The following is a 72,089-nucleotide window of genomic DNA, read 5'->3' on the forward strand; positions in this document are numbered from 1 at the left end:
GCTAATCTATGACTTCCATCCCCTCAGTGCTGGTTATAAAATGACATCACATTTGATCACATGACTCTGGTAGGGTACAGGCTCAGAGCTTTTCTAACATATGTTGCAGAATTTGAAAATTATAGAATTCTTTGCTTTAACATAAACATTTAATCAGTTATAATAACACTGTTGATACATTTTTAACATAAGCAGAAAATTATTTACAAATCTGTACAAGTCAGTGTGATAGTCAAATGACAAAAAAATATTTACAAAATTCCACTTAACCATGCTGGCATAAGTTACACATACACTGCCCCACTCTCCCTGGCATAGATGGCAATAATTCACATTCTCACAGTAACATCAAAAATCACAAAAACAGAAAAGCAAATTTAACTGTGCATACTGCATTTGAATAAATGAAATAGCTTGTCTTCCACTATGAATATTTATTTTTGTTGGCTGGAAAAGTCTGATTGGATATAATCCCTTCTTCAGTGCAGGCCCAGGGAGAAAAGCTCAACATAAATCTACAAGAAGAATTTCATTATGTTACATAAAGTCAAAGTAAAACAAAATGCATAAACAGTTCAGAAGAACATATATAATCCTCACATTTATAAGAAGTATTTCATATATCTATCTATATATATATATATATATATATATATATATATATATATATATATATATATATATATATCATATCTCTCTCTCTCTCTCTCTCTCTCTGCCTCTCTCTCTATATATACATGTAGGCATATATATATATATATATATATATATATATATATATATGTGTGTGTGTGTGTGTGTGAGTGTGTGTGTGTGTGTGTGTGTGTGTGTGTGTGTGTGTGTGTGTGTGTGTGTGTGTGTGTGTGTGTGTGTGTGTGTGTGTGTGTGTGTGTGTGTGTGTGTGTGTGTGTGTGTGTATGGGTCTACTTTACATGATCGACAACTCAAATGTTCGACTTTCATATGGCTGAGACCATATGATCGAACATTTGAAACATCAACCATGTAAAGTAAACAGCATAACACACCAAAAAAAAAAATCTGTTTAGCAGGGGGAAAGCCCCCCTGCACCCCTCACCCCCCCGCTACTTAACTATAGTAACTCCAAGATCGCACTACATTATGGTAACGGGAAATCTTCCTGTCCCGCATTGTATGGATTAGATCTGTCGAGCTTTTAAAAGTTTGATCATATGGTCTTGGCCATATCTCTCCACTCCTTGGGTACGTATCCTGTGGTAAGGCTGAGATTAAACAGCTGCCTTATATGCGGGTTTAATTCCTCATTTAGCTTGTGTAGCACACAGCCGGGGACACCATCCGGTCCCATTGATGCTGTGTTTTTAGCTTTAGAGAGAGCAGCTTTCACCTGCGCATTTGAGATGTCTGGGAGGCTACACTCTGCTGGGATAGTTATCTCTCCTTTGCGGGGGGTGAAGTTTGCACTGAACCTGTCTGCCAGTATGTTGGCAATGTCTGTGGGTTCAGTGATTTTTGTATCATTTTGGACTAATTCTGAGCATATCTGGGAGTTTCCACCCAGGTTCCTAACATAGCTGAAAAAGGCCTTATGATTGTCCTTTGAATCCATGGCAATTTTTCTCTCAAAATTGGCCTTAGTTGATTTTATGAGTGCTCGTATTTTTTTACTAATAATGATCAGGGTGACTTCCCTTTTATGGATTTTGTTCTATCATGTAATAGCTTTCTCCTCTTATTGTAAAGTTTGTTAATGGCTGGGGTCCACCAGACTGGACGTTTACCCTTTGTGGAAAGAGTCTTGGTTTTATTTGGGATTGCCTGATCCATGCAGTCCTGGAGGTGTTCATAGAAGGCATTTGTAAGGGCTTCCAGCTTGGGTTGTGGTTTCCACTGGCTCAGGGGCCTTGAAGGATACCACACCAGTCTTGAGTAGTGTGAAGTTTGCTTTAGAGAAGTTCTTCACTGTGGTCTTTTTTGTTTGGGGTGGGGGCGGGATGTGGATTTCCAGTGAGATTAGTTTATGATCAGATCTCACCAATGAGGGATATACTTCCGGTGTGGAGCATTTTGTCCCCATATTTGTGATAATGAGATCTAGTATATTTTCTCCTCTCATGGGAACAGTGACTAGCTGTTCCATGGCATTTGAATTTATGAACTCCAGGAACCGTTGGGCTAGAAAGTTAGGGCTTGAGTAATGTTCCCAGTCTATATTCGGGTAGTGTTAGTGTGGGGGTAAGGTGCAGTGTGAAAAGCATGTGCATAGGTATAGTGAGAGAGTTTAAATGGGGGTGAGGTCTAGTGCGAAAAGCATGTGTGTCTGAATAGTGTGAGAATGGCATATTGGGAGAGATACTGAGGTAGGTATAAAGACGTGAAAAAACTTACTCAAAAACGAATCACACACTGGAGCCAGAATAAATTGAGCACTTTCGTCCCATTTATTACAGAACTTCTTCAGAATTAAACTGATTTACAAAATTAATTCTGAAGAAGTTCTGTAATAAATGGTACAAAAGCGCTCAATTTATTCTGGCTCCAGTGTGTGATTTGTTTTTCAGTTGTTTTTTTATTACATAGTTTTCACGTGAAAAATACTTGTCTGACCCACTCTCCATAGCAATTATAAATATAATACTCAGAGAAATACTTCAACCATGTTCATAGGTTCATAGGTTCATACTAGGCTATCTGCCCTAGGGCATTTATAAGCCTAGCCAGAGTGTGTGTGGCTTTCACCACCCCTTAGGATGAGAATACTATACCCATTAGTTTGTTGTGCCTCTGTCCAGCAGTGACACAGAGATGATTCCCGGGGTAAACCTATGATCTCCCACCCACTCGTCAAGATTTCTCTTGAACAGAGTCAGTGAGGGGCTCTGCCTCACATGGACTGGGATTCTGTTCCATAGTGTAGGGAGTCTCTGGGTGATGAATCTGTCCCTCCAGCACGTCCTATTTATATCCGTGTTGAGGTTTAAGTCTCTTGCTCTTGTGGCTCTGGTGGATTTGGATTTTTTGAGGTGGAGCATGTCTATTAATTCCAGGTTGGACATGGCCTTGTATGTCAGGCACAGATCACCTCTGAGCAGATGGTATGCGACTGAATAGAGCTGGAGTTTCTTCAGTCGGGCATCGTATGACATATGTTTGAGCCCCTTTATCCTTTTGGTGAGGAACTTTTGGGGTCTTTCCAACTGCTGCAGGTGTCGGGTAAGGTACATTCCGAATGGGGCATTGTACTCAATCATTGGTCTGATAAGTGAAGAGTACAGGGGTACAATGACCTCTCCTGATCTGGATGTGAATCCCTTCATGATCAGGTGGGCAATGTAGAAGGTCTTCCTAACCACTTTGGCAATGTGAGTGCCAAAAGAGAGGTTACTGTCAACTTGGGTCCCCAGGTCCCTGATAACTTCTTCCGTGTTTAATGGATTACCACCTATGTGGTAATTAGCGGTTACCTTGTTTTTCCCAAAGGGTATGACTATACATTTTTTGGCATTTAGCTTAGATGTGCTATCTCTTACAGTCTCTTCAGAATATTGAATAACATGATTGATCTGAAAGGTCAAAGAGTATTTCACTAGATGAAAAACTCCCAAACCACAAAAATAAATCTGGAACATATACCCAAAAGGTTGGGAATCTTTACCTTTGCTTATTCTCCAATATGGCATTTTCTAGATTCTTCTGAATACACTCCAAACAGGTTTGAATTGCTGGATGGGGAATATTTCTAATTATATACAACATTTTGGGCAACATCATAACCTGTGTCACTTTGGCTATCCCTAAGATAGATCAGAAGTTAACATTTTGGTACAAGATTCCTCACTTGATTAATTACCGCTTGGAAATTTACTTTAAATATATCCTGCAAAGAAAATCTTAATATTACCCCCAAAAGTAGCTTCTGAAGGTATTGAAAAGCCTTGCAGTCCTATCTGGTCACTATTTTCCAACAGTATAACCAATTTTCTCAAGTTGCAGTATAGTCCTGACAGCTTGCTAAACAAGTAAAAGATCATCTTTACTTTACCTATTACTAACTGTAGATTTTACATAACAGAACATTAGTCGATCCATCGACTTTTGTCTGTGCATCTACTACCACTCTTACCTCATAAGCCATCTCCTCCAGTACCAATTAAAATAAAGAAGGAGAGACTGGACCAGGGGTGTAGCCAGAGATTTACATTTTGTACTCAAATATAATGTTGCTGCTTCCAGTACCCACTTGTCAGTATAAGAATGTACTCCTCAAAAAAATACCCCCCAAAGATACAAAAAATGTACTTTCTTTTTTCAACTGTTACAATTAACTGCCACACACAAAGCTAGTTATAGAGATGTATTCCTTTGGCACATGATTTGAATGTCTATGAATATTCATTTACTCAGTTTTTACTCAGTTTGTGCTTTTGTGTGTTTTAGTGTTGACAAGCTGCTCAGACAAGCTGCTCAATTTCAGACACATTGTGCTGCTGCACATCCTTGGACTGGACAACCCTGATAGGTACCCTTGCTAATTTCTAGGCTCAAAAAGTCTTCCATTGATCAAAAGTCCAAATGAAGGGGAGAGATACAGCCATTTAACTAATTTTATAAATTGAGGGTCACAATCCCTCTGGTGAAGAACCTGGAATAAGAATTCCATTCCTCTGTGTCAAAGGTCTTTCTTATATTGAATAATGCTACTCCAATAGTTCTGATCTTTCTCCCATAGCAGTGAAGGAAGATAATTAGTTCTCTACAGTAATCAGTCACTTCCCTACCTTTAATAAACCCATTTTGACCTCTATGGATTAATTGGGTTAGCAAGGTTTCCAGCCTAGATGCTAAAACAATGTTTACACTTTTTTAGGTATACAGAATGCTTGTAAAACATCCTTAACTACTCAGCACTATACATGCATCTATTTGAAAATGTTACCTTTAGCTTCTGTCTATTGTATTTTCCTTGAGAGTGCCTTGAAATGGTTTACTGGGATCATTCCTCTACTTCAGTTAACAAATGAAAATAAATAAAGTATAAATAAAACAGTACTCCAGCATTCCTAAGAGAAAAAAAATGCCTTCAGCGGATTCCTAAATAAGTATTTGATAGTACAGATTGTGATAAAGCCAGTACTCCAATTTGGCTAAACAGAACTGTTGTTTATGGGACAGAGTGATTCATAAAACCCCTAAGATCAATACTACTGCATAACATAAGTCACCCTATGGGGTTTAGTTAGTTTCCATCATCAGATACATGATAAACATATCAAACAAGCATTCTCTTGTGCTGTTCCCAAAATCGACCCATGTAAGTTGAAAACCATATTTTTATAGAGCTCAGACACCCGCTGCTGTCTTTATGACTCACTAGCCTTTCTCTCGCACTATGTGATGTATCATTTTTTTGCCAGCAGATAGTTCTAGGACACGGTGAAAAGCAACTTAGGCAGAAATTTGCTACTGAATGCACTAAAGGTTTTTCTAATTTGGCAGCAAATAAAGTGCAGGCTCTTATTGAGCTGTAACAGTTAAATAGCATTGAGATACGACCAGCTGATAAAGGGGGTGGTATGGTCGTTATGGAAACAGATAAATATATCCAATGTATGTTAAATCATTTGAGTGACACTAATACGTATGTATTGATATCTGCACAGAGGTTAAAGGGTGTTACTGAATGAGTACAGTTTTTAGTATTTGATTTACTTGCAAGTGGATTGATTTTGGAGCATTTATTTGAATACTTTAAAGTTGAACATCCTATGATTCCTACAATGTATGGCCTCCCTAAAGTGCACAAAAATCGTTTGACCCCACCTATGTGACCAATTGTTTCGAGTAAGGGCTGGGTGACCGCGCCCCTGTCTATTTTCATAGAAATTAACTTGCACAGTGTTCTAAGTGAGTGTCGTACTGTGTTAAAAGATACTAAGAGTTTTCTAAATGAGCTAAAGTACCATATGGATGTCATGCAAGGTCCTTGTTGTTTTTTTATGACTCTAGATGTACAGTCTCTTTTTACTGTGATCCCCAATAATTGGGGCATAGAGAATGTTAGGGAATTACTGTGTATTAATAATGTTGCTAGTGACAAGGTGAATCTCATATGCACACTGTTAGAGATTATTTTAGAGCATAATGCCTTCATTTTTTCTAATGATTAATATCTACAGATGGTTGATGTAGCCATGGGCACAGCCTGCGCCAATAGCTACGCCAACCTATGCTTAGTTAATTGGGAAATACGTGCTTGCTAATAATGCCCATTACAGCTGTATCAAATGGTATAAGTGTTTTGTTGATGATATTTTTCTTTTGTGGCAGGGCACAGAGCAACAATTGAATGATTTTTTTCTCTATCTCAATCAGTTGAATGAATTTTTGTGATTTACGTATAAGCACTCAGCGGCAGAGATAGATTTTTCTAGAAGTGAAAGTGACTATAGACCAAGTTCGTATAGTGTCCACGGTTATGCACAGGAAGAGTGTAAGAAAGAATAATATATTACATCATAGCAGTATGCATCCTAAACATACTAAAGGACAGATCTTTCATGTAATGCATCTACATAGTGATGACTGTAAGTTGAAGGATGCTTTACAGACACTTAAACAGGAGTTTATAGATAGAGGTTATGATGTTGGTGTGATAGAGTCCTGTATTGGAGAGGCCTGGCGTGAAAGGCTAGGGAGATGTCAGCCTTATTTCTCTAACACAAGCAGTATGAATGAAATGACCAATACCACTAATACGGCAGGCGCTCAGAGCACTAGAAGGCATGGATGTGATGACAAAGTGAGGATGCCCCTTACTTATGCGAGTGACATCCATGTAGTGTGTGAAGTGATTAGGAGCAATTGGGATATCCTTTCCACTATAAATGAACTAAAAAATGTTATTGATCAACAACCCCGTTTTACATTTAGGAATAATAAGTCACTTAAAAAACAACTTTGCTATAAGTCCCACCACTCTCGATCTCAGAAGTTATCTAATAGAACTGGGACGTACACATGCAGAAGATGTATGGCATGTAGGCACATACATACAGGTGGGCAGTTTGTACATCAGGGTTTAAGATAGAGAGTAGTTTTTTATGCAGACTGCCACACCAGAAATGTTATTTATTTCAGTTTTCGCATGGTGTGCTTCTCTTTCTATGTAGGGAAGATCAATAGAGCATTTAAAGAGAGGATACTAGAACACCTCAGGGACATCAATAATGCTAAAGAAACTAGTGCTTTAGCCATGCACGTTGTAAAAGAAGGACTGTCTCACAGGTTTAAATTCCTAGTGTAGGAGATTATTTGTAGCACTATGAGGGGAGGTAATCTGGTGAATAAAACCGAATCAAATGAGCAAGAATGGATTATACGGTTTCAGGCTGATAAACCGCCAGGTCTTAATAGTAAAGTGTCATTAAAACCGTTTCTTAGGGCAAGGCCTCCTAAACACTAATTTGTATTTTATTTTTATGCTATTTTTATAGGTTTTATTATTATTGTTTTATCAGTGTTATTTATGATAAATCGTATAGACGTTATGTGTTATATGTCAATACATATGCATAGTATAGTTGTACAGGTTTTACATGTTTGTAATTTATAGTGTGCATATGCATTTGTGAGTGTAAGCCATATACTCTTGTTCAGACACACAAGGGTTAATGATGAATGTTTTTTTCTTCTTGTCTGATTGGTTGGTTTGAATGATTATAAGAGAAGACTTTTTGTTAGTCTTTTTGTGGTCTGATGAAGTGGATGATATCCGTGAAAGCGCTTACCTTACTATTGAATAAAGTTCTATTATAAGTTTTCGTCTGCCGTGTGAACCTTTGTGCTTTTTTGTTTTTTGGTCTACTTGTTTTCTTAGCACAAGGTTCCTTTGTCAGTTTTGAAGGTTTTTTTCTCAGTTATCAGTCACTTTACTACCTTTAATAAACCCATTTTGACCTCTACGGATTAATTGGGTTAGCAAGGTTTCCAGCCTAGACGCTAAAACAATGTTTACACTTTTTTAGGTATATGGAATGCTTGTAAAACATTCTTAACTACTCAGCACTATACATGCATCTATTTGAAAATGTTAACTTTAGCTTCTGTCTATTGTATTTTCCTTAAGAGTGCCTTGAAATGGTTTACTGGGATCATTTCTCTACTTCGGTTAACAAATGAAAATAAATAAAGCATAAATAAAAAAGTACTCCAGCATTCCTAAGAGAAAAAATGCCTTCAGCGGATTCCTAAATAAGTATTTGATAGTACAGATTGTGATAAAGCCGGTACTCCAATTTGACTAAACAGAACTGTTGTTTATGGGACAGAGTGATTCATAAAAGCCCCATGATCAATACTGCTGCATAACATGTCACCCTATGGGGTTTAGTTAGTTTCCATCATCAGATACATGATAAACATATCAAACAAGCATTCTCGTGTGCTGTTCCCAAAATTGACACGTAAGTTGAAAACCATATTTTTCTAGAGCTCAGACACCTGCTGCTGTCTCTATGACTCACTAGCCTTCCTCTCGCATTATGTGATGTATCATTTTTCGCCAGCAGATAGTTCTACGACAGGGTCAGTCATGTCTCTAGATACTCTTTCAGTACCTGAATTCACTGTCTACAGGTGCTTTGTACAGATTGAACTGCAAACCACCAAGTTATATTAAAGTACAGAATTATGGAAAACTAGCAGGATGCATGCCATGTATCTAGCAAAGAATATTTTCAATGTTGCATCTGGACTTCAAAGTAGGCCTTGTTATATAAAGTCTATTTACAAAAAATGAAAAATTTCAATATCAGGGCAACTGTACTGTAAGCTATAAAATATATAATGAAAGCATAATGAAACTATTGCTTCATAGCCCAGTACCTGTGCACACATCCGCTTCTTATTTTTAAAATGTATATATTCAAACACGCACGACTGTATATCAACATTCTCTGCTTCATGCAATTTGGAAAGCTATCAAGTGTCATACTCTCAGTCAGTTACAGGATATTTAAAGAATAATTATACTTAACAATTGCTGTACCATGCCATAAACATTTCTGCCAGTGCTATCATGTAGCAAAGGAATATAATATTTTAATATAGAAAAATGTAGTACGCTATTCTATACAATTATCTCAGAAAAGGCAACAAAACATTGTCACCTTATTGCAGTCCAGTATTTACAGTGATTACACCTTCTCTTCAACTGTAGTGTGATAGAGGGACATCCATAGTGGGAGTGAGTATCTCATGAAACTCTTTCTCTGGGTGGGTGGGGTACAGCTGGCAAATAAGTTTGACGTTTAATGGGCAGTAAGATCAGTGGCATGGAATTTCTTGTTTGGGCAGATGTAAACGTACATTTTATTTTGCCGCTGAATATCCACCTTCTTGGGTTGAAAATTATAACATTCAGGTATGTAAAAGGCATCACATCTGAATGGTCATATCTTCATATTTTTCTTCAGTTAGCTAGAGTGTGTAAGGGAATTAGCCTCTGTCCCACCATCTGCAGCTGTCTGTCAAGTCTGAAACTACCTCACACATATACATTTATTAGGTATCCACTTCCTGATTAATGTGGGTAGCTGCTTCACAGAGAATCGAGGTGAGCGTTCTAACATGGGGATACATGTTGGAGACAACACATTATCTGTAATTTAAACATTAGTACAGGAGGCAGCATGTACCTCAATATTAAGGTAATGATAGCTAAAATAATAAGGTGATGCCAAAATAATAATATGCTTAATAATAATATAAAAACCTACCATGCAAAAGAACATAGATTTTAGTATAATACATAATTTACAAAGTTCCCTTATTTTAACTGTCATATTGTAAAACGACATGGCTGCACGTTTATAATTTCATTTATAAACATAACCTGATTTTAGCCTGAGAAATTACTAGTTGCATATTCTTTTGGAACTTGCTACAAATACAACACCCATTGCTATTCTAAATATTTCACCTAAATTACTGTACTACTCACCTCAGACTTGTCCAGAGATCACTTTGGTAAATAGCTTTTGAAGGACCTTGCCGCAGGAAATCTGAACTAATAATTCTCAAAGAAATTGCAGAAGTAATATGTCACACAACCTTAATAGCTGTGCTTTTGTATCTAATGGGATTGAAAATCTGGTTAACAAGTGACTGTAATGTCCTCTAGAGTTTGCAATGGGATAATGAACATGCCATTAACAAAGTAATTTACTTTCCTGGTACAGATCATGTAACTACATTAGCTTCAATTCAAAAACCAAATTAATTAAAAGTAAGTTAAATATTACCTTAGATCAGATTATGCTCACTAATATGTTTTCCATCTCACTAGTCACTGAGCTAATTAATGGCAAGAGTGTTTTTTTTTTCTGTCTGCTTTCATATCTGAACAACTCAAATCTGAAAACACAGATACCCAACAAGAAACACTGCAGGTGAATATTTCTCATGATCCTAATGAGTGTGCCTTGTATACCTGGACAGGAATTGCTTATGGCCATGACCTATATTTTTAAACAGAATACAAAGAATGAGCTCTGAGACTGTAGCTTTTAGTGTATCGTTCAGTATAGCTAACAATTAGTCTTGTCATTTTTCAGATTTGTTTTAATTAAAATGAATGGGACTAATAATACCATTTGATGAAGCTGTTAAGGAAACCATGGCAGTGACATGCTTTGAAACTGTGCCCCCTTTTGAACAAAGCTGTCTCATTCTATAGAGGCAGAAGTTGGGCTATACTTATGAAATGCCATCTGCGAGCACAGCATTCTTCTACAGTCACTTTTATGGCCCTCTTTCCATATTGCATTGACTGCACACATTTTATACATTTTAAGGAGGATGAAATTGCATAAGTAAGATTAGAAGCTACTTACAAATATAAGGCAGTGAAGAATGCAGTAGAATGAAGAAGAAAGAGACAACTCATTATAGAAGATGGACTCCACAAAGCAGCTGGAAGCATCTGACATTTCTGTAAACGTCTAGTAAGGTATATAAGTTATGCAATTTAGTTGTTTTTTACCAACACCCATATGATGTAACATGACAATCTGAGCAGGTAATGATTAATATGTTTTGATATTGGTGCAAAAGCCCCCACACTTGCATACAGAGCTTCTCCACCTGTACTCAAACATTAATATAACTCCAGACTTGTTAAATCTTGGGAAAATGTATCAAGTGCTGCCCATTTGATGAATTTGTGGTACCACAGTAAGTCATGTTATTCTGATAACTGGATATTAAATTTCTGTTGGTGATGAATGGCTGAAAGTTCACATAAGACTGATGCCTCTTGAACTATTTAAGGGCACTTAACTTATCTTTATTATGCATCTATTATGAAAATAGTTGCCATGTCCATAAATCCAGATATCCATGTTCCTTGGTGAATCTGAAGCTGGTTGCATCGTTCTTAATTCAGGAGGTGTGACCTTGATCTCATTAAAAATGCTGTCATATTTGTAACTATATTTTTCAATGATTGGCATAATGGTTGAGGTCTTTACTGCCCAAGCACAAGGTCCATGGTTCAGTCCTGACCTCTTGGCAATGCTTATGTGGAGTTTGTGTTCTCCCCATATATGTGAAGGGCACATCCCACATCCCAAAACAAGCCATACATGTCCACCTCAAGCTTGTGAAGTACACCAATAAAGTGTACCCAAAATTAAGTGGATTCATGGGCAGCAGCACAGAATCTAGAAGCTGTCTATCAGAGGAAGAACTGTGGAGATAAACAACTTTAAGCATCCACTGTGATGCTTAGTCTCCTCTAGATAGGTGAATATCAATCACAGGCTGTGTGCAGTTTCAGGGCTAGTCGCTAAATGGTGTTAAATCTGACTTTAGATGATTTGGTGATATTGACTGAAGTGACCAAAAATGGGCATGGGAGAGTGCCTGAAATATGTTAGTTGAGGTCCTTGCCGCCACAGGCCTAAGCCAAGGACTCATGCTAAGAGTAAAATGGGTCTATGTGCCTCTACTGGTAATTATGTGCCTGCCACAAAGCCCAGTAGCCCTGAGTCTATAAGGTAATGGCCAGTTGGTATCCAGTTGGGTTACCTTGGGTAACTCGAATAAGCAAAAGCTGGATGTAAACCCAATCATCCCACCAACAATTTACTAAGGATTCCTATACAGTTCACTGACAGGATGCAGCATGAAGTGGATGATGCGATGGTGAGGAGAAGGAGGAGACTGAACATCCTGTGAATCCAGGAGACAATATAGAAGGGTAGTGCTACAAAGCCACTTGGCTTAGGATACAGAGTCTACTCCCCAAGGGGGGGATGGACTAGAAATGGTGTGGGAGCTGTCATGAGAGAGGGCTGTCATCAGAATTAGTGGCTGACTCATGCAATCAGACTCCACTGTAAGGAAAGGACACTATTCATAATCTCAGCCTGTGCCCCACAGCAGGGTTGGGATGGTAAAGAAAAGAATGCATTTAAGCAGTAGTTCCAGAACCTACTAGATAGAGCAGGACAACATAAGCTGTGTTAATATGGGGGGGGGGCATGAATGCTCATATCAAGATGGACAAAACAGGATAGAAAGACTGCCTGGGTCCTCATGAGTGGGGCAAAAAGAATAAAAAATGACAGGCAATTCTAGACGTCTGTCTGGCAATTGGCTTGATGGTGGCTAACATGTAGTATACCAAGAGATTATGTCTCAAGATCACATACAAATGTGATCAAAATGCAACACAGGCAGACTTCCTACTTGCAAAAAGGGCATTGGGGTAGAAATAGAGATTGCAAAGTCATCCCCAGTGAAACCATACACTCTCAGTATAAACCACTGGTGATCACAATCAGTAGCAAGCAGTTGTCATAGAAGGCTCTAAGGTTAACAGAGACTAAGCTTAAAACCAATAATTTGACTAGAGTGAATGCACAAGAGTCCAATGAATTACTCAAAACTCTAGCACCTTAAGAAGAAGACGAAAGAACTGGATTTGCAGCAGAACTGTAGCATCTCAAAACAGAATGTATGAAAATTACAGAACACACATGCATCAGAGATAGACATGGAAGTGAGGCACATAAGGAAAGCTGGTTGTGGAATGCAGAACTCTAGGAATTTATTCCAAGAATGAAGGGATGCAGGAAAAAGTGGGAGATAGAAAAGATGGACCAGGCTAAGAAGGAATAACAAACAGGCTATGATAGCAGTTTCAATAGTAAAGAACAAGGCATCAATGGTTTTCTACCAGCATCTGTGAAGCGGTACAAAATATGGCACAAAGGAAACTCTTATCAAGTTGCAAGACAAAGGCAGAGAGATAAAGAAGATAGTCATCAGACACCTTCCATTAGGGATGCCAGCAACAGTCTGTTCGCAGTTCATAGGCCATCAGAGGCAGATGGAAGGAGTACTTCCAGTAACTTCTGAATTACGAAAACCACACCGAAGTTATACTGCCCATACACAGTCTATAATGAATTAGGAATAAAGACCCACAATAGAAGAAATAAGAAAAGCTCTAAAAAAATAAATACAGGGAAATCTACAGGCTCAAATGATGCCACAGCAGATATGAGCAAGATGTTGGGTGTGTTAGGGGAGAAATGGCTCCAAAGGGTACTCATATCTTTATGGAGATAAAAGCTTATCCCTCATGACTTCAAAATAAACATTCTAGTGCCAGTGTACAAGAACAGATGAAACATTCACAACCGTGAGCAGTAAGAGATATGAAATACCTGCTACACTGCCTAAAAGTGCTGGGGAGACTGACTGAAAAAATATATAGTAGTAGAAAATAAGATGAGAGGTGAGTAAATCACATTCAGGTTAGGATACATCACAAACAACTGAATGTTTGTAGTGAGCCTGATAGTGATGAAGAAGTTGGAAATGCGAAAACAGTCCATCTGGGCATTCCTAGACATAGAAAAAGCATATTCAATGTCCCAAAAAAGCTGATGTGAACAGTGTTGTAATGATTCAAAGTCTCAGAAACATTGGTAGAATTATTGCATGCTATGTACAGACACCTAGTGATATAAGTACAAACTGTATTTGCACTCACAGAAGGGTTCTTGGTGGGAGTGAGTGTGTATTAGGGTTAAGCTTTGAGCCCAGTGCTGTTCACGCTGTTCATACTAGTGATGGACTGCATTAGCAAAAAGGTTAGAGGGGGACATAACAAAGCTGCCATATGCAAGCAATGTGGCATTATGAGCCAACTCTGAACAGGAACTTCAGCAAATGACAGTTGAATGGAATACAAAACTGAAGCACATGGGATAACACTGAGTACAGACAAGGCAGTGGTCATGGCAGCAAATGGGGTAAATCAGAAGCAGCTGAAATCTACAATACAAGAAAAATAATGGAACTAGTTAACAGCTTCAAGAATCTATGAGGGATACTTGAGGAGAAGGAAAATCTAAATGTGGACTTCAAAGCTATAATCCGTGGTGCTGCAGCCAGCTGTTACAGTGTCAGTCATAGTTTGTAACAGCAGAGTGACAAAGAAGCTGAAACGTAGGGTGTACAAAACAGCAATGTGGCCAGTACTATTTTGTGGTACAGACACCTGGGTGGTAAAGATGGACTAGCTCGGGAAGCTAGAGGTTCTGAAGATGAAGTGCCTGATTTGAGTAGTAGGATGCACCCTGTGAAATAGATACAGAAATTAAAATATCAGAGCAAAAGCCAAAGTAGCTACACTTGCAGAGAAGGTAAAGAACAGATTATGGGGGTTTGGGCACATATCCATGTGATCATGCCTCTTTAATATCATATTAGATCAAAATGCCAAATAAGGAGCATTGAATATTAAGCTTCTTCATTAAACGTGTACTATCAGAGCTTCATTGGTTATACTCCTGGGAAGATGTTTACATTACTGATCTGGCCCCAGAAGAAACGTCTCCCTATCAAACTCCAGGATCTATTATTATTATTACTAGCTATACAAACCCACCAGCAGACCATATTTTATTTTTTTGTTCATTCCACCTATTAGGCTCATTTTATTGGAAGTAAATGGAGTGGTTGCTGCCACACATATAGCAATGCATTTAAAGCAAAGAACCTTTCAGCTAAAGCAAGAACAGGTAAATCTCTGATACCCTTTAATCTATCAATTGTTTGCTGTAGAACAGTATTAGGGAAACTCTGTCTCACACTGATCCTGCCTTGTCCCTGACATATTGTTCAGGATGATTCCAACATACATTTTTTTTTTATTTCTTTGTTAAATCTTTTCCTTCCTGTTGCCTGCAGACAGTCAGATCCCTGATTAGGACTACTACCCAAGCAGCCATCAGAGTTTTCTGACCAGCCTAACCAACATTACCCCCATGGCACTCTGGGGTGTACTATTCCCATAATGCCGAGCACAGATGCATGACCTCTGCTACACATTGTGCATATATTTTATCTTGTAGTGCAGAGAGTGGTTGTGGGTGCATATCATCAGCTCTGTATCTGCCCACTGCCACCTCCAGGCTCCACTATGCATCAGTCTTGCAGACGACTGAACTGCCATACCTCCCTCCATAATGGGCAAGCTGCTGGTGACCACTTACTCCCATCCACCCCTCTGGCTTCTCTAACACACAAGTCACTAATCTAGCTTAAGCTGCCTATCCATCTGTGCCATAAAAATGTCAGCTCATAGTTCAAGAGCCCATTGTCATACAGTTATGTTAAAGGACACAGCAAAGTGGCTAGCATGTAAGGATAGTTTGGTCTAGTTAACCTCTCATTATTCTCTTAATGGATATGGGACACTTAATAAACTTATATTTGTAAGGTCCATCCTGTTCATTTACTTGTCTGGTAGACACATACCTTAATATATACCCTAAATGACAGAAATATTCCATATGAGCATGTTAATTATTATCAATGCCCCAATAGTGCATGTTGAAAATAGATGTAGTCCCAGAGGTTCTGAGTGATCATCCTATAGTCACATGAACCATGTGTTTAAACAAGACACCTCATGAGCAGCAAATATTTCAGCTTCAAATAAAGAAATCCATAAGATATGTCAGTGCCCTCTTTCCAGACAGTGAATGCTTATCTCTATACACTTCTCTAGACTTTGCTGTTATAATTCAGCCATTCACAAAATGTATAAGCATCCTACTTCTAATCTTATTTTTTTATCAAGCATCATAAACAAAATGTTAAGCACAAATATGTTATCCCTGAATTCTCCAACTCTCTGCCAGAGTCAGGTCTCTTCTGGGTAGTCCTAGAGATATTCCTGCTATCAGTGCATGTTATCAGCCGAGACAATAAGCAGCTGTCAGTATTAAATAGTCCATCTGTTAGTGATGCTGGTCACTTTGCATTGACATATAGGTTCATAGGTTCATAGGTTCATACTAGGCTATCTGGATACTATGCCCATTATTTTGCTGTGCCTCTGTCAAGCAGTGACACAGAGGTTATCCATCCATTGGTCAAGATTTCTCTTGAACAAGGCCAAGTCTCTGGGTGATGAATCTGTCTTGCCCTTGTATTTCTGATGGATTTAGATTTTTTCAGGTGAAGCATGTTCATTAATTCGGGTTGGACATGGCCTTGTATGTCAGGCACAGGTCACCCTGAATAGAGCTGGAGTTCCTACAGTCGGGCAGCATAAGACATATTTTTGAGACCCTTAATCCTTTTGGTGAGGAACTTTTGGGGCCTTTCCAATTGCTGCAGGTGTCGGGTCAGATACATTGGGGCATTGTACTCAATCATTGGTCTGATGAGTGATGAGTACAGGGGAACAATGACCTCCCTTGATCTAGATGTGAATCCCTTCATGATCAGGTGGGCAATGTAGAAGGTCTTCCTAACTACAGGTTACTGTCAACCTGGGTCCCCAGATCCTGATAACCTCTTCAGTGCTTAGTGGATTGCCACCTATATGGTAACTAGGAGTAACCTTGTTTTTCCCGAAGGGTATGACTATGCATTTTTGGCGTTTAACTTTAGGCCATGGCTCTGGCACCAGTTATCCGTTTCTATGAGACCCTTCTGAAGGATGTCTGTGTCAGATGGGTTTTCAACTATGGTGCCGAGTTTGCAGTCATCTGCAAACTTTGTCAGCCATAATCCTCCTGTGTTTGCTTGTACTTCTGAAAAGTAGATGCCAAACAAAAGTGGGCCCAGGATTGAGTGACAGGCTTGGAGTCTGACATGGCACCAGCAACTCTGACCCTGTGGGTTCTGTCACTTAGCCAGTTTGCAACCCATCTTGTGGGTTTACATTTAAGCTGGTGAGTTTTTCAATGATATTGCCAGGTCAAGGTAGGCTGTGTGGACTGCCTTGCAATGGCCTTGGTGACTGTTTAAAAGTCAACCAAGTTTAAAAGGCATGATCTGCCCTTGACAAAGCCAAACTGGGTTGGATCCAAAGTCTGCAAGTCCCCTATGTCTTTATTTATGAGTTCCATTATGATCCTCTCCATAGCTTTGCAGACCAGGCTTGTCAAGCTGATGGGACGGTAGAGGCACCTCCTTTGTGAAGTGGGACCAATCCTGAGGTGAGGCTAAGATTAAACAGCTGCCCTAACTGCGGGTTTAATTCCTCATTGAGTTAGTGGCATCTGGTCCCATGGATGCTGTGAGAGCAGTTCTCACCTGAGCATTTGAGATGTTTGGGGACTACAATCCTCTGGTATAGATACTGAACCTGTCAGCCAGTATGTTGGCTTTGAACTAATTCTGAGCATATCTGGGAGTTTCCTCCCAGGTTTCTAAAGGCCTTATGATTGTCTTTTGAGTCCTTAGCGATTTTTCTCTCAAAATTTGCCTTGGATGCTTTTATGAGAGATCTCAGTTTTACTTATAATGATCATCTATCTTGTAGTAGCTTCTTCCTTTTGTTGTAAAGCTTGTTTATGGCTGGGGTCCACCAGACTGGATGCTTGCCTTTGGTACAAAGAGTCTTTGTTTTGTTTGGGATTGCCTGATCCATGCAGTCCTGGAGGTGCTGGTAGAAGGCATTTGTAAGTGATTCAGCAGTTTGAGTAATGTTTTCCGCTGGCTCGGGGGCCTTGAAAGAGACCACACCAGTCTTTAGGAGTGTGAAGTCGGCTTTTGAGAAGTTCTTCACTGTGGTCTTTTTTATCTGGGGTGGAGGAGCAGCAATGCCTTTCAAGGTGGGGGTGGTGAATCATTCTGTGGTACTGACAGAAGGAGGCTATTGGGACATAACTCATTGACTTGGCATATAGGTAAAGTGGTCAAGCTTTTCACTATGCATTACTTCCACTGTTTTGGTGACCTGTCACATTAACTTCAAGGGTGCATAGTCCAGGTGTTCAGCTGATACCCTGCTTGTACTGCTTATTCACTCTGCTTGACCACTTTACGTACATGCCAAGTCAATGAGTTATGTCCCAATAGCCTCCTTCTGTCAGTACCACAGAATGATTCACCACCCCCACCTTGAAAGGCATTGCTGCTCAGAAAGCAATTGTGTATCACAGCATGGCCTCACTATGCTCCAGCAGACAGCCCCGATCAGTTGTGACTTAGGCAGCCCTCTCAGAAATTTCCTTGTAACAGGGGAACACCATCTGCTTCTGGTCCCAGAGAAAAATTTCACCAACCCCTGACAAGTGGCATAGATCCGCTCAACTTTAAGATACTGCCCAAAAGCCACTTAACATCACAAAGCAAGTTTCATCCAGCTTTCCCAAAATAAAATCGTGAGGAACTTCATAAACCAAGTCACAAGATGCTTCCTCTTAGAGACACTCAAAACAATAATACTTTTATCACTAATTTTTGGTACATTAACCCTTTTAGATGTCTTATTATAGAATTCACCTCCTTTTCCACTACCACCTCTCCATTCCCAGTACAGCCAGTCTTCAGCATTTTCCATCTAGGCCCATAACTGCCTTCCTCTTTTTAATTCAAAATGAATATGTCCACAGATACATTAAATCAGTTAATCTACCCACCTGAAGTTCCTATGGGTGCTGATGGCCTCCACCCATGGTTTATAATCTTTTTTAAAGATCATATTATCCCTCACTCAAACATCTTTGCAACCTCTACCTCTCTAAGAAATCAGCATGTCAAACCAATGAAAAACATTGGTCATCAAACCAATCGCAAAACTTTCACAACTACTAACCCTACTGACTTCAGCCCTGTTTTCAACTTACCAACACCTGAGAAAATACTTGAAAAACTAACATACTTCCAACTATCCCATTACATTCCAACTTTATGTATTATGCATTAAGTTTATATGGCTTCTCATTTGGTAGAAGCACTACTGCAGTCCTGTACTCACTAACAGATGACATAATATGAATAAAGTCTGCCTAGCAGGAAGCCTTTTTATTGACCTCAGTAAAGACTTTAGCCTTGTTGGCCACCCCTTCCTTCTTCATTCCTTCACTAATGGACGAATATGTTCTACTACAACTACTCCTATTCCCTGGTACAAAAGGTAGAAGTAATGTTAGATTCCAGATTAGAAACTCCTCCTCCACATCCACATCCCATCCTATTCTGACAAAATCAAAACATTCACTTCATATCAGGAGTTATTACTCATTACCAGTTGATTTTGACTACGTATTATCAACCTTCCCACTGACCTACCACACATCCTGGGCTTATTATGCAGTAATGATGAGGTTATATAATGATGAGGTTATGCACAGATCACACCCCTCCTGTCACCACTAAAAATGAGCAAGACCTCTCAGAGATTTATGACTGGTAACACAATTCTAAGTTCATCCTTAACAGCAAAAAAGAAAAAAAAACGTGCTGTTTATACGTCTGTCAAATTGTCCAAGTCATAAAAAGGTAAAAATAGAAACATTGTAGCAAAACAAATATCTGGGGGCTATTGCCAAGTCTGAATCTGAATTTCAGCACCACAATACAAATAACAAAAAACAAGTTCTTATAATCGTCCTAAAATTGTTTCAGTTTTTATTTGGCTATACAGGAGGAAGATAATATTGTCTGTTGTTTTGGATAACATGGAGGAGCGCCACACATCATGCCTTTTTTCTTTTTTTTTTTTCTGTGAAGAATGAGCTTATGATTGTATAGCCAGTCAGAAAACTCTAGGAGCTGTTCCTGTCATATAGGATGACTTGCAATAGAATAAGTAGTCATTCCCCCACATCTAGGATATTGTCTATTCCTAATCACCACTGCTACAGACAACATAAAAAGATCCTACAAATCCCAACTAACTGTATATTCAAATCCATCTCCCTCTTCCTTTTAAAAGAGCATCACTGCACCACCCTCTCTAAAGCTAAATGGTTACCCTCCATCAGAGAGCATCAACGTTCCCAGCCTCTCTCGACTTTGAGTTGCTGAGCCAATAATTCTTTTCCTTCCCTTTTTTATCAGCAGACTTACAAAGTGTACTTATTCTTACAAATTCAGATCATACCCTACAGCCACCCACAATTTCCAAACAGACATATATTAAACTTTAGTACACAGATAATGTTTTCTCCATTCTCTATCCCAGAATTTGGGAATTCCTATCTCCTAAAATCAAAACTCTCACTTTATATCAACAATTCAAACCACACCTCAAGTAATAGTATTGAGTGAATCAAAATGAAAATTTGCCCATTATAATCCCATTACTTAGCTCATTTCTTAAAAATTCTAGGCAATATACACCTTTGCACTAATATTATCTGCTTCATCCAACTCCTTTCTCCTTACTTCTACTTTTCCCTGTAGAACCTAATTATCTTTTAAGATCTACCATCTCTCCCATGCTAATATATACTATCCCACTATGTCTAGGGACAGGAGAAAATCTAGTCATTCCTTATGTCTCACTATGCTATGAGCAAAATGGTATATATGTTGTTAATAAGCATTGACCTTCCCTTTGTTCACTCACATCTTAAATATTATCTCTTTGAAGTGAAAGAAACATCTAGTATGTTCTTATTATCTCTAAACTATGAAATGCTTATGGTTACTCCATCAGTTTGTAATTCTAAGCTGTACACACAAATTGTGCATTTAGATCAGTGTTCTACTCCAGTCAACAAAGAAAAAATAATAAATAATAAACTTTGAGTAAAGCCTGTCAGTTTTTGATATGATCATGTTCAGGACAGTGCCAGCAGAATATCAAAATGAACCTGAGAATGTGCACTCTTGCATATTAGCCACAGTGTTAGTATGATATATAGATTTTGCAGCTGACCTTCCCCCATCCAACCATGTAAGTAGGAACATTTCATTATGTCACAGACTTTTGTAAGCATCTGGTAGTCAGTTTACTGGAAAACCAATTAATTGTTTTGCATTACTCTCCTACAATCAGAAGCATGATGTTCTAAAGCAACAGACTGGCAGAGAACTTGAGCAGAAAATATTTGGCAGTTATGAAGCAATTGTTCACTGATAAGAGCTCATTGTAGTCAGTCCATATGCCTTCTTAATCACTTCAAAGTAATGTCTAGTCAGTAACTAGTTGTTAGTACACTATCGTAAGACCTCTGTCATTGCTTAAATTGTATCCTGGTTATACCTACCCACCAACTTTGCTTCAGTTTGCTTCCTGTCCTGTAGTACTAGTAAATTCATGTATTTATTCATTTATGTATTTGAGTGAACTAGTGCGTGCCCCTCTCTTCTCTTTCACCTTACTTTTCCTATGAATGCACTTACAGATTTTAACCCTAACTGTATCTTCATTCACATTTTGAAGTTCTAGTTAACAGCCATCTGAAAATACTGTTTTGATTTAACTAGACGAGAAGAATTAGGGGTAGTATATGACATTTTCTAGAAAAACAATTAATGCTTCTCAGAGGTCAAAAGGGCTAACTTGTTTATAATTTTTATAAAAAAAAGTCACCAATGTGAACATCAGATTAATCTGAGAGCCTAGCTAACATGTGCTTTAGCATTCAGTGTGTGAGCCTAGCTAACATGTGCCTTGGCATTCAGTGTGCACAGGAGCTGCAGATAACATGACACAAGTTATGTTCCTTGGAAGTATTGGTTGTATGACATAGTGGAGAAGTGTGCTGCTCTGGCTTAGTTGGGAATGTTAGGCAGGCATACTTTAAATGCAATTCAGCTATATTTTTTGAAGTGTAATGAAGATGGCACATCACTGGCTTGTGCACATGCATAACCACAACACATTGTTTCTGTGTTCCATTAGCAGAACAGCATTATATGCACATGAATAAAAGATTGTTATGGCATGCCAGTGAGATATAGACAGTCAGAATTCTTTGATGTACTTTCCAAGAGTATTAATTAGGAGGTTGCAAAATGGTTTAGTACTTTGGGCCAACTCTGTGTGATTATTTATATAATGCATAGTATTATTTATTTTGTCATGTATTAAGTATGTCATTGTCTGTGCAACTTGTTATCAGTAAATGAACCAGGTCGATTGCTCCATCATGCCTAAAGCATCATTCTGCATTTTTGGAATGGTGCCTGTTGTGCCATAATAATAGAATGGCTGGACATACTGCTCCTGTAGCCACTGTAGGCACTCTTTTGTTCCAAAGCCTGTAACCTATTTATTGTAGCAATTGCAGATGCACACTTATTATTGCTTAGCCTCATGACTGTTCAATTGCAACTGCATTCAGTAAAATTATGTGTACTCCATAATATTTTTTTGAGAAACAATTTGAAATGTATACCTGTGATGTGCCTTTTATTTTTTTCACAGTGATGATCACCTAAATGCATGCTGCATTCATAACATCTGACTCTGTGCTGCATGTTATAGCTTTAAGCAAAACTGTAATATGAGGTGGTCGTAATAAACTACTGATTTCTTTATTTTCCCACAGAGGACTTCATTACTGCATTCTGGCTTGCAGTATAATGACCTGGTTTTCTTTGGCAACCTGTGAGCTGAAGAGATGCCTGGAAGAAGAAATGTACCATCCAGTCAGTTCCAGCTGAAACCAGATGGATTCTTCAGCAGAGCAGGATACCCCACAGTGTAAGCTTTTAAGATTACCTGTGCCCACTCATTCAGCATCTGTTACCAAGTAAATTATTATTTGCTAATATTAGATAAAAGCAGTACAAAGAGATACAACCAGTGCCAGAAGGGATAAGGCACCACACTGTCAACATAGTTTAACTTCAGAAATATGTTTGAGGAAAAATGAAAGACTGGTGTGAATGTACTCGTTATTGCAGATGCCTCCCATTTGGTAAACGACTAATTGGTCAAACAGTACAATTTCAGTGTGTTAATGCATATCACTGCTGATCATTAAGATAAGGACTAAAATGATGTTGAATTTTGTATGAGTACGCAAGCATCACATATAATTATTTATCTGATATGTTTAGACACTGTAAAAACTGATTTGTGGTGAACAAAAAAGGATTTTTTTTTTCTGAATTCTGAAAGTACAATTGATACTTGCGAATCATACATCTCAGCTGTCCCTGATTTTACAGAACATTCATGAGTATGCTATGTATTTGTATTTTATCCCTCATACAGTTTTTGATTTTCTGGTAAACTGGTAAAGATTACAGTCAGTCAATAATACTAGACATTAGAATTTCGTACATATTGTTCAGAATATGCATGTTGATTGATTCAAAACCTGCTATTCTATTACATTTTCAAGTAAATTAGTGTAATATCTAACAAGTGTTCCTTTCTGTTTCCTCCCACATCCCAAAGACATGCTGTAGGTGGATTGGACACTCCAAATTGGCCCTAGGTTTGAGTGTGTGCATGTGTGTGCCTTCTGTGGAAGGTTGGGCGCCGGGCTGGCAACTTGACACCATAAAACTCTACTGCCAATCATGAGCAGACAGGTGATCCGCTGTTGTAACCCCTAACCGGGAAAAGCCGAAAGAAGAAGAAGAAGAAGATCTAACAAGTGTTCCTTTGTGTTGGCTCTTTGTCTCCCTATTATGTACTTGAGCAAAGAATTTGAAGTAAGTTTCGAATTATAGCAATGCACACAGTTAATTTTCTAAACAGCTATTAAAAAGGCATGGTCAATGAGCACCATTTCACAAATTTCAGTTTTACTTCCTCATTCATCACCTGCCATTTTTTATGCATTCCTACAATTATTTAATGCTTTCTTAGAACTGCACTAGGAAGCCTTCAGCCACCAGTGCTTAGTCGACTTCATATGAAGAACCTCTCAGTTTTCATTTTTTCAGCCACTTCAGTTAGTCCAAACAAAAAAGACTACCTGTGAAGAGCAAAGTGTAAGGATTTGTATGAAGTGGCAGTGCACCACTAACTTACATATTAACAAACTAATATGACACGTCAGTTTCTTTACTTGAAAACAGAAGCCAACAAGAAGACCATGTACCAGATATTTGGAAGCATGCTAAAAATAATCCTGTCAGTCAAATGAGGTGAAACACATGTCAGAAAACTACAGGCCTGTAAGCATCTTTACCCCAGTGCAGAGGTGCAAGATAAGGCTGGTTATTCTCAGCTGGCTAACTTTCTCAATAACCTCCTAACATGTTCTACATGAACTACAGAATGAACTGGCACCCTACCTAAGTGCCATGTTCAATCATAGCCTCACCTCAGGCTTTGTACCCACTGAATGGCGCACTGTGACAGTTATCCCACTCCATTAGCCTGATGAGCCTGGTCTGCAAGGCCATGGATCATCGTGGAACTCATAAACAAAGACATTGGTAATCTCCAAACTCTGGACCCTACTCAGTTTGGATTTGTAAAAGGCAGATCATGTCTCCTAAACCTGATTGACTTCTTTGAAGCAGTCACCAAAGCCACAGATGAGGGTAAAATGGTTCACACAGCTTGTCTAGATCTACCATCCCCACTCTGGAATTATAGATAAGCTCACTAAACTAGGTATAAATCCCTATGTCACAAGATGGGTTGCCAACTGGCTCATGGACAGAACCCACACTGTCATCAGACCAGTGACAAGTGGAGTACCACAGGGTTCAGTCCTGGGTCCTCTCCTGTTTGGTATCTACTTCTCTGAAGTGCAGGCCAACAAAGAAGGTCTTTGGCTAACAAAGTTTGCAGATGACTGCAAACTAGGAGCCATAATTGAAACTCCTAACGATGTGGACAAACTACAAAAGGGCCTCACTGAGACAGATACCTGGTCTCAAAGCCATGGCCTGAAGCTCAATGCCAAAAAGTGTATTGTCATCCCCTTTGGTAAAAACTCTGGACCCATGAACTATCACATAGCTGGTAGTCTACTTAATGCCGAAAATGTGATAAGAGACCTTGGGACACAGGTGGACAGTAGTCTCTCCTTTGATAATCACATCGCCACAGTGGTCAGGAAATCCGCTTATCTCATCACAAAAGGATTCTCATCCAGAAAAAAGAGGTCATTGTTACTCATCACTCATTAGACCCATTATAGAGTATAATGTTGGTATGTACCTCACAAGACATCTACAACAACTGGAAAGACCACAGAAATACCTCACAAAGAGGATTACTGGCCTCAAACAGATGCCCTATGCAGACCGTCTCAAAAAACTACAGCTTTACTCCATAACATACAAAGCTATGTCAAACCCAGAGCTGTTGGACATGCTCCACTTAAAGAAATCCCAATCCCTCCGAGCTACATGCTGTAGGGACCTTAACCTTGTCACCACAATAAACAGAACATGCTGGAGGGATAGATTCCTGTCCCAGAGACTTCCCATACTCTGGAACAGACTACCTATCTATGTCAAACAGAGCTCCTCATTAGCACTCTTCAAGAAAAATCTTGATGATTGGATGATCACTTCTGTGGCTCTGGCACAGGAAAATAAGGCTGATAGCCTAGTACCTACCTATGAACCTAAGAACCTATAAACATGATTTTGGTGCAGTCACATCACTATGAGAGTTCTGATCAAGTTAGTCAACTCTGTAACCTCTATTATGACAGGATACTTCATATAACACCCATCTCTGTAGACACCTCCAGGGTTCTTGGTCTAGTGGGCACTATTTATGGAACCAGATTGTAACCGCTTTGTGCTGCGCTTATTTTAGGGTTAACTTGGGGAGCATATTCAGTTGGTAACCTGACAAAAACATTCTATTGGTACATTACAAGACCAACTACTGATTGTCTCAAGGATGTATCGTTGTCTCCCTACTATTTTTAAGATTAACAAATACTATGCATCTACAACCAAATGGAATTCATTTACTTCAGTATACAGATGACTCCATGCTACCCAATCTATATTTAAATGCAGTAATTGCAAGGCTTCAACACCCTTAAAATTTTGCAAGTGTTGCAGCTGCCCAGAAGATTTGATTTAATATCTAAAAAATGCATCAATAGATTTACAACTTTCAGTTCATCATGCCATCTGAAATTGTATACTCTCAGAAAATCTTGGCATTACATTAGATAGTAAAATGAGTTTTAAGGACAGTGAAGATGTCATTTAGACAGATCAACAAGAAACTTGGCACCTGCTACAGAATGAAGCCATGTCTTCCCCTGGCAGGTCAACAGTTGCAGAAGCTTTTAGCAAAGCTGTTATGCTCTTATTTGGATCTGTAACTAGTGAGAAACGTAACAAGACTACATAAAGTTTTTATTTTATTAATTTGTTAACTAAATAAGCGCATTGGACACAATTGTCCCTTTTAATTCTGACTCAAAAACACTGTCTGGTTAAGGTATTGTACTGACACACAAAAAAATCATAAAATTTGCAGCAGACTGATCATCTGTACTCCATTACTACCATGCTCTAAGGGATCTTGGCTGAAGGACCATCCAGTCTTCTTCTTTTTCTTTTTTCGGCTTTTCCCGGTTAGGGGTCACCACAGCGGATCATCTGTCCACTCATGATCAGCAGTGGAGTTTTACAGTGTCAAGTTGCCAGCCCAGCACCCATCCTTTACCAACAAAACGCTTTATAAAAATGTGTGTTCTAATCCGACAACCCAATAACCTGTATAACCCTCTAAGACAATTCATGTCATCCAACGAATATTCAGTTAAGGAATCATAACCACTTTCCTTCCAACTACCTAGAATATTATTCCTCTGGAAACTAGTTTTATAATCCTTCCTAGTCAGTTTAAGGCAGCCTGAGCTACTCATCTGTTTCTGCAGTCACTCTGCCATTCGTGTATAATTGTCTATTTGTCTTTACTCCTATGTTATTAATTGCCTTGTTATATGAGATCTTGTGAAACTACATTATTTCTAGTCCTATTAATAAACTGCTGAAATGAATGGTAACTCTTTCCACCTTCAGTTTATTCTTTGTCATGGGGCTTCTCTAACAACTTCTCTGTTTACTGATCTGTGTAGTGTTAACACAGCAAGTTATTCTCAGTATGTTATTCAAATGATTAACTCCACACCATGTTATAATGTTCCTGACGTGTTATTAGACTATTAGCATGCAGTTCAGCCAGGTAAGCTTACAGTTTATTCTAAGAGCAGGCTATATGAATACTTTACCCTAGTTGCACTCACAAACACATTAGTGCAAAGCTTTGCAGACATTCTTCTGCTACATTTCAAGTGTTGTCAGGATCTGTATAGCTAAATTAATGCAAACTTAACCATATTGTCTACACTGTGTTTACAGTTTGTTCCATACTTTAATGATTCTGAAGATGAGGTTTTACTGTGGTTATCTTCCTAAAGTACATGCATTAATATTTTACATGTGTGCATACTTCAGGTGTGTGTTTTATGGTACTGAGTCTTTCAGGTACTTCAGTTTGTGATTGTGTTATCAAACATCATGCTGATTCAAATAGTATAAGACTAAGTGCAGGGTCATTATCTTATATGACACATAGAGTGAAGTATTAGATGATTGCTAAACTGAGAAGTGGATAAGACAATTGCTATTTATCATGCATCTGCAGCTGTGAAAAGTTCCATTAATTCTTATACACGTGTATTACTGTCACTCCTTCGTACTATGTCTGTACACTCTTTAACATGTAATTCTGGGAACATTTTCCTTTATGCTCCATTTGTTAATTTACTCTTCTAAGTAGGGCAACCTGGTTTTTGAAATATAGATAAATAATGAATAAATGAACAAATATATCTTTTGTTTCCTCTTCTGTCTTGTATGCCCACTCTTTATTCTGGCATTCTTATACCATCATTTTCTTAATTAATAGAAGTCAGGAATTTGTAATGATGCCTCACAGGGATTTTGCCTAGTTGTCTAACAAGTTTACTCAGTAGGTTACCTGGGCTTAATTGGCCAGAGATTACACAATCTACAAGGAGCGGAATGGGATTCAGACCAAGGTGACATCTTTTCACTTTATTTATGGCAATGTGCTATTCCTTAGCAAGAGAAGTCAGATAAAGATAAAAGCGATTTGTAAAAGTCCCAAAGCATATGGTTTCCAAGTATGTTTTTATATACCTTCTCAAGAATTCTTATACAGACAGCAGGACTGAAGAGAAACATGTTTATACTGAGGTATATGCTACATTAAAGAAAAGACTTGAATTTCATAGCTAGTAGGAATTAAATGAAGTCTATCACCTTGGACATTGCTCATTAAAGCTAATATTAAGCACAGTGTGCATTAAAAATGTACTTACTGACCATCAAAAATTAGAAAGTTATATAAGTTCATCTTGCACAAGTTTCTAGTTTTATTTCCAAGATCTTCTAAGGCAGCTGGAGAGAATTCTCAAGAAAGCAATTCCATATTTAACATCAAATGCAATTCCTGCATTTAATTTCCTGGTTACCCAAAAGGGACACTCTAGTAACTGACATATTGACTTTTCTTTCTCTCCTATGCATGATGCTGTTTTATCCTAAGGCAACTCACTCACATCTGTTCAGTGACTATTATTTGCTTTGTCAATATCCTAAAGTTAAACGGCTAGCAGCTCCATAGTGCTTTGAACTGCAGAAGTTCAGTAATAACTTCATCTTCTTCTGTTACGTGCAGCACAAAGTGCATTGAGAAACAAAGTTAAGAAAGATGTATTCATGAACAATAAAAGGCTGGGCCAGACAAATGATTCTTAATATCCTGATGAAAATTTTTCTAGCTGTTACAGTTCTGAGAACCACAAAGTTAATATGGGTATTCTGTTTAAGTATTTTTGCTTCTGCAATACTAGCGGGATTATACAATATGTGACAAGACACATTACTGTAGCAGATCAGAAAAAAGAGCCCTGAGCAAAGGAATCAATGACATATTCTTGTCTACAGTGTGTTATCTGCTCCATTCTTACTGCAGATCTCTGTGTTGCCCCTACTAATGCAGACTACTAAACTTTAATAGCCTTTAAGGAAAAGTACGTTCTGATTTTCACTGACAGTGTTTTTTCTTTTCCCAGGAATTTTCTCAAGTCCCATAACCTGCACTTAAATGACCTCAGCTTGAATCTCGTAGTCTCTCCCCCACTAATTAGTAGATCAGGTATATAGGCATTAAATTAAGGCAGTCATGCTTTGACACATTTCAAACAGTCCTGAAGGCAGGAATAGAGGCATTCATTATTTATTTGTTTGAGAGTGGGAATTAAAGTTTGTCAGTCGTCCTGTTCTTAATCTGGTCTGTAGAGACAAATGCACTGTAATAGTTTCCGTCTAGCAAAATATAAGAAAGATTTTTTTCATTGCTATGTGTATTTGAAAGCAGAGTGAAAGGAAGCTGTTCCCATTGTCAATTGTTCTGCATCCTAAATAAAGTATGCAATAGTTTTATTTGTTACAAGTTAAAAATGGACAGATTAATAGGTCTATAAACATTAATTATTGTCTCTTCTGCATGGTTGCAAACAGGATCTGTAAAATTGTAATTCAACTTGAAGTTGAACACTCTTCCATAATGTAACCCCCACCACAACTTGCATTTCATCTTTCTGGATAGTATACTTTTTCAATTATACACAAAAAAATCCTGAAACAGGAGGTTTAAATGTAATCTGCTGGAAGTAAACTCCAAAGTCATTTAAAGGGATATTGTCAGATATGATGAGGACAGCTACCAGTCACATGAGTGAATGCACTTCTCATTAGACCCAACTGCATGCAGTTTGCACATTTTAATAATAAAGGATACATTTACAAAATGATCTGAAACTTTTAAAATGAATTCCTGCAGCTTACTGCTCACTGCTGTACCCTAAACAGCATGATGATGTCTTAGCAAGCACATGCAGGAGCGTGCCGCAATACTTAAAAGGAGTGTACCTCTGCCTGACAAGCACACTGTGGCGACTGCTCCATTCACAAATTAAAAATCATCTCAGTGTGAGCATGTTGACATGTCATTATGCTGTTCAGTGCATTGTGGTTACTGACAAGCTCCAAGCTGTCAGTTTAGAAGTTACACAGTGGAGTGTAAAGGTGTGTTTTATGTTTAAATCACATGCATTGCACAGATTTGTTTCTTATAAGGGCAGCAGCTGCAGCATGGAGAACAACCGTCAACCTCAGACAATTCATGTAACAAAAAATATACAAATATGCCACTTCGTGCATGATAGGTATATGAAATGTTAGAGTATTAGTACGTCTTATGGCTCAAGACTGGATATCATCCAGAGGAAAGGTCAAGAGCTCTCCCTTTATTAATGGTGAATTTGCTACATGTATAATAAGTGCATAGGTCTGCACCGTGTTTATTTTCTTTTTAAATGAGATTGACCCATTCCTGAAAATGTGGCTTGATCATTTCATATCTTTAATTCTGCTCTTACTCTCTCTAAAAAATAATTGTATTGTTCTATTCTATCCATCCACACAACCACCAAAAAACAGAATCATGATTTGCTCTATTAAGTTTAACGTTTTATTCAGTAAAATAATAAAATATCCTTGGCATCTCAGCATTTTGGCCTTCTAGGGGTATAAAAAGAGTTTTAAATCTCAGATGTTAATTCTTTTATAACAAAAAGCTAAGTCACATGCTCAGAAAAATTAGATTCTTAAGTGAAAACATGCAAAAACAAAGTTTTGTGCAAAAGCACTCCAATTTATTTCATTAAATAACTTGAAAGATTCAAATATACTATACTTCAAGATACAGAAAGATATTTTACACAATAATTTCTGATCTATATTAACACACCCCTGGATTCACTAATCTTCCGTGTAAGACTAGATTAGTCTTGCACGAAAGTGACAGTGTAAGAGTATGATGGCAGTCCGCCATGCATAATAATGAGGGCGCGCTGCCTCAACTCTAAAGCTTACACAGAGTGTGGACGTGTTTAGGGGGTGTGTCAGACTGCCGAGCAGTCCAAATATCCATGCCCCTGCAATGAAGAAATGCTGCAACTTCCATTTAAATGAGCGAGTCCGCTCACATGTGTGCAATGTAACACTACACTCCCCCATATGTTAAACAACTTACAAAATAAAAAATAAAAAGATTTTTATTTTCTTCCAATATAGCTGCCCGTAGTTGCTCGGGTTTGCCCATTGCTTAGCTACAGTTACAGCAGCTGAGACACCAGAAGAGGATAATAAGAAAAATATATGCAAATTAAGCAACATAGCAATAGTATAGTGGTTAGAGCCTTCCCACAAAGAGAAGGTATTCCCAGTTCGAGTCCCACTACTGCACATTCCATTTTCTGTGGGAAATCTGTATACAAAAACATTTCCTGACATTTTTTTATGTATACGTTTTGTAAAAAGCATTGACATGTTAAATGCAGTAGTGCATGAATTATACATATAAAGGTGAAATGTTTATGCATTCTGAGGCATGAGTGCCCTATTTTAAACAATATAAAGCACTGCTAAGCACAATTTGCCAGTATTGAGCATATTTAAATACATTTGCGCGTAGCTGTGCACCGCGCTAACCAGCGCAATGTTTTTGCTAACAAGTGCAACGTTGGGCAACATAGGACAAAGTCGGTTAAACACGCTCACACCTGCTTTACTGTTCCTTAACCAGTCAGGTCTGCCCAGCAGGAAAATAAAAAGCAGTGACAGGGCTCAAACTCAGGACACTGTACACTACAGTCACAGTACTGAACCACTAAGCCATGATAGCATTTCACAAACATACACTTTCAAGAGACACATATCTATCAAAGTGTGGGAAATGAGGCATATTTAAGCTCCACAGGTGGGAATACTTGCTATAACTGGTTGTAGCTTCTTTCTGCAGTCAACATGGGTGGTGTAGGTGAAGGCACTCAATTTAGAGTGCAACGCTGGGGCATCCAGGAGTCCAAAATTATGATTTGGCTCCTTGTCCACAAACATGAGGAAACACTCCTGCAGGGCTAGTACCAGGGTATCCAATATAAAATGGAGGCCTGGAACATTCTTGCCCGTGATCTCACCAGTGCCACTGGTGTTCCTCGGACTGGTGAGCAGGTCAGGCACCATTATTCTGACCTGAAGTGGCATAGGGGGAATGAACTGGACCGGTGGATCCAGGAATCCCATACAATGCCTAATGCCCCAGCACTGAGTAAGTAGCCATTGTATTAAGCAGTTAAGAATTGCCATGCTTGTCTATACTATGGATAGGTATGTCTTAGTATCCCTGCATTTACTTCACAGCTGCAGTTGACGAGGCTATGAACCTGCAAGCCCAAGAAAATAGACTGCAAAGGCTGCATCATGAGGCAGGTTAGTAATTATTCTGCATGTACTGTTATATAAAATAAATTAGAGAGCCTTCAAAAAGTCTTTTAACCCAATAAATAAAGGTGTAATAATCCTTTAATAAATATTTGATTCATGGAGTGTGTCTGTGTCATTTTTTTTTACATGTTGCTGTACTGTTGCATTCAACAAATAGTAGTGTTGTATTAAGCAGTGTCAACCCACACTTGGGAAGGCCCATATAACGTGGATGAAGGGAGTGTCAGTAGCTTGTATGCATATGTACAGCCCTCAACTGATGGTTCATGGCCAGCATGTACAGGTTAATCTGGCACATGAGTAGCTCGGTATTGTGTTCTCCAGAAATGTCAGTGTGCTGCCAGCAATGTAGGGAGTTGTCAACATATAACTGATACTTTCACGTGAACATATGTAGATAATTTTATGAAAGTAGAGCTGTCAGTGTACCATCTTAGCAGTAATGTGTGTGAGCAATTCTCAAAATATGTTGCAGTAACATCTGCGTCTTGGACAGTTTGTATGTAAGATACATCTCATGTATATAATGATCTGGCAAAATCCAATTGCACAATATAAGGACATTGGGTAGTGTAATAATACATGTAAGGGACATATAACTGCAGATAATAGGAATGTAGTTAAAACCAGAAGGATATATAAGTTGTTAATTGTGCTATCTTTTTCCACCCTACTGTATGTGCATAAAAATACAATTCCACACTTCAATCGGTATGTCTAATCTCAAAACATTTGTTGGGAAATATGTCCTATTGGTTTATAAACATTTGCATTTATTTCTATGCATGTGCCCTGTTAAAATACCACAATATTGGCAAGGCTCAAAGGTTCATAGGTTCATAGGTTCATTGGTAGGTACTAGCCTATCAGCCCTGGGGCCTATACAAACCCAGCCAAAAAAGTACTCTGGCTTTTTCCACCCAAGAAAATTATTTTCCTGTGCCACTGTCGAGCAGAGCCACAGAGGTGAATCTCAGGGTGAATTTCCTATTTCCCATCCAATCATCAATTTTTTTCTTGAAGAGTGCTAATGAGGAGCTTTGTTTGATATAGATAGGTAGTTTATTCCAGAGTATAGGAAGTCTCTGGGACAGGAATCTATCCCTCAGGCATATTCTGTTTATTGTGGTGACAAGGTTTAGGTCCCTAGAGTATGTAGCATGGAGGGATAGGGATTTTTTTAAGTGGAGCATGTCCAACAGCTCTGGGTTTGACATAGCTTTGTATGTTAGGCAGAGATCCCCTCTGAGTAGGAGATATGCAACGGAGAAATGCTGGATTTTTTTGAGACGGTCTGTGTAGGGCATCTGTTTGAGGCCAGTAATCCTCTTTGTGAGGTATTTCTGCAGCCTTTCCTGTTGTTGTAGATGTCTTGTGAGGTACATACCAAAAGGGGTGTTGTACTCTCTAATGGGTCTAATGAGTGATGAGTAGAGGGGAACAATGACCTCTTTTTTTCTGGATGAGAAACCTTTTGTGATGAGATGTGCCACATAGAAGGATTTCCTGATTACTGTGGCGATGTGATTATCAAAGAAGAGATTACTGTCCACCTGTGTCCCAAGGTCTCTTATCACACTTTCAGTGTTAAGTATACTACCGCCTATGTTGTAGTTCATGGGTACAGAGTTTTTACTAAAGGGGATGACAATGCACTTTTTGGCATTGAGCTTGAGGCCATGGCTTTGACACCAGGCATCTGTCTCAGTGAGGCCCTTTTGTATGATATCCACATCGTTAGGAATTTTGATTATGGCTCCTAGTTTGCAGTCATCTGTGAACTTTGTTAGCCAAAGACCTTCTCTGTTAGCTTATACTTCAGAGAAGTAGATACCAAACAGGAGAGGGCCCAGGACTGAACCCTGTGGTACTCCACTTGTCACTGGTCTGAAGTCAGATTTGGAGACTGCTACTTTCACAGTGTGGGTTCTGTCAGTGAGCCACTTGGCAACCCATCTTGTGACATAGGGATTTATACCTAGTTTAGTGAGTTTATCCATAATTCCAGAGTGGGGGATGGTGTTGAAAGCCTTGGCAAGATCTAGATAAGCTGTGTGAACCACCTTACCCTTGTCTACTGCCTTGGTGACTGCTTCAAAGAAGTCTATCAGGTTTAGGAGACATGATCTTCCTTTTACAAACCCTAACTGAATGGGGTCCAGAGTTTGGAGATTACCAATGTCTTTGTTTATAAGTTCCATGATGATACGTTCCATGGCCTTGAAGACCAGGTTCATCTGGCTAATGGGGTGGTAGTTCCCAGGGTCCATGATGGCTTCCCCCTTGTGGAGTGGGATAACAGTCACTGTGCGCCATTCAGCAGGCACAAAGCCTGAGGTAAGGCTATGACTGAACATGATACTTAGGTGGGGTGCCATTTCATTCTGTAGTTCATGTAGAATGCAGCCTGGGATGTTGTCTGGTCCCGTGGATGCTGTGTTCATGCCTTTGGAGAGTGTAGTTTTTACCTGTGCAGCCGTGATTACAGGAATTTTGCATTTTTCCAGTATAGAGATGGGCTCTTTAATGGGTGAGAGGGGTGTAAAGTTAGCGCTGAACCTATCTGCCAGGATGTTGGCAATATCAGTTGGGTCTGTATATTTAGTGCCATTGTGCTGTAACTCAGAGCAGATCTGAGTGTTGCCATTGAGATTCTTAACATAGCTATAGAATGCTTTGTGGTTGTCTTTAGAATCATTGGCGATTTTGTTTTTGTAACTAGCTTTGGAGGGTTTTATCAGGGTTCGCAGCTTCTTACTGAGGCTGACCAGGGAGCTCCTCCACCCATGGGATTTTACTCTCTTTTGCAACAGTTTCTTCCTTCTGTTGTACAGTTTGTTTATGGCAGGGGACCACCAGACTGGCTTCCTGTTTTGGGAGGATAGCGTCTTGGTTCTGTTTGGGATAGCATGATCCATGCACTCAAGTAAGTACTTATAAAGTGCAATTGTGTAGGATTCAGTAGTCGTAACTGTATTGTCCATCTGCAGGGGTTCATGAAGTTCACCACTTCTGTCTTAAGAAGCATGAAGTTGGCTTTGGAGAAATATTTTACCATGGTTTCCTTAATGGGGGTGGGGGCAGAATGTGGATATCTAGGGTAATTAGCTTATGGTCAGATCAGACCAATGAGGCATTGACTTCAGGTGTGGAACACCAGTCACTCAGGACAAACCAAACCCCGTAACCAACACAAATAACCACAAAGTGAGCTAAATGCTACTCATTGCCAGAAGTCTCAGCCTCCAAATGCACACACTCGAGGCACTTCTCAGTATGGAGAATATTGATATCTGTGCAGTAACAGAAACCTAGTTCAAGGCTCCAGAGAGCACACCAGCACTACCAGGATACTACTCATTCCATACCTTCCAGCATCAGAACCTGGATCATAGCACATGGGGCGGGGATGTATCCATATTCATCAAGGATACCTGCAGCTGTCTCTACATCCTCTCTACAGGATATGTACCCATAGAATGTTGCACAGCAACATTCTCACCACTCCACAGGGGTGGGGCCACAACAGACCCTTGGCATTCCCGCTCTATGAGCCTGACAAGTCTGATCTGCAAGGCAATGGAGCCAATCATAATGGAACTCAACAATAAAGACACTGGGAACCTTCACACAGTTGACCACTCACAGTTTTGCTTCTTCAAAGGCAGATCATGCCTCCTGAACTGGGTGGATTTCTTTGAGACAGTTACCCAGGCTACAGATGATTGAAAGAGCTCCACACAGCCTACCTATACCTCACTAAGGCCTTTGATACCATTCCCCAGTCAGGTATCATAGATGAACTCACCAACCTGGGAATCAATCCATACATCACAAGATGGATTGCAAACTGGCTCACCAATAGATCCCACAAATTAAGAGTTGCTGGCTACATGTCAGACTCTAAACTGGTAACAACTGGTATTTCCCAGGGTTCAGTCCTGGGGCCCCTCCTGTTTGGTATATACTTCTCAGAAGTACATGCCAACACAGGGGGGGTTGTGGTTGACTAAGTTTGCTGGGAACTGTAAAGTGTTTGCCATAATAGATTCCCCGGATGACACAAATATTCTCCAGAAGGGACTCTATGAGACAGATGTGTGGTGTCAGAATCATGGCCTCAAGCTCAATGTGAAAGAATGCATAGTAATCCCCTTTGGGGAAAACAAAGTACCCACAAACTACCACATAGGTGTTACCCCCTAAAAACTTATGAGGTAATAATGGATCTGGGGACACAAGTAGATCGGCATCTTTCCTTTGACAACCATGTTGCCAAAGTGGTTAGGAAATCCTATGTGGCCCACCTAATCAACAAAGGGTTTGCATCAAGATCAAAAGAGGTAGTGGTGGCCCTCTACACTTAAGTCATCAGACCCATCATTGAGTACAATGCACCATTTTGGATGTACTCGACTAGGCATATCCAGCAGCTGGAGAGACCACAGATGTATCTCACCAAGAGGATTACTGTCCTCAAACAGTTGTGTTATGCAACACAACTGGAAAAACTAAATCTGTTCTCTGTTGCGTACCGCCTACTTAGAGACAAACTCTGCCTAACATACAGAGCCATGTCCAACATTTAACTGTTGAACATGCTCCATCTAAGGAAAACAAAATTGAGTCTCACTACACACTCCAGGGATATGAACCTCATCACAACAATGGATACAACATGCTGGTTGGATAGAGTACCATCCCAGAGACTTGCCTTACTGTGGAACAAAGTCCCAAAGTACATCAGACAGAGCCACTCGCTGACACTCTTCAACAGGAACTTTGATGATTGGATGGGAAACAGACAATTCACGCCAGGGATCACATCAAGAGCCCCACTAGAAAGGGACTTAGGGTACTAACCATTAGAACTAGGGCTTAGGAGACTAACCAATGGGGTGGTGAAAGCTGCACAACTTGCCTAGGCTAATATATGCCTTTGTGAAGATAGTCTACTACATACCTGTGAACCTATGTGGCAGGTACATGTCTATAGAGAGTAGATGTGTACTTCATTGTACAGTCATGTTGTACAGCAGGCACATGCATCACATACGTTGTAATGCTTACAGATACTGGTGGCTATTATGTACAGTGGGTGAGATGTGCACCTCATGTCTTTTGTGCCATTGGGATGTGTGCTGGGTGGGACAGTCCTGGATGGCTCTCTGTCATGGTCACCATCTTACACACATCTCTGCCCATCCATCTTTGGTTTATTATACTGTGTTCCCCCTACATATATAGGTACATAGGAAGGTAATAGGCTATCTGCCTGAAGGCATATATTAGTATGGCCAGAGTGTGCAGCTGTCACCACACCTGGGGTTAGTTCCCTATGCCTCTGTGTAGTAGAGCTGATAAAGTGATCCATGGTGTGACAGTTCAGTTTCACATACACTCATCAAGGCTCCTCTGGAAGAGTTTCAGTGAGGGACTCAGCTTAATGTAGATTGGAAGCCTGGTCCAAAGCAAGGGAAGTCTGTGAGTTAGTAATGTATCCATCCAACATGTTCTGTTTATTGTTGTGATGACTATATCCCTAGAGCATGCGGCACAGTGAGCTTGGGTATACTTCAGATAGAGCATGTACATCAGTTCTGCATTGGACATGGACCTGTCTGCTGGGCAGAGATCGCCTGAGTAGGCAGTATGCAACAGAATACAGATTGAGTTACTTCAGTCTTGTTGCATGGGGCAACTATTTGAGGCCAGTAATCCTCTTGTTGAGGTACTTCAGTGGTCTTTCTAGCTGCTGAAGGTGCCTAGTCAGATTCATCGCAAGTGTGTTGTGGTACTCTCTGTTGGGTCTGATGACTGATGAGTAGAGGGAACCTCCTTTGACCTACATGCAAAGACTTTGGCAATTTGTGGGAATACATAGCATGATTTTATAACCACTTTGTAAATGTGTTTCTGAAAGTAGAGATGACTATCCACATGTGTCCATAGATCCCTTATTATTACCTCCATATTTAGGGTGTTGGCACCTATGTGGTATTTGTATAACTATAGCTCCAGGCCATAATTTTGACACCACATCTGTCTGACTAAGACCCTTTTTAAGGATGTCCCTGTTGTCCCAAACATCGATTATGACAACCTTTTTGCAGTCATCCACAAACTTTGCTAACCATAGCCCTCATTTGTTAGACTGTACTTCTGAAAAGTATACATCAGACAGAAGGGGTGCCAGGACTGAGCCATGGGGGACAGCAGTTGTTACCAGCTTACAGTTCAACAGGGAGACCACAATTCTTACCTTGTGGGATCTATCTGTGCCCCAGTTGGCAAACCATCAGATGACATACGTGTTTATGCACAGGTTGTTGATTTTGTGGATATGACGTGTGTGAGATGTTGGAAAAAGGCTTTTATAGGTCTGTGTAGGCCATGTGGAGCTCATTTTATTGATGTATGTCCTGAGTATCTGCCTTGAAACCTATCTAGCAGGTTTAGCGACCATGATCTGCCCCTGACCAAACCAAAATGGGTAGGGTTGGGTGTTTGTAGGCTCCCAATAGCTCTGTTTATGAGTTCCATAATGATTGACTTCATGGCCTTGCAAATCAGGCTTATTAGGCTTATAAGACAAGAGTTCCCATGGTCTGTTGTGCACCAACTCTTGTGGAGTGTGCCAAATGTTACTGTAACCCATTCAACAGTTTCATATCCTGTACAGAAGGTGAGTCTCAACAGGCTGTTCAGGTGCAGGGTCTGTTTGTTTTGGAGTTCACATATGACACAGCCAGAGACACCATGTCATCCCATAGACGTCGTGTTTTTAGGTTTGGCTAGAGCTGTTTAACCATTGTATATGTGATTTCTGGGTTTTCATAATCTCCAGATATGGTAATGGACCTTTTTGTCAGTGAGAGGGGGTAAATATGTATGAACCTGTCTGACAAGACGTTGGCAATGTCAGTCATGTACATGTATTCATTTACCCTTTGCACTAACTCAGAACATATATGAGTTTGCATTGATATTTATGACGTAGCTAAAGAAAGCTTCATGGTTCTCTATGGAATCTTTGGCAATAGTTTTGGCAGAGCTTGGCTTGGATAATGTTAGGAGTGCTCATTGTTTCTTGATGATACTGATCAGAGATTTATTGATCTTCCTTTGGATTTTAACTTTCTTTGAACAACTTAAGTACTTGTTTTACATAGTTTGATCATGACAGGGGTCCAATATATTATATGGGTCTGTTTTCATATCACTGTGTGTGCAAGGCAGGATTGGTGAATAGTGGCGTGTCTGGAGTAAGAACTGCAACTGCCAGATATGTGTGGCCCACTGCTGTACTCATACATGGCCTAAGTGTGTGAGCATGCCCAGTATGACCTTTCAGTGTGTTGTTGACTGACATTTTCTTTGTTTGTTTGTGTGTGTGAGCATGCCCACTATGGGCATATATACTATATGTGTATGAAAAATAAAGTTGTTTTTACTTCAGGGCTCACCTTTGTGTTGTACATCAACAGGAAGCACGCTGTGCCTACAGGGCTTCCATGAGTCAATTTGCATAGACTTATCAACATTTCTACATACAGAGGGGCAGCTATTATTTGTACATTTCTACCTGGGGGGCACACCTGATTGTTACTGTGGGTGTATATAGGATGAGGGGTACACCTGACACTTATACACATTTGCTAGGCCTGCACTGCTATGTCAGGTACTCAATTTCAGTCTGTACTGTTGCCTATCATACTGGCTTGAGGCATACCACTGTACTACAGACCTTAGCTTCCAATTACGCGCATATAAGTTTGTGACTTCATAGCCTACTCAAACCACATCACACTGCCTGGCCTGCTGTTATCTGTCTGTATAGGCCTGGGGGGGTTACCCATATGCCTCTTCAGAGGGCATGATACAGCATTTGTTTTTGTTTGCATTTGTCTACAACTGTCCTGCTGGCTGTGACTGTTAGGTATGTGACCCCCCCCCAACTGGTATGTGCTATTGACTTAAGTTGTGTCTGTGCTAGTAAAATGCTATCATGGCTTAGTGGTTCAGTACTGTGACTATAGTGCACAGTATCCTGAGTTCGAGCCCTGTCACTGCTTTTTATTTTCCTGTTGGGCAGACCTGACTGGTTAAGGAACAGTAAAGCAGGTGTGAGTGTGTTTACTCAATTTTGCACGACTTTTCCCAACTTTGCCCAACATTGCCCAACGTTGCCCAACGTTGCACAATGTTGCGCTGGTTAGCGTGTTGCACAGATACATGCAATTGTATTTAAATATACTCAATACTGGTAAAATGTGATTAGCAGTGCTTTATATTGCTTAAAATAGGGTACTCATTCCTCAGGTAGTGCTGCAGGGCTGCCTATGTCAGATGCACATAGTACACTCCCTATACATGTTTGAAAACAGGTAGTGTCAAGTTAGTCATCCCTTTTACTGTATGTGTGAGTCAGAGAGAGGTGTCATTTCCAGGGTTCCTACTGAGTCAGTGTATGTGCTATGCGTTGCCTCTTTGCCAAGGCCAGCGCATACTGGGCACGCCTCCTTCTGCCTACTGGGGCAGGCTCAGGTTGTTCCTCCTCCTCCGAGTCACGCTGTACCTGTGCAGGCCTTGGCAACAGTGGGGGGCTGTCTGGCTCTGACCCATGCTGTTCCTGCTTCAGCTGTTTCCGCAGGATCATATTGTGTTGCATGGCACATACCATAACAATTTGGGTACAAGTAGTTGGTGAGTACTGCAAGGCTCCACCAGATATGTCCAGGCACCAGAATTGTGACTTGAGCATCCCAAACACACGCTCAGTTATGATTCTTGTTTGTGCGTGTGCTTCATTATGGAGTTCTTGTTCAGGTGTGTGTGTGCATTTCTGATGGGTGTCATCAGCCATGGCTCCAGTGTATATCCAGCATCCCCTACTAGGTGACCGTAGGGAATGTCTCCATTGGAAAATAACTCATACAGCTCTGGCATCCAGCACACACATTCATTATTATGCCCTGCAGTTGATGGAGGGGAAGCCCTTGCGGTTGATGTAGACCCTACCCCACTCACCAGGTAGTGCTTTGATGAGTATGTGTGTGCAGTCTATTGCACCCACTACCTCAGGGTATTGTGCTATTTGGTGGAAAAGATGCATATTGCTGGCCAATGCCTCACGGGAATTGTGGAAATATATGTGGTCACCGACAAATGCTGACATGGCATCCAGGAACTGGTGGAGTACCCTGGATGCTGATGCCTGTGAAATCCCCATCATATCACCAGTTGGTCTTTGGAAGGTACCTGTAGCTAGTATTCTTAGGCCAACACATACCTTGGTATCCACTCGGATGGGTTCCCCTCTGTTGGTTCCGTGTATGAGGCATGGCCAGCACAGCTCAACAATTTGCTGTAGTAGGTCCCTGTCCACCCTGTAGCGCTCCACTATCTCCAGCTCATGTAGCCCCTGGTAGGTTACCCTGGGTCTGTACACTCTTCTCTGTCTCCTCACTGTGGGTTGCTCAGCAGCATTCACAACATCACCATCTTCAGCACCTTGCACATGTTGGTTTATGATAGCAAAAGCAGCCCCTAACATTTTGTCTGACTTAAGCTTTTTAAGCTTTCCCTCTTTGTATACTGCAATGTTTCAGAGTTCTTGAGAAAAAAACAGGGGGGAATGGTGTTTGCAGAGTTTAAAGTGCTGGGCTGGGCTGGGCTAGTCTGCTGCCTGTGTAATTGGCTGATTCTGATATATTTCACCTGGCAGCTCTGCTAGTTCTCCTTGGTTAACTTCCTACTACTTCTTTTCCTTCTTTTTGCCTTTCTGTTTTCGCCCGGGGTAGCGCCACACAAATGAGCACAAACGCGCACATAGAAGCGCACACATGCGCACACACTGTGTCCATGTTTGCAAGGAGTTTCATACCTTTTAACAGTGTGCACCTTGGGTTTGAGGTTTTCAAATAGGACAACTGTAGGCATGTCTCTTTGCAATCTTGAGCAACTCAGGGCAAACACAAGCCACTGTGCTCCAATTAGCTTACAGCCTGACTGACACACACCCTCATGATGTCACCTATATTCTAGTCTTCTATTCACCTACTCCTAATCTTACACTCTTGGGACATGCCTCACATGCTGGGGAAAATTGGGATTTACTATCCTTATCCTCATTTGCATAGGATTGCCTAGTAATGTATGATTACATTTCTCACACTGAGCTTCACTCCCTTAGCAACCACTAGTCAGTAGCCATGTTGTCTTCAGCCTGCCTTTCACCTACATGGCAGAATAAGCTTTTTAGTGAAAATGTCTATTTTTGGCTTTTTTTTAATTATTTTTATTGTTTTTATAAGCGCCGCACATTTGTGAGGTGCTGCGCTATGCTTAAACTTCGGAGATAGGGGAAAAAAAAGTTAAATTTTTATCTTTTTAAACATTTTGCAATGCCAATGGCCTTCTATATGGCCATTGGCATGCTTCCTCAACTGTATGCATCCTTTATTTGGAGCTGTCATAGCTCTGTTTAGCTATTTGCAGAAATGTACTCCGTTACCAACGGAGTACATTTCTGCAGGTAGCACTAATCTTCCACGGACAGGTTAGTGTTTCCTGGATCACAAATTTACCTCATTTGCATGGCTTTCGCCAGCAAATGAGGTAATTTGCATACCATGACACTGTCTGTGCAAGACTAGCTTTAGCAGCTCTCGTGCACGCCCCTGACGGCTGTTCCTGGATCGCACAGCAGACATATTGCTGGTGTGAGCTCTTACACTCATCTTGCACTCCGTGCAAGCTTTCATGAATCCGGGGGACAGTGTTTCTTGTCATCAATATCCTCCAAAGTAATATATTTAAGATCAGCTTCCATGTGTTCTAGATCTAAGAAATGGATGGCAAATTACTATACAGATTGTTTTAACTGAAGGCTCTTAGATATTTAATACTTTCACAATTGCCTGTTTCTTAGTACCACTAGTCTAATGTTAAGAGACAAGTACATTTTATAGTATATATATAATAGCCTCAGGAAAAAAAACATTTTACCCTCTGTCTGACTTGGATCTTTTTCCTCAAATATAACATTTTTTCACCCTTTTCATACATCTGCATGCCATACAATCGTTCTACAACATAGAAGATTATGATTGCGTCTGTGATCATAGCCAGCTCATAGAGCTTTGAGTGCTTCCATTATGCTCTCAAACTGGGAAAAACACAAGCGTATTAGATACCTTTTTGATGCCAGGAAGTGACTGATAGCCTGGAATTTTAGGTCCTGCACTAACAGGAAGACTCCATGATCATTGTCAGGTCTATCATGTGATTTCAAAATGGGAGGATAGGAGTTCTAGAGGTTTGCTAGAATACTATCAACCTCTTAGCAAGGACTGCCCAGTCAGTCTAGAAGGTCACAGGAATGTTTTGGGATCACAATGGATGTGTTAGAAGGCTACTTCAGAATTTCACTGAAAATGTTAAGACACTGGCAAAGCTGATAGATAGGTTGCTAGCTAAGAATAAAACTAATAATTTGAATTTTCTTTGCAGGGAGGTTTGATCCAGGGAAGTCTTCACTATAGATTTATTATGTGACATACTGGCAGCAGGCAAAGGCAAGGTGCACTGGGGTCCAAGAAAGAAAATGGACAAAAAAATCTTAAAAGTGTTGTTAACGTTAAGACACTTTAAGGGAGTTTGACAGTGATACTGGTTAAGAAGTTAGGAATTATAGCTGCAAACACATATGTCCTTCTGTTCCTATGTTGCAGTATTCTAGTTGTGGGATTTCTTTCCCTCGGGTGACTCATACGTTGGCTCCTATACAAAAGCTTCAGCTTGGCTGTTGCAGCATGCATGGGATGTCAGACGTAAGGCCATAAACCAGGGGAATTAAATGTGACGTCTGCTAGCACAATCCTCAGAACTTTCAGCCACATATGGCATTGCATGATCGCTCCTTCTCGGATGTCACATATAAAAGCTAAGTAACCCATTGGGTTTCCATTTTCCTTTTACAGCCGATTATTATTACTTAGGCTTGGTTGTTGTAGCATTTTAGCTGATGTCAGGTAAAAAGGGAAAATGCCAATAAGGGTGCCAGATACCCCATAAAGACACTCATGATAGGTGTGTTTTTTGCTTAGGCCGGGTCACGACCATTCTGCCTGCTCCATTTGTCAATCATTTGTGCCGAAAATCCTATGCAGCTGTCTGGCCACTTTAAACCTCTACCTAGAAAACCAGCACCTTAAGTGGTTAGCCCTAAGAATGGATCCCACATCGGGGGCTGCATCTGAACCTCCATGTAAGAAGGCCAAGATTCCTAGGCCTTCCTTGCCTGCCGTTTAATTACCGGACGCCCCACCAACTGCCAATCTAGGAGTTGGGGAGAGCCCGGCAGATCCATCGACTTCAACAACGTCTTTTGAGGACGCTGTTGCTTAGCCAATGACCGGCACATCCTCGGAGCTTTCCCAGATACTGACTACCATCGATGTTGAGGGGGAACCAGATTCTGTGGTACCTCTGACTGGGATCTACACTTCGGAAATGGTTGCCTCAAAACCTGACTTCAGGCTGGCTCCAACATCCACCCTGGCCAAAAAGAAGCAGACAACCAAGCATACCTCCTCCTCTGCAGAAAGCCTACCAGACTGGCAGTCCTTCACTTCCTCTCTCATGCAGGCCTTTATGGCCCTTAGGCCTTCAGCCTCAACCTCCACTACTCTGCCTTTACTCAGCCCTAGGCATGCCTCAGCCTCTTCCCTCCTACCCATGACCTCTCAGGTTAGAGAGGAAGAGCATGATTCTTTCTTTTCTTCCTCAGAGGACTCTATTTCATATACCTCCCAGATACATCTCCCCAGGAGTATTATTCTCTTGATGAGGAATCTGTTGAAGGGGATTCTCCCCCTGAGGATATTACCTTTGGTGAGACCATCACCAAGAAGAAAGATCATTTCAAATGGGTACTTCTCAAATGACTGACACCCAAAAGCGGTACTTTGAGCTTCTTCATGTAGAATGCCCCTCCCCTTCTGCTATTCCTCTGGTTTTGCCTACTTACTTGGATGCCTTTAATTCAACTTCTAAGGCTTCAGACTCACAGCCACCTGCCCCCAAGTGCCCTGACCACTTCTACAAGGTTCCGGAGGAGCAAAAATTATTAGTTAAACCACTCTTGGCAGACCCAGCCGTGATTGCCGCTGCCCCTGATAAGAAATCCAGACTGCTTCCTTCCATCTCTCTCCTACCCATGGATAAAGATAGCAGATCTATGGATAGGATTGGCATGAAGGTAATCACATCCTCCACATTGGCTTTCAGAGCCATTAATTAGCAGACCCACATGACTAAGTATGCTCTTGACTTGGTATCTCAGACCTCCACCATGCTGGCTTTTATTCGTGACAGCCCCATTAAGCCTGACATCTTCTCCAAACTGTCCTTGCCTCAGCAAGTAGCCAGGCACTCCATTAGATGCAGCTACGATGCTGCAGATGCATCTGCCTGCTCTGCCGCATCTGCTTCTGTCCTCAGGAGATACTCCTGGCTGAGACTTCAGAATCTCCCAGAAGACGTCAAGTCCAAGATCTTGAATGCCCCCCTGGATCACAATTTCCTTTTTAGAAAACAATCTGAAGACCTCTTCAAGAATCTGCAAGAAAAAGTAAAGAATTGCAGGACATTAAACATCTGCTGGTACTCCCCATTCCCAAGTATTATAGAAACTACCCTTCTAAAACCACTTTTGTAAGGCGTAATCCTCCACAGGCGGGTGCTTCCTCTTCCAGATCTAGAAGAGGGTCAAGAAGACCTGTCATGTCCAGACCTACTGCACCACCTCCTCAGCCCAGACAATCCTTTCAGGACAGAAGAGGCCCCAATAATGCATGCCTTGCTCCCCTACCACTTTCTGCCTGCCTTCCCCACTGCCTCCCCTTCTGACAAACCATCACTATGGACCAATGGCTACTATCCATTATCCAAAAAGGATATTTCCTATACTGGAAAGAAAAAACACCCAGGAAAGGCATCCCATTTCCCCCCAACAACCAACTACATCTCCTTCCACAGGTTTTGTCAGACCTGCTAAAGCTAGGCACCATAGAACCTGTCCCCTGAGGACAGAAGAAGGGATTCTACTCACGTCTCTTCCTGGTCCCCAAAAAAGATGGCCCCTGGAGACTCATCTTAAACCTCTCCTTTCTAAATCTTCACCTTCAGATACCCACCTTCAAAATGCTGTCACTTCCCACTCTGCTACCTCTTATTCCAGCCAAGGACTTTATGGCCACCTTGGACCTAAAAGAGACCTACCTACACATACCCATCAGGACTTCTCACAGGAGATTCCTGCATTTCTCTGGGCCTTCCTCTCATTTCCAATTTACTGCTTTGCCCTTTGGTGTATCCACTGCTCCATGAGTGTTTACAAGGTGCCTAGCCCCAGCCATTGACTTCTGCAGAACTAAGGGAATCCAGATTTATCCCTATCTGGACGATATCCTTATACTGGCAGAGTCAAAAGATACCCTCTCAAAGCATCTATACTTCACTATGTCCCTTCTGCAGAATGTAGAGTTCACCATCAACCTCCCAAAGTCCTCATTGAACCCAGACCAGGACAAGATTTTTCAAGGTTGCAGAAACAGAACAGACAAAATGAAGGCCTTTCGCCCACAGGACAAGGTAATGTCCCTGACTTCTCATTTCAAGGAAATCCTACACTCCCAGAAGGTGACAGCAAGGCATTTCCTTCATCTCCTAGGCTTAATGGCAGCAACCATCCCCATGCTACCACTGGCCAGAATGCACATGTGCATGATACGGGTCTACTTCTAATGACCGAAACGCCGATTCGCCGACAGTGAAATCACCGACGCCAGAAACCCGACAACACACAAACCCGACAACGCGAAACACCGAACACCATAACACCGACACACTACACGTAAACAACACAGTACACTACAAAACATATCCACTAGCCCTAACCCAAACCCTAACCCTAAGGTCCGACACTACCGCACACTCTCCCTAGCACCCAACCACTCACTTCTGCAGAACTAAGGGAATCCAGATTTATCCCTATCTGCACAATATCCTTATACTGGCAGAGTCAAAGATACCCTCTAAGAGCATCTATACTTCACTATGTCCCTTCTGCAGAATGTAGGGTTCACCATCAACCTCCCAAAGTCCTCATTGAACCCAGACCAGGACAAGATTTTTCAAGGTTGCAGAAACAGAACAGACAAAATGAAGGCCTTTCACCCACAGGACAAGGTAATGTCCCTGACTTCTCATTTCAAGGAAATCCTACACTCCCAGAAGGTGACAGCAAGGCAATTCCTTCATCTCCTAGGCTTAATGGCAGCAACCATCCCCATGCTACCATTGGCCAGAATGCACATGTGCATGATACAGTGGTACCTCAAAAACATTTGGTCCCAGCACCTGCATCACTTAGAACAGGTCATCCCCCTTCTTCCCTGTCTAAAGACAGAAATCAGCTGGTGAATCCAACAAGTGCAACTAAACTCGGGACTTCCACTACTACCCCCCACCCCAACCAAAATAATGCATACAGATGCCTCAGATTCAGGTTGGGGTGTGACACTGGCATCCTACAGAGTTCAGGAAAAATGGCACCTTTCTCTACAGGCCAAACACATCAATGTCAGGGAAATGACAGCAGTCTAACTAGCTCTAAAGACCTTTACACCCCTACTTTTACAAGGGGTGCTCCTGATAGTGACCAACAACACCACTGTTATGTGGTTCCTCAACAAACATGGAGGAACAAAGGCTTATCAGCTGTGCAGACTTACCCTGCTGATATGGGACTTAGCCTCTCACCACAACTTGTCCCTGCAGGCAAGCTACATCCCCTCACAGGACAACAAGCAAGCAGATATCCTAAGCTGGACATCCTCTCCACAGAATGAATGGATGTGGACAGGACTGTCTTGCTAGAAATAGTCCTCCGGGGGGTACTCCAAAATAGACCTGTTTGCCTCCCCCCAGAACAGACAACTGCAGACCTACTGCTCAAAGACCTACTCCCCTCTAGCATGGAGAGTAGATGCTTTCAATATCTATTGGGAGTGGAAGTTTCTTTATGGCTACCCCCCTTCCTAATGATTCAAAACGTCCGCCTGAAAATCAAGAAGGACAAACCAAAAATCTTGTTAGTGACTTCCTACTGGCCAAGGCAGTACTGGTTCCCCCTCCTTCACAATCCAGCCAAGGGTAATCACTATAAGTCCATAGGTTCATAGGTAGGTACTAGGCCATTGGCTCTAAGGGCTATATAAGCCTAGCCAAAAAGGTACCCTGACGTTCGCCACCCAAGAAAAGTATTTTCCTGTGCCCCTGTCAAGCAGAGCCACAGAGGTGATCCCCAGGGTGAATTTCCTATTTCCCATCCAATCATCAATATTTTTCTTGAAGAGTGCTAATGAGGAGCTTTGTTTGATATAAATAGGTAATTTGTTCCAGAGTATGGGAAGTCTCTGGGACAGGAATCTATCCCTCCAGCATGTTCTGTTTATTGTGGTGACAAGGTTTAGATCCCTAGAGCATGAAGCTCGGAGGGACTGGGATTTCATTAAGTGAAGCATTTCCAACAGCTCTGAGATTGACATAGCATTGTATGTTAGACAGAGACCGCTTCTGAGTAGCTGATATGCGATGGAGTAAAGCTGGAGTTTTTTGAGACGGTCTGCATAGGTCATCTGTTTGAGGACATCAATCCTCTTTGTGAGGTATTTCTGGGGCCTTTCCAGTTGTTGTAGATGTCTTGAGGGGTACATACTAAAAGGGGCACTGTACTCTATAATGAGTGATGAGTAAAGGGGAACAATTACCTCTTTTTTCCTGGATGAGAAACCTTTTATGATGAGGTGTGCCACGTAAAAGAATTTCCTGACTACTGTGGTGATGTGATTATCAAAGGAGAGTCTACTGCCCACTTGTGTCCCAAGGTCTCTTATCAGACTTTTGGTGTTAAGTTGAGTACCACCTATGTGGTAGCTCATGGGTACAGAGTTTTTACCAAAGGGGATGACAATGCACTCTTTGACATTGTGCTTAACGCCATGGCTTTGACACCAGACATTTGTCTCAGTGAGGCCCTTTTGTAGGAAATCCACATCATTAGGAGTTTTGATTATGGCTCCTAGTTTGCAGTCATCTGCAAACTTCATTAGCTAAAGACCTTCTTTGTTAGCCTGTACTTCAGAAAAGTAGATACCAAACAGGAGAGGACCCAGGAATGAACCCTGTGTTACTCCACTTGTCACTGGTCTGAAGTCAGATTTGGATTCTGCTACTTTCACAGTGTGGGTTCTGTCAGTGAGCCAGTTGGCAACCCATCTTGTGATATACGGATTTATACCTAGTTTAGTGAGTTTATCTACAATTCCAGAGTGGGGGATCATGTCAAAAGTCTTGGCGAGATCTAGATAGGCTGTGTGAACCACCTTACCCTCATTTACGGTTTTGGTGACTGCTTCAAAGGTTTAGAAGACATGATCTGCCTTTTACAAACCCGTACTGGGTGGGGTCCAGAGTTTGGAGATTACCAATGTCTTTGTTTACAAGTTCCATGATGATACATTCCATGGCCTTGCAGACCAGGCTTGTTAGGCTAATGGGGTGGTAGTTCCCGGGATGCTTGTTTGCTCCCCCTTTGTGGAGCGGGATAACTGTCGCTGTGTGCCATTCAGTGGGCACAAAGCCTGAGGTGAGGCTATAATTGAACATGGTGCTTAGGTGGGGGTGCCAGTTCATTCTGTAGTTCTTGTAGAATGCAGCCTGAGATGTTGTCAGGTCCAACGGATTCTGTGTTTTTGGCTTTGGAGAGTGTGGTTTTTACCTGTGCAGCTGTGATTACAGGAATTTTGCATTCTTCTTGTATAGAGATGGATCCTTTAGGGGGTGAGAGGGGGATAAAGTTAGCACTGAACCTATCTGCCAGGATGTTGGCAGTATCAGTTGGTTCTGTATATTTAGTGCCATTGTGCAGTAACTCAAAGCAAGTCTGAGTGTTGCCACTGAGATTTTTGACATAGCTATAGAATGCTTTGTGGTTGTCTTTAGAATCAGTGGCGATTTTGTTTTTGTAACTAGCTTTGGAGGATTTTTATGAGGGATCTCAGCTTCTTACTGAGGCTGACCAGGGAGTTCGTCCAATCATATGATTTTACTCTTTTTTCCAACAGTTTCTTAATTCTGTTGTAGAGTTTGTTTATGGCAGGGGACCACCAGATTGGCTTCCTTTTTTTGGAGGATAGCATCTTGGTTCTGTTAGGGATAGCACGATCCATGCACTCATGTGAGTGCTTATAAAGTGCATTTGTGTAGGATTCAGCTGTCATAACTCTATTGTCCGTCTGCATAAGTATCGTGAAGTTTGCCACTTCTGTCTTAAGAAGCGTGAAGTTGACATTGGAGAAATTTTTTATGGTGGTTTCCCTAATGGGGGTGGGGTGGGGGTGGGATGTGGATGTCTAGGGTGATTAGCTTGTAGTTGGATCTGACCAACAAGGAATTGGCCTCTGGTGTGGAACACCGGTCGCCCGTGTTGGTAATGACCAATTTTAGGATATTGCTGCCCCTGGTGTGGATAAGTTGATCCAAGGCGTTGGAATTTATGAATTCCAGAAAATGTTGAGCAAAAGAGTTGTTACATGAGTAGTTTTCCCAGTTAATGGTGGGATAGTTGAAATCGGCCATTATTAGGGTTTTGGGTTGTACCCTAATATTCAGTGTATCGAGAAATGAAGAGTGGGAATCCTGGGGCATGGTGGGGGATCTGTAGTAAGTTACAGTTTGGATTGCGGTCTTGCCCAGAGTTAGTTGCACTTGGATAATCTTGGATGCATTATGCTGAGAAACTAGCGTGGAGATGTGGATATCCTTAATGAATATGGATACGCCTCCACCTTTAGTGTTTCAGTCCAGGTTAGGTGGCCGAAAGGTGTGGTATGAATTATAGCCTGGTAATGCAGGGGTGGTCTCTGGAGCTTTGAAACAGGTCTCTGTCACTGCACAGATGTTGATGTTCTCCATTTTAAGGAGTGCCTCAAATAAATGCATTTTGAGGTTTAGACTTCTAGCACTGAGTGACATTACCCTCAGATTTTGCTTGCTTGTACCTGTTACGGTGGTGAATTTGTCATTTGAACCTTGCCTAAAAAAGGCACTATAGGGGTGGCAAGAACCTTAGCCAGTATCCAGAATCCCAAAGGCAACAGTCATCCTACAAGGTGGACCTACTGACACAAGGTAAAGGAACTCTCCTCCACTCACACTTGCAGATGTTATCCCTGACTCTGAGGGTGATAAACTTTTGATCCCTTTCAGACACCACTACTCAGAGGACATGCTTTCTATCCAGAAAATCTTACCTAGCTAAATGTGAAAGACTTACTAAGTGGTTTCTAAACAAGGGTAGGGACCCTTGCATTGCTGATACCCCCCTTGTTCTTGCTTATGTGCGTCAGTTGATAAAAAGTGGACTTTCCTATTCTTCAGTAAAAGTACACCTTTCTGCTATATCAGCCTGCTTGCCTCTTGATCCCCCCTTGCTAGCCAGGCTCAATGTAAAACTCTTTCTTAAAGGGGTGTTACACAGGAGATCACCAAAGAAACCTATCCCTCTGCCCTGAGACCTTAACTCCATCCTGGAAAAACTTACCCAACACCCTTTTGAACCTGCTGGGACATCTTCCCTACAGATGTGTACATGGAAAACAGTTCCTATACTGGCTATCACTTCAGCCAGAAGGGTTTCAGAGTTGCAAGACTTAATGGCCTGCCCTCCCTACATCACCTTCCACGAGGACAGAATCACCCTAAGAACTAACCCCTCCTTTATGCCCAAGGTGGTCAATGACTTGACTCTAAATCAATCTATTCACCTAACCACTTTCTCTCCCTCTCCCACTAATGAAGGAGAGAGGATACTCCACTCCCTGGATGTGCACAGGTAACTAAGATTTTACCTGGAAAAAAACAAACCCATTAGGAAATCTAAGCAACTCTTTGTTTCCTTCTACCCCAGAGCCCTGGTCAAGGCAGTATCCAAACAAACCATTGTATGCTGGATCAGAAGACATTTGTCTCTGCTACTCCCGCCATGAAAAACAAAACCCAGAGTGAGTAAAGGCCCATTCCACAAGGGCAGTGGCTGCTTCCAAGGCTTTCATAAAAGGTCTGGACACGGCATCTATTATGGAAGCAGCCACATGGTCCACTATTCACACTTTCACCAAATAGTACAAACTTAACCATGTCTCCGGAGCATGTGCAGGATTCGTCAGGGCAATCCTGCAGGACTTTGTAGAATCCTCATCAGCATCCATCACCCTCTCATCCATCTAAGCTGTGGTACTCTCCCACAACTAGAATACTGAAACATAGGAATAGAAGGACATAGAATAGTTGTGTAAAATCTTACCATAACCATAAATATCCTTCTCTTCAATGTTGCAGTATTCCTTTCTACCCACCATTACCCCCTCTTCATTCTCCTTTATCCCCAGTTAAAACCTGGATCTATCTACCAGGTTATATATATATATATATATATATATATATATATATATATATATATATATATAAATACATATATGAATATATATATAATGGATCCCACCTGCTCTCCACCAATTACGGCCGCCCCCCAATTTACTACTACTCCTCCCCCACTCTCAGCCTTACTCCATTACTAAGTAAAGTCTACTAGCCCTCCCACCCCACTAGCCTTTCTCTCTTTATACCATGGGAAAAACTACATATACTATAACCCCTCTCATAGTAATACTCCTGATTATTCCTTACTTTTTAACAAGATATGAAAACCAAACTCTGTTGGGAATTCCCTTTCCCAAGGGATACACTACCGCCCATCCAAACGTCTCCCCTGATACTATTTCACCTTCTCTCTACCCTGATAACACGCTAAAGTCCAAAACAGTGCATCTTACCCTCCATCACCCTAAGATATCCATCACTAAATCTAATCTTAAGTTGCTATGCAAACTCAAAAGATTCTTAGACCACCTGAAAAAATGTATCACCATAGATGGCGACATCCACCCCAACCCAGGTCCTACCACTGTCTCAGACTCTATCCCCTCTAAAATCACCCGAAACTCTACTGGCTCCCTACTTATATTCCATCTTAATCTAATAAGCATAAACAACAAGGTTCACAACCTACACGCTATGTTAGCTACCCATTCCCCTGACATTATGTGCCTATCGGAAACATGGCTAAAACCTTCCACTAAGGATGAAGAGATACTCCCACCTGGGTATAATATCCTCAGGACTGATAGGACAAACAAAAAGGGTGGGGGAATAGCTGTAATGTTTAGGAATACACTGAATATCATTATGAATCCATTACAACCTCCCAAAGTCTCCAGTATTGAACTTATTGCTCTAAAGATATGCCTAAACACCCAAAAATGCATCAATCTTATAGTTATTTATATCCCACCAGGGAAGAACACAGAAAACTTGGAGCAAACTCTCAGCTGGTTAACCACCAGCTACCCTCAAGAAACCATAGTACTTGGTGACTTCAATATCGACTGGTCTCACTGCTCTGCTCATATAAATCCCCATCCTATAAACTTACATGGTTTCTCCCAAAATATTTTATCTCCAACTAGAATTGGAAATGTTCAACAAAAAGAGAGCACCATTGACTGGATTCTTACCAATAAGGATCCACTTAATTATACCACTGGGACCCTTCCCAATGACCTCAGTGACCACCTTGTTACCTATATCATAAAACATAAATGCCCACCTACCAACCCCCCCTCATATGGACTAGTTAGAAACAAGAAGAAATTTAATGCACAACAATTCCTTGCAGAACTTAAGTCCTGTAACTGGTCCATCCTAAAAACTCTACCCCTACAGGAGAGCGTTACTTACTTCAATGACACATTCCTTAACATACTTGACTCTCATGCCCCAAATCGGCAAATCAGATCCAAAGAACGGATAGCACATTGGCTAACTAGAGAAAGTAAAACTAAAATTAAACTCCAAGACCAGGCCTGGGATAAATGGAGAGCTACTAAAACTCCCCTAGATCACATTAAATTTCAACAGCTTAAAAACTCTACTAAAACAGCCATTACTCAAGATAAAAAACAGTATTTCTGCCACCTCCAGGACAAACACCAGTATAACCCAAAGAAGTTTTGGGCTGGATTTAATAACCTCCTCCATCCTGGTAAATCTACTACCCCCACCCCTGAGAAACTCATTGGGAAAGATCCAGAAGAAATAGCCAACGCCTTCAACTCTTTTTTTACCAAGACTATCCGGTCCCTAGCCAGTCAGCTAACTACTACTTCCTCATCCATCACTCATAATAATGACTCAGCTCCCCCTTCCTTTAATCTAAAACCAGTATCTACCTCCTATATCCGTTCCCTTTTGAAAAAACTTAAACCAACCACCCTAGCGGCGGATCACCTCCAAGCGGAATACCTACAAATTGCATCAGACGCTATTGCCTATCCCATATCAATCCTGATTAACAGAACTATTACTGAAGCTACTATCCCTTCTATTTGGAAAATCTCATAAATCATCCCTCTCCACAAAGGAGGCACCTCCACGGAAACATCCAACTATAGACCTATAGCAATTTTGTCTCCAATAGCTAAAATCATGGAGCGGTGTGTTCACAAGCAACTCCTAAACTACCTAACCCTTAACAATCTTTTGTCTAATTCCCAACATGGTTTTCGCCCCTACCATAGTACAACCACTGCCCTCCTCTCCTTTGTTGACTCAGTCAATAACAACCATAATAAGAAATTAATATCCTCTGGTCTTTTTCTTGACCTATCGAAAGCCTTCGACATGGTCAATCACCAGCTCCTGCTCCACACCCTGGAAAGCCTACATCTCGACAACCTAGCCCTAAGTTGGTTCAATGCTTACCTCTTTGGTAGGCAACAAGCTGTCCAGTGGCAGAACAGGCTATCTGACCTGCTCCCTAACACCATTGGCGTCCCTCAGGGCTCTATACTTGGTCCCCTTCTTTTCTCCGTCTTCATTAATGATCTTCACTCAGTCATACCCAAAGCCACCTGCATCCAATATGCGGATGACTCCACCCTGATCTGTTCTGACGTCTCTCTCCCGAAACTCCAAGCAAAAATCCAACACTGTTTTGCTATAGTTGAAAAATGGTTCTCTGAATTGAAACTCATACTTAATCCAACAAAAACCAAGCTGCTGCTATTTTTCCCCTCTGTATCCACTCCCCTTGGAAAAGAACTTCCAATTCCTAACAATACGTCCTTCCATGTGGAATCCACCAATGGCACCATCATAGAGCCTGTCTCCAACACCAAGCTATTAGGTGTCACTATCGACCACAAGCTTAAATTTGATATGCACATTAGCCAAACCATTAAGACTGTAAACAAGAAACTCGGCTCTATGTACAGAATAAAGAACTTTTTAACCCCTCATGCCAAACTAACCATTGCTCGCACTCATCTCCTCTCCACCCTCTTGTATGCCTCCCCAGTATTTTCTTTCCTCAATAAGCGTGAGCTCAATATGCTCTCTGTTGCCTATAATCACATTGCCAGATTTATAACAGGAACACCTTATCGTACTCACCATTGCCTCAACCTAAAGAAACTTGGCTGGTTGGAACTGCCCAATCTTCCCAAACTCAACCAACTTACTGAAACTTTTAAAATAATCAACCAACCGGATAGAACCCCCTCACTGAGCAAAATGCTAACCCCCTCCTCCAACCTAAACTGCCTTTGATCATCAAATAGTGTTCAGATACAAACCATTAAATCTAAGAATTCGGGTGGTGATGCTCTCTATGCAAACTCCATCGGAAAATCTTGGAATTCCCTTCCAAATCACCTAAGACTTATGACCTCGCTTAATCAATTCAAAAATAATCTCAAAGAATTCCTTAAGTCACACTGATTATGCCCCTGTCTTAAACCAGACTAAACCCAAAAATCTAATTCCACCTTAGTCTCATCCCCATTTCAGAGATTATAATCTCAACCTCTCGGCTTCTCAATGTAACCATGTTTTAGACTATCTCCATATTATGTGAATGGTAAATAATTAGCAAGTATAGCCTGCTGTTTTTTTTATGCTTATGTTAATGCTATCTTCTTCTGCATATAAATGTATTGTTGTCTTCTCATCATGTTGGAGCTTTTCTCCCCGGGCCTCTACTGAAAAAGGACATGTATCCAGCTAGACTAGCCCGGTCAACAAATGTAAAATAAAATAAAATAAAATAAAATATATATATATATATATATATATCTATATATCTATATATATATATATATATATATATATATATATATATTTATTGTCACCTCACAGTAAGACGTTGTCCTGTTCGATTCTCAGCTAGAGCGTCTTCCATGTGGAGACATGCATGAATGGGCGTACCTTTGATGAAGGTTGTGCATCAGAGCCGGCAACTCGGCACGTAAAAATCTACTGCCAATCATTAGCGGACCGGAGTTGCGCTGTGGCGACCCCTAACCGGGAAAAGCTGAAAGACACAACAACAACAACAGGGTCCCATACCTGACCCCACTGGCATTCCCCCTGCTGGACCTTCTACTCTACCTGCTGGCCTTCAAGCCTGCAACATGGAAGAGAAGAACATCTATGGTTATGGTAAGATTTTACAGAACTGTTCTTTCTTGAGTATATAGCTTGCTATCCATTCACTTCAAAAGTGGAACATCAGGTTTCTGGAATGTACAGCTAGTTAGGCAGCACCGATTTAATGTGGAAAGCTATCAGTCAGTACTTAGGTAAATGTCATGGAAGAGTGTAAGTCAATGGCTATCAGACTAATGCATGTTTGACTTTGGGGACCAATTAGGCAATTAGTGCTTAAATTACTGCAGTACAATATGGTGACCAAAAGAAGATATGTACCTGGTGTGCTTAAAACTGTTGATGGCCTGTCATGTATGCAGTTTCACAGGTTTCAGAAGCTGCTGACTGATGCCAAGAACAAAAAGAGATAGCTCTTATCATAAGATGAAGACTGTGACAGGAAGAAAATCAGATTATTGGCCAGTCTTCTGTAAGGTCCAGCATTTGTAGGTCTTATCTGTTAGCAGTATATCAGTACTTAAACATGTCAGTGATTTGCACAGGACAGACTTAGTTAGCAGGGTGTAGTCAATCATTAGAAGCAGATATAAAATTTATGTTAGAACAGCACAAAGCTAAACTGCTTTAAAACAATGTTTGGCAACTGGTACACATTTATCTGAACAATTGGCATCATGCAGGTATTGGCAGTACTGTTGCTATTGCTGTGCTGGTCAAAGATTATAGGTTCATAGGTTCATAGGTGGTTAACAGGCTATTGACCCGAAGGTCTTTATAAGCCTACCCATGTGTACCCAATATAATACTAGAGAAGATCTTGCATAAACATGAGATCTTAGTTAGCAATGACTGTCTATATCTAGGAGGGTCATAGGTGAAATCCCTAGCAGGATTTTACGGTTTCCCATCCAGTCATCTAGGCTAGGCTTAAACAGGGTCATAGAGGAGCTCTATTTGATGTGAATTGATAGCCTATTCCAGAGGAGTGGCAACCTCTGAGAGACATATCTGTCTCTCCAGCAGGTCCTATTTATGTCACAGGCGAGGTCAAGGTCCCTGGAGCATGCTGATATTCAACAGGGAGAGTTTAACAATTATGCCTGAATGTGGGATTGTGTCAAAGGCCTTGGCTAAGTCAAGGTAAGCCGTATACACAGATTTATAATCCACAACTGGCCACAGTAAAAAGTTTAATATGAAACAGAACACAAAACACTCTGGCGCCTCGGCTCACAGCCTTCCAGGAGTAGTACAAAAACACAAATGTAAAGTATCTTGTATTCTCCACTAGTCAACACTAATTACATAACAATTGCTTCCAATTAATTTCCAGTTTACATTTTTACATTTTAAAGTTTGATACAATGTTGCCTGTAGGTTTGAATTTGGAGGCGCCAGAGTGTTTTGTGTTCTTTTTCATATTAAACTTTTTACTGTGACTGGTTGTGGATTATTCATCATTTTTTTTTTCTGAGTTGTTTTGCTGTATACACAGATTTGCCTACATCTATGGCTCTGGTGACATTTCTGATGAAGTCCACCAGGTTTAACAGGCATTACCTGCCTTTGACAAAACCAAACTGTGTTGGATCAAGGGTTTGAAGATCATCTATATCCTTATTTATAAGGTCTATGATGATTCATTCTATGGCTTTACAGATAATGCTGGTTAAGTTTATGTCTCTGTAATTCCCATGGTTTGTTGCTGTACCCCCTTTATGAAGGGAGATGATGTTTGCTGTTTTCTGTTCAGCAGGGACAAAGACAGTACTCAGGTTGTGGTTTAAGAGAGTACCTAATGGAGTCACTAACTCATTTTTCAGACCATTTAAAATGTAACATGGAATGCTATCCAGTCCCACAGAGGCTGTACATTTGGCCTTGGAGAGAGCATTAATAACTTGCTCTTTGCTGATGCAAGATGGGGGAGATGTAGAGGGAATGCTTTGCAGAATGTTTGGAGGGGACGGAGGGGGTGAAATCTTTACCAAACCTGTCAGCTAACCGATTAGCTATTTTCAGAGGATCAGTGTATGTGATGCCATCTGTCACAAAAGGGGATACTGCCAGCCCAGCTATCTGGAATGTTTGTAAATAATTATATGTCATTTGCGAATATCAACATGATTTATATAAGATGCTTGTGTTACAAATGTATTAAAACTGTATGTCCTATAGAATGGTTTGTACAGACGTGTGCTGAAGAGATATTTTACAAAGTGCTGTTTGAAATGTATCCGGAGTGCACCCTACTGGAATAGAACAGAAAAGTACACACATTATTGTAACTGCTTAAATGTATATTTTATCAGTGGAAACTGGAATACAGGAGGTGAACTTAAGAAAAATAACTGAAATTAAATTACTTTATGGCTAGACCATAAAAAGACGTCTTTCAGTTTCAGTGCAGCAAGGAGACACCATGTCTAAACCTAGGGAACTTTTTGTATTATCTTGGAAGTGTTTTATTATTTTATGACTTCCACCATTTGGCAAAGATCTAAGGAAAAGCCCTTGTCTATATATTTCTGCAGGTAGATGCTAAATGCTACCAGCTGCCATCAATGGTTGTTTTGGGGCCTGAGAACTAGGAGTCAGATGACAAGCAATGATGTCATTCTCCAAGTATATTTAAAATATTAATTTGAGAAGTCTCTTAGCAAGAGACAGCATTCTGTATTAAACCTGACAAGATCCATTCATCACATTTGCCTTGGTCTGAGTAAGTAAGCCTAGGGAGCAGTAAAATTCTCTTAGATATAGTCAGGAATATAGCAAAGTCTATTTTAGATTGTTTTCTTTATTTGAGACTGTCTTGCAATGTTGTTTTAAATATTTTCTGTGATTTTAACTCTGATGTCACAGTAATTCTATACTGAGTATTTTCTTGTTCTTTTATTATTTATTATAAAATATATTCAAACCTTTCATTGTGGCTGATCTTTGCAGAGTATTTCAGTTATGAGAGTACTTACATATTTATTTGTTGACATGGGCCACTCCTAATCGCCTTGCTCTTGGTCAAACTGCCATTTGCATTGATAGTAACATTACACAGTAAGATTGGACACCCTTTTTTATGGGCCTTAAAGTAGATGATAAGGATGTGGCTGGTGGCAGTGATAACTACCTTATAGTCTGGGCAGAAAGAGGCATAGCTAGTAAACCTGTGCCAGCCTTTCCCAGGTGTGTTTGTGTGTGTGTGTGTGTGTGTGTGTGTGTGTGTGTGTGTGTGTGTGTGTGTGTGTGTGTGTGTGTGTGTGTGTGTGTGTGTGTGTTTAAATCAAACCTCAAAGAGTGTGTGTTTCAGCTACTTGGGCAGGGACATGAAGCATTGGTTGGACAGAGAGTGTGCTGGATGTCTTAGTTTGGTTACTCTGTTGAGATCTCAGTTCTATTGCTGTGCCAGTGGAGAGTCTTATTGGGGATCTGGAGAAATGAGGAAGGAACCAGCCCTGGTCTAACTGTGTTCTCTGTGTGCTCTTAAGGGAATTTGCACTTGATGCAGAGAGCTGCATCTGGAAATACTGTGTGTGCACTTGTCATCCTCCCAGTGTACGTCACCCACTGCTGCCGGTGGTGAGGATTGAGGCTCCTTGATTACTGGTTCAGTGGTGGGTCATCACACCAACTCCAGCTAGTTCATTACATGTCTGGGTCTGACCTTTTAGGTTATGGATATAGCTGAAGAATGTCTTATAGTTATCCTTAGCTATGGTTGCTAATTTTTTTTTCAAAGTTGCCCTTAGAGGATTTTACAAGTTGTCTTATTTTTTTCTTCAACTAGAGGATGGTGTTCTTCCAGTGCTGGGACCTCTCATTTTATTCTTAGTCAGCAACATCTTTCTCTTGTTGTATAACTTATTAGTGCTAGAGGTCTACCAGTGAAACTTGTTTTTTCTTGTGGATCTGGTTTTAATCCTATCAGGTACAGTTGTGCCAGTATATTTGTATAAGTGTTAGAAGAGGGCATTTGTGTATACCTTAGTATAGTTGTCAATGCCATCTGTGGGAACAGGAGCTTGGACGTTATTTATGCCATCCCTTAGGAGGCTATAATTAGCTTTATTTAAATTTGTTAGCCTGGTTTCACCTAAGAGAGGTTCAGGTGTTATAGTTACTTCAAATGTGACTGATTTGTGATCAGATCTAACCAGTGAGGATCCTATAGTTGTGATGGTGCAATGGTCACCCATGTTGGTGAGGACCAGGTTGAGATTATTTCAGCCCCTTGTGGGGTTGAATACTATTTGTTCCAGGCATTAGTGTTGACAAAGTCCAGGAACCTTTGTGCGAGCATGTTGGTACTTGTATAAGTTTCCCAGTCAATGGAGAGATACTTAAAATCGCCCATGACTAGAGTGTTTGGCTGTAATTTGATTGACCCAAGTAGGTCAAAATAACCAGAGTGGGTATCTTGTTTCATTTGAAGGGGGCCCTATAATTAATGATGATTTTAAGGGGGGTCTTACCCACAGTTAGTTGAACTTGGAGTAACTCCATGGAGTTTTCCTGTCTAACCAGTCTAAAAGGTGGATTTATCTTTGATGAAGATAGATGCTCCTCCTCCTTTAGTTCTACCTCTCAACTGTCCCTGATTTTCAGGGACATCCCTGATTTTGACTCAAATTTTAACTCTGTCCCTCTTAATCTCTCCTAAAACTAGTGACTTTTGGAGGAAAGGTGGTAAATTACACTAAACGAATAATGACAATAATTAAGAGTTATAAACTTCTTTTACTTCAGAAAATGTGTATTAATTCATATGCTCTGATTCTGTCAATGTTTCAAGTTAATAGCACTAATATTTTAAAAGTGTCCCTGATTGTCCCTGATTTTTTCTTGACTTGTCCCTGATTCTGTTGAAATTTGTCCCCGATTGGTTGAGAGGTGTTCATTTTGTGGTCTGAAAGTGTGGAAGGCATTGTAGCCTTGTAGGGCTGGGGTACTCTCTGTGGCCCTGAACCAAGTTTCTGCGACTGCACAGATGTCAACATCCTCCAGGGAGCGGAGTGCTTCCAGAGAGTGTAGTTTCTGATTTAAACTCCTAGCATTTCGAAGGGTCTATATAACAAGACTGAAGACGCATTCTTTCGAATGTGTCTTGGTAGAACATAAAAGGCTGAAAATGGAAAATATTGAAGCGGCTGTTAAGCGGATTCTTTCCCTGGGAAAGAATTCACTTGGCTGCTTCAGTATTTTGCCATTTTCGGCACTGTAGTGCGGTCACGGAGTTGTTATATTTAAGTAGGGGGGCCAACGCCCCCCACTTAACATAATGTTTGAAATTGTTTTTTTTTTTTGTTGGAACAGCGATTTTTTTCCCTTGGAAAAAAAAAATGCTGTTCTGACACTTCCAACATTGTAAGCTTTCGCTTACATAGGGTCAATTAATCACCATTTGCTTTTTTAAGTATTCAGTGATCTAATATAGACCCATTTAGCAGCATAACTCTTAACTTATTTCTGAGTGATATTTTCACGCTGAAAGTTTTGTTCTTCAGACCTTGCCTAAAAAAGGCACTATAGGAGAGGCAAGTGCCTTAGCCAGTAAACAAAAGCCTAGAGGTGACAGGTGAAGACCATCTCTTGCAAAGTAGCGTGGTCTATCAACCATGTCATCCCAGGCTGACAGGAACTGGATCCCATTAGAATGACACCAGAAACTAAGCCAGTTGTTGAAGTCAATCATTTTTTGTTTATATTGTGGTATCATCCTAAGTGAGAGTAGAATGCTGCTCAAGGCTAGGGGCATACCTGCCTAGGACACATATTCAGAGAGCTCAATCATGTCTGTCTTTATATAGTCAAGTGAGGTAGGTCTCAAGTTATTTACACCAACATGAGCTATGACTGAGTCATAATGATACTTGTTGGTGATAGACTTGAGTGCATATGTGATCTGATGGATCCTGGCACCTGATAGACAGCTGACCATAACCTTCTCCTTGCCCATTCTGGTGAGTGGAACATCTGTGTCTCTCACAATGGAGTCACCTTTGACTAAAAAAATGTGGTTTAGATGTGCTTTGCCTTAGAAGGCTTATTTGGTGAGACACTGGTGCTTGTGTTTTTATGTGTATTGAGTTTTGTAGGTGCTGTATTAGGTATAGTGCATTTGTGTTTCAAAGATTTCTGATGTTTAGGTAGGCTTCTGGTGAGTACCTCCATGTATGATGGTTTATGTGTGAGTGCATGGTTTGCATAGGAGGTGTAGTATGTGGGTTGACAACCTGTTCAGTATTATTGTTCTGTGTGTGAGAGAGCAAGGATTCCATAGGTTCATAGGTAGGTACTAAGCTATTGGCTTGAGGGCCTATATAAGCCTAGCAAAAAAGGTACCCTGGCTTTTGCCACCCAAGAAAATGATTTTCCTGTGCCCCTGTTGAGCAGAGCCACAGAGGTGATCCCCGGGGTGAATTTCCTTTTTCCCATCCAATCATCAAGGTTTTTCTTGAAGAGTACTAATGAGGAGCTTTGTTTGATATAGACAGGTAGTTTGTTCCGGAGTATGGGAAGTCTCTAGGACAGGAATCTATCCCTCCAGCATGTTCTGTTTATTGTGGGGACAAGGTTTAGGTCCCTAGAGTGTGTAGCTCGGAGGGACTGAGATTTCTTTAAGTGAAGCATGTCCAACAGCTCTGGGTTTGACATAGCTTTGTATGTTAGGCAGAGATCGCCTATGAGTAGGCGATATGCGACGGAGTAAAGCTGGAGTTTTTTGAGATGGTCTGAATAGGGCATCTGTTTGAGGCCGATAATCTTCTTTGATCCAGTTGTTGTAGATGTCTTGTGATGTACATACCAAAAGGGGTATTGTACTCTATAATGGGTCTAAAAAAGAGAGAAAAAATGTTTAGATGTCCTACTTATAACTTTTAATTGGATTGCTTAATTGAAGCAGCTTACTAATTGCTAAGAGTATTTAAATGAAGCAGTGTGTTGTAACCATTAGTCTGAAGAAATCTCCCTTTGGAGATGAAAGCGCTCACTTGTGGTTCTATAACAGTGTAATTACAGTGTGTTTTCGTGTGTTTTATTGGATTTTATCTTGTGGATTTTACTTCGTGAATTAAACTTCATTTTTGTGCTATTCTGCCATCGTTTCTTTTTGGATTTTTCCCATTAGAATGACACCAGAAACTAAGCCAGTTGTTGAAGTCAATCATTTTTTGTTTATATTGTGGTATCATCCTAAGTGAGAGTAGAATGCTGCTCAAGGCTAGGGGCATACCTGCCTAGGACACATATTCAGAGAGCTCAATCATGTCTGTCTTTATATAGTCAGGTGAGGTAGGTCTCAAGTTATTTACACCAACATGAGCTATGACTGAGTCGTAATGGTACTTGTTGGTGAGAGACTTGAGTGCATATGTGATCTGATGGATCCTGGCACCTGATAGACAGCTGATCATAACCTTCTCCTTGCCCATTCTGGTGAGTGGAACATCTGTGTCTCTCACAATGGAGTCACCTTTGACTAAAAAAAATGTGGTTTAGATGTGCTTTGCCTTAGAAGGCTTATTTGGTGAGACACTGGTGCTTGTATTTTTATGTGTATTGTGTTTTGTAGGTGCTGTATTAGGTATAGTGCATTAGTGTTTCAAAGATTTCTGATGTTTAGGTAGGCTTCTGGTGAGTACCTCCATGTATGATGGTTTATGTGTGAGTGCATGGTTTGCATAGGAGGTGTAGTATGTGGGTTGACAACCTGTTCAGTATTATTGTTCTGTGTGTGAGAGAGCAAGGATTCCATAGGTTCATAGGTTCATAGGTAGGTACTAAGCTATTGGCCTGAGGGCCTATATAAGCCTAGCAAAAAAGGTACCCTGGCTTTTGCCACCCAAGAAAATTATTTTCCTGTGCCCCTGTTGAGCAGAGCCACAGAGGTGATCCCCGGGGTGAATTTCCTATTTCCCATCCAATCATCAAGATTTTTCTTGAAGAGTACTAATGAGGAGCTTTGTTTGATATAGACAGGTAGTTTGTTCCAGAGTATGGGAAGTCTCTAGGACAGGAATCTATCCCTGAGGCCGATAATCTTCTTTGTGAGGTATTTCTGGAGCCTTTCCAGTTGTTGTAGATGTCTTGTGATGTACATACCAAAAGGGGCATTATACTCTATAATGGGTCTAATGAGTGATGAGTAGAGGGGAACAATGACCTCTTTTTTCCAGATGAGAAACCTTTTGTGATGAGGTTTGACAAATAGAAGGATTTCCAGACTACTGTGGCGATGTGATTATCAAAGGAGAGACTACTATTTACCTGTGTCCCAAGGTCTCTTATCACACTTTCGGTGTTAAGTAGACTACCACCTGTGTGGTAGCTCATGGGTACAGAGTATTTACCAAAGGGGATGAAAATGCACTTTTTGGCATTGAGCTTGAGGTCATGGCTTTGACACCAGGCATCTATCTCAGTAAGGCCCTTTTGTATGATGTCCACATTGTTAGGAGTTTCGATTATGACTCCTAGTTTGCAGTCATCTATGAACTTTGTTAGCCAAAGACCTTCTGTGTTAGCCTGTACTTCAGAAAAGTAGATACCAAACAGGAGAGAACCCAGAACTGAACCCTGTGGTACTCCACTTGTCACTGGTCTGAAGTCGGATATGGAGTCTGCTACTTTCACAGTGTGGGTTCTGTCAGTGAGCCAGTTGGCAACCCGTCTTGTGACATAGGGATTTATACCTAGTTTAGTGGGTGTATCTATAATTCCAGAGTGGGGGATGGTGTCAAAAGCCTTGGAGAGATCTAGATAGGCTATGAGAACCACCTTACCCTCGTCTACAGCTTTGGTGACTGCTTCAAAGAAGTCTATCAGGTTTAGAAGACATGATCTGCCTTTTACAAACCCAATCTGAGTGGGGTCTAGAGTTTGGAGATTACCAATGTCTTTGTTTACAAGTTCCATGATGGTATGTTCCCTGGCCTTGCAGACCAGGCTCTTTAGGCTAATGGGGCAGTAGTTCCCAGGGTCCATGGTGGCTGCCCCTTTGTGGAGTGGGATAACCATTGCTGTGCACCATTCAGTGGGCACAAAGCCTGAGGTAAGGCAATGACTGAACATGGTGCTTAGGTGGGGTGCCAGTTCATTCTGTAGTTCATGTAGAACACAGCCTGGGATGTTGTCAGGTCCCATGGATGCTGTGTTCTTGGCTTTGGAGAGTGTGTTTTTTACCTGTGCAGCCATCATTACAGGAATTTTGCATTCTTCTGGTATAGAGATGGGTCCTTTTGGGGGTGAGAGGGAGGTAAAATTAGCACTGAACCTATCTGCCAGAATGTTGGCAATATAAGTTGGTTCTGTATATTTAGTGCCATGTGTTGTAACTCAGAGCAGATCTGAGTGTTGGCATTGAGTTTCTTGACATAGCTATAGAATGCTTTGTGGTTGCCTTTAGAATCAGTGGTGATTTTGTTTTTGTAATTAGCTTTGGAGGATTTTATGAGGGATCTCAGCTTCTTACTGAGACTGACCAGGGAGTTCCTCCAATCATGGGATTTTACTCTTTTTTTGCAACAGTTTCTTTCTTCTGTTGTAGAGGTTGTTTATGGCAGGGGACCATCAGACTGGCTTCCTTTTTTGGAGGATAACATCTTGGTTCTGTTAGGGATAGCATGATCCATGCAATCGTGTAAGTTCTTATAAAGTGCATTTGTGTGGGATTCAGCAGTCATACCTCTATTGTCCATCAGAATGGGTGTCATGAAGTTTGCCACTTTTGTCTTAAGAAGCGTGAAGTTGGCTTTGGAGAATTTTTTACGGTGGTTTCCCTAATGGGGGTGGGGGCGGGATGTGGATGTTTCGGGTGATTACCTTGTGGTCGGATCTGACCAACAAGGAATTGACCTATGGTGTGGGACACCAGTCGCCTATGTTGGTAATGACTAGGTCTAGGATATTGCTGCCCCTAAATAAGTTGATTCAAGCCGTTAGAATTTATGAATTCCAGAAAACGTTGAGCAAAAGATTTGGTACATGAGTAGTTTTCCCAGTTAATGGTGGGGTAGTTGAAATCACCCATTATGAGGGTGATGGGTCGTACCCTAATATTTTCCAGTGTATCAAAAAATGAAGAGTGGGAACCGTGGAGCATGGGGGGATCTGTAGCAAGTTACAATTTGGATTGTGGTCTTGCCCAGAGTTAGTTGCACTTGGATAATCTTGGATGCATTATGCTGAGCAACTAGCCTGGAGGTTTGGATATCCTTAATGAATATGGACACGCCTCTTCCTTTAGTATTTCGGTCCAGGTTAGGTGGCCGAAAGGTGTAGTATGAATTATAGCCTGGTAATACAGCGGAGCTCTCTGGAGCCTTGAACCAGGTCTCTGTCACTGCACAGATGTCGATGTTCTTCATTTTAAGGAGTGCCTCGAGTGAATGCATTTTGATGTTTAGACTTCTAGCATTGAGTAGCATTACCCACAGATTTTGCTTGCTTGTACCTGTTACGGTGGTGAATTTGTCATTTGAACCTTGCCTAAAAAAGACACTATAGGGTTGGTAAGAGCCTTAGCCAGTATCCGGAATCCCAAGGGCGACAGGTTTAGGTCATCTCTGGCAAAGCGTCATTTTCTTAGTGTAGATGTATCACTCACAAATTGTACTTTGGTGATTTAGGAGTAGATGTTGTCAGTGTACATGAGGCAGTTGCTACACTGCCTCAGGATGCCCATGTCAATCAGGCTGGTAGGAGAACTGAAGGGAAACTGACCATCAAGAATGCTAGGTTAAATCCTGTTTTCACAGTATGAAGAGAAAATGGAGGGGTGTGGTATAATGTTTGCTGTAAATGAGGTCTATAGTAATGGGGGGGGGCTCTATAAAGTGTCTATACTAAGAGTGGGAGACTATGGAGATCATATCCTGTAGAGTATTTTAAACTGGAGAGATTTGCTTATATGCAAACTTGGGGAACAGTGTTTGTATATCATGCAAAGCAGGATGAAAGACTTTTCTAAAGTTAAACCCTCAGGCCAATCAGATAAAAACACAAAAAGCTATTAACCAGTAGTTCCCACCTTGGATGGCTTGAATGTATCTCCCTGCTGTGACCAGAGAGTGCAAAATAACCCTCCCAACATAAAACCAGCTGGCTTTGAGCTGAAGTTCATTAACAAATGCTTTAGAACAAAAGTGATAATTCCTGCAAAATCAGGAATACTTGGAAATAAGTTCACATTCCATGGAGGTCAGGAATGTGTTCCCTTGCAAACAGGTTATTATACAGTCTGTATTCCTGGCTTAGTAGCAGGCTTAAAAAATCAGAATCAGAATCAGAATTATATTTATTGGCCAAGTATGTACACATAAAAGGAATATGACTCTGATTTCAGTGACTTTCCATGTATGAATTACATAAATGACATACATACAACTATTAAAAGCAAGACAAAAAATGTAACTATACATATACGTATACGTACAAGGAGCAAAGTGCAACTCAGTGCAAGAAATACTGAAAGAAACTCTGAAAGAAACAAGTATTAACATTATGCAAACAATATTTCAGAACCCTTGGAGGCTTGGGAAAAACAATGTCCAGCCCAATAAGCTGAATTGACCATTTATGAAGTTGATGGCCTGTGGGGGGGGGAAATGTTCTTATATCTACTTGTTTTGGTGCGTATTAATCTATAATTTCTGGTCGATGGTAATAGTTAAAAAGAAGAAGGTGGCCTGGATGTGATGGGTTGGTGATGGTTTTCCTTGCCCACTTCATGACTCTGGAATAGTACAGGTCCTGTAAGGAGGGCAAATTAGCACCAATGATATTTTTGGCAGACCTGACTATTCAATGTAACCTATTTTTGTCAAGTTTAGACAGAGATCCAAACCACACTGTTATGGATGAGCTGAGAACAAACTCAATGTGTAGAACTAAATCAACAGCTCCTTTGGGAGGTTGAACTTCCTCAGTTGTTGCAGAAAGTACATTACCTGTTGTGCTTTTTTTATGATGGACCCTACATTGGTCTTCCACTTCAAATCCCGGGAGATTATAGATCCCAAAAACTTGAAGGTTTCCACAACTGAGACAGCAGTATTAAATATAAAGAGGGAGGATAATATTGTAGTACCACTCCTGAAGTCCACTGTCATCTCCAGTTTTAAGAATGCTCAGCTCCAGATTATTCTGACTACACCAAAGGACCAGCTGCTCAACCTCCCATCTGTGTGCAGGCTCATTACCATTTCTGATTAGCCCAATAATGGCTGTATCATCCGCATATTTAATAAGTTTGACAGAGGGGTCCTTAGAGGTGCAGTCCTTAGTGTAGAAGGAGATTAGCAGTGGGGAGAGCACACATCCCAGGGTGTATCAGCAGTATTGATCATGTGATAGCTAGAAGTAAATCTCCCCAGTTTCACCTGCTGTTTCCTATTGGTCAGAAAATTGGTGCTCCATTGACAGGTGGAGGCAGGAACGCAAAGCTGGAAAAGTTTCAAGTGAAGATGTTACAGAATTTTTGTATTAAATAAGTTGATGTCCACAAACAGAATCCTTGCATATATCCCTGGGTTGTCAAGATATTGCAAGATATAGTGCAGACCCAGAATAACTGCATCATCCACTGACCAGTTCTCTCAATAAGCAAACTTAAGGGGATCCAACAAGGGAGCTGTAATATCCTTCAAGTGGGCTAACACCAGGCTCTCAAAAATCTTTATGACCACTGATGTCAAAGCAACAGGCCTGCAGTCATTCAGTCTTGTTGTACTGGATTTTTTAGAGACTGGAATGATTGTGGCTAGTTTGAAACATAAGGTAAATTCACACAGCTCTAGTGCTTTATTAAAAATCCAAGTAAAAACAGGAGCCATTTGATCAGCACAGGTTTGTAAACAGGAAGGTGAAACCCCATATGCACCTGCTGCTTTCTTAATGTGCTGTCTTTTAAAAAAATGACACACATCCTCTTCAGAGATAATTAATGCAGATTGAATGTAAGAATGCGTGGAAAAGAGAGTCATATAAGTCTGAACAGTGAGTGAGTTGGCAACAGTGTCATTTGTAGTCTGAAGCTTATCAAACCTGCAATAAAAAGTATTCAAGTCATCAACCAGCTGGTAATTAACTGCAGTGTAGGGGATGGTTTCCTGAAACTTGTAATGTTTTGTAGACCTTTCCACACTAAAGCAGGATCATTGTCTAAAAGCTGTTTTGTTAGCTTTTCAGAATAGTTCTTTTTAGGCACTTTGATTTCTTTTGTCAGTGTGTTCCTTGCCTGTCTAAAAAGTGTTCTATCCTCACTTCTATAGCCATCTTCCTTGTTTGATGAAGCTGGTTAAATTTAGCAGTAAACCAGGGTTTGCTGTTGAGAAATTTTAACCAGGTCTTAGTGGAAACACACATACCTTCACTGCAGCTAACATGTTACTTTGTCTGCCAGTTCATGCAAGTTAGCAGCAGAATCTTCAAAGACACTCCTCCAGTCCATACAATCAAAGCAGGCTTGCAGCTTCAACTTTGCCTCAGTAGTCCACCTTCACGCAGTATTGATCACAGGTTTAGCAGATTTTAACTCACTCTTATAGATAGGAAGCAAATGAATCAGACAGTGGCCAGAAAAGCCCAAAGCTGCACAGGGGACAAGACACTAAGCATGTTTTAACACTGCATAGCAGTGATCCAATGAATTCCTGTCCCTGGTATGGCACTGCATATGCTGTGTAAATAAAGTTCATGGATGAGATCTGACTTATTAAACATTCCCTAGAATAATCAGAAGGGAGTTTTGATAATGCCTGTCCATGCACGTTATCTGATGACAGTTTTTGTAGTGCCCCGCTAACACAGACTTGAAGTGGAATATAAACATTAACCAGAATCAATGAAGAGAACTCCAGAGGTGAATAAAAAGGTCTACAATTAAAAAAATGTTTCTAAGTCAGGGCAGCACATTTTACTTAACACTGTGACATCAGTGCACCAGCCTTCATTGATATAAAAGCAGATTCCACCTCCTTTGCTCTTCCCTGATGTCTCCAATACTCTGTCAGGTACAGAAGAAAGAGAAAAGTCCTTGTGAGTTTCAATGACAAGTAACAGTTCATAAAGAGTGGAGGTTTGCCAGATGTAAACTTGGGAGTGCCATTTGAAAACCTCTCTGCCTCAGCCTAACAAGTGCACCAGTGCACATCCCCTTTTTTGTGATGCTTTTGTCTACCTCTGCTGTTGACAGATGCTGATCCCTCAGCTAGGATCTCCAGAAAATTCCTTAATTGTGAAAAATCCGGTGTCAAATTGCAAGAAGTGGATTGTCAAATATTCAACAATTCTTCATGAGTATAATTAATTACAATTGAACACCAAACAACAGGCCAAATAAACAAAAACAAACAGAATACTAGAAAGCACTGAACTGAGGCTGCCATTGTTTGTTTTTGTTTTTTTTATGCTGAACACAAGCAGTTTATGAATTGTTTACAGCATAAACTCTGCTAATGTATAAAGATACTTCAGAGTCAGTTCATAAATAGCAAAGATAATAATAAAGTGGAACCACTGTTTATTTAATTTCTCCAAGTCTTTTGGGTTTCCATTACCATGACGGGAATGGACCCCATTTCTAAGTCAAAGTATGGTTAACGTTCATGAAATTAGCATTGTTTCAATCTGTGATGTCAGCCAGAAGTGCTCTTCGCAACACCCGTAATGTGCCCAGTAATGACTCCTTCTGCAATTCTTGTGGAGTTACATGTACTAGTAATATATCTAAATATGATTGTGGATTCTTTTTATAAGATCCATTGCTCCTACTACTATTGGAATTGTTTGGTTATCTCTTGCACATTGGACTCCACCAGGAATACTCCTGGCTAACTCCACCTATTCCTGTCCCACCCCCTCTCATCTCTTCT

The sequence above is a fragment of the Protopterus annectens genome, chromosome 1.part0 (assembly GCF_019279795.1).
Source record: "Protopterus annectens isolate FY-2018-M chromosome 1.part0, PAN1.0, whole genome shotgun sequence".
NCBI lineage: Eukaryota > Metazoa > Chordata > Ceratodontiformes > Protopteridae > Protopterus > Protopterus annectens.